The following is a 72089-nucleotide window of genomic DNA, read 5'->3' on the forward strand; positions in this document are numbered from 1 at the left end:
AGTTCCACTTGCTTTAGGGGCTGTGCGTCCTCCTGTTGGCCCCCTCCTAGGTGCCTTTCACTCCCTGAGACATCGTTCTGGCTCCAGGGCAGCTATTGGGCCTCAATGAACACCCATACCACAAAGTCCCAAAGCACATGGGTATTTATATCTAGGGTCACTCTTGACCTATAAAAAAAATGGGATTTAAGTGATGAATAAGCTTTATCTAAGCAACTCCTCAGGGGGCTTTTATGCTAGTTCAAGAAGCTACCAGGAGATTTGTGCCAGATAGCATGGTATTCCTACATATTAGCTACAGAAAATCCCCAGCTGCAACCTTGAATTGACTTTCACTGTCTCTCAGCCACCTCTCATCTTAAATGCTACCTAGAATTTGTCCCAAATGTACTACCTGTCTCGGGCCTTTGACTTAGGCTCTGATGAAGGTACCCAAGATGAGATAACTCAAAATACTTAACAAGTACTAAGAAGGTTGTCCTGTTCCCTGCTGCCTTTCGGTAAAACTGGTCTCCTTGGAGCCACTGGTACCAAACTGAGGAGATAACGATTGAGCAGATATGGTGGAAAGGTGGGGTCTGGGCTCTGAGCCTGGCCAAGGTGGATATAAATCCCAAGTAAGGGATCAGAGGAATCAAGCTTGGATGCGAGTGATCTTCTAAGATCCAAGTCAAGGTCAAACCCTCACGTGCATGCCAGGTTAAATAACAGAATCAAGGATCTTATTTAAACACTGCTCTGGAAGGCAGGTATGGCTAGGTTTCTGTCTAAGGTCTCTGAACAAGCTGGCCCATCCCGGAGCCCCACTTGTCTTAAATGAATGGCACTGGACAGTCTGGTACCTGGCATCCAAGGGCCCTATAGCCCATATGAGAAGTCAGATGTTGAGAAAGCAATATCTTTCTTCGCTTTGAGAGTAAGACAAGTCTCTGCCATGATAGCTGGTTTTAGAAGTGAGGGTTTAAGCTAGCCTGAAAGCTTTACTGGTAGTTACCTCCCCTCACAAGAACAGAGGAATTAGCAATGCCATGGCCTTGCTGATCCAATGAACTGGAAAGTCATATTAGTTTCTTTCATTAGAAAAGAATCATTAGAAACTTCTAGAAACATCACATATCCCGTTGAACAAAATAAAACATCATATGGAAAAACATAAGTGCTAGCAAACTTAAAAAACAAACAATAACAAAAACAAAGTAAAACCACTAGCCCAGGGGCATGAAACAGAACAGGAACTTCTATCACATTTTATGAGCAACACAGAGAGTCTGAATAAAGCCCAAATCCCACTAGTCCATCCAGCCTTCTATCTACCCATTCACCCATCTAGTCCTCCATCTGCCCATTCACAGGTCTGACCACCACTTGCTTCCATCTATCTACCCACCTATCCATATCTGTTCGCTTACACATCCCTTCATTCACCAGGCCCTTGCAGAGTTCCCCATCTACCCATCCAACTATCCATCTACCTACCCACCCATCCATCCACCCATCCATCTACCTACCCACCCATCCATCCATTCATCCATTTACCTACCCACCCATCCATCTAGTCACCCACCTACCATCCACCCACCCTTCCATCCATCCATTCTTTGTACAATTTATTTCTCATTCCTAATTTAGCAGTCATTGTCAGTGCTCCCCATCCATCCAGTCCATTCACCTATCCATTTATTCATCTGTCCATCTATCCTTCCAATCCGTCATTCATCAGGGCTTTGTAGGGTTTCAGGAACCCACATGGTACTAGACCTTAAAAGATATCCATGACTGACACATCCTTATCCTCATGCACATGACTGACACATCCTTATCCTCATGCAGTTCATGGCCTCTGAGGGAATGGGCTGTCATACCCAGGATCCCTATATAGTAAGGTGATGCTGTCACCTTCTTGGCGCACCCCATATTTGCCTTACGGAACACTAGCACAATTGTTTATTCTGGAACCTACAAAGTCCATGAGAGGTTAGCACATATCCTATCATCTCAGATTAATGCACAGCCACCTGAATAAGTAGGAAGTACAAAGCACAGGAGAAGACCCAGAGAGGTAAGCCAATTTACCCATGGTCACACAGGAAGCTCAATCTAAATGCTTATATACTCAGTCATGACCTTTGTTGTCTAGTAGGAGAGCGGGCTGGAGCTCTGTTTAGTGGGGAGAAAGGATCTTAGAACCTAGAGTGGTATCAGGCCATCTAGACCCTCAGCAATGTGACTCTGGGAAGCCAGTCAAGACTTACAAATGAGTGCAAGGTACATCAGACGGAGGCCATTCCCACAGTTTGGCATCAGAGCAGAGAAAGACAGGGGATGGAGGTGGATGGGAAGGGAAGAAGAGGGAGGGGCAGGATCAGAAGAGGGAGGGCCTGAGCCTGTTGTCTGGTATTCGTGGCTTGAAAGCAGATCAGGGAGGCCCAGGATTCTGGGGCAGGGATAAATCGGAGACCCAACAGGAGTGTAAAATCTCATTTAGTCAGGGGAGGTGATAGACCCAAGACTCTCAGCTGCTACAGGGCCTGGGTACAGCCACAGGGTGGGGAAGAGCCAACGGGTATGACTCAAAGGGAGAGGGAACGATGAGGAAGTGAGGTGTCAGCCAATGTGTTAAGAACACTGTCCTCACCTGAAGCCAGCGTGACCTTCGAGAAGATACTATATACCACACCGCTCTAGGGGATACAGCCTGGAACCCCCAAACACTACTGTCGGGTGGGTCTGCACCCCCTCGTTTAACTGGGAAGGAAACTGAGCCTTTCCAGGTATCCACAGGCAACAGTGATGGGGGAGAGACTGCAAGCTACGGGCACCAGAGGAGGACACCCGGGTCACCTGCACTTGGCAAAGAACAGGGCACAGTGACGACAGCTGATCAACTCTGTAGGCATCGTGGTGGCAGAGTGCCAAGCTACAAATCATACCATATCATCGAGAGAGCCAGAGTAACTAGCAGGCGTCTCCACGTGGCCTGCTGACTCCGGCTGTCTTAGCTCAACCGGATCTATTGACCATTCACTAATCCAGCCGATAGCTGGGCAGCTGACCCAGGAGCTCCACTGCTGCCCAGCCCAAGATGACACCCAGCCTCCTCCCTAGCCCTGGGATTAGATGGTGTTAGTCACCATTAAAAAGCTGTCTTCAGACTCAGCACTACCTAGGCAGCCTGGGACACCCCAGACACCAGGACAGAGGAAACAGCAGGACAGAGGCAGCCTACACTCACACTTCTGGTGGATCTATGTGCTGGCTTCTCAACCTTCCTGGTTTGACTCACCTGTCAGTGACCACTGCAATATTTTCATTTCTGACCCGCTGAAGTGAATTGAATGGTGAGCCCAGGCCCTCCAAAAACATGTCCATGGCCTAGGGACCAGACTCAGGAACTGTGACCTTATTTGGAGAAAGAGTCCCTCCAGGTGAGATTGCATTACTGAGCCGGCCCTAAACCCAGTGGCACATGTGCGTTCATAAGCAGGAGTGTGGGGGCATTTGAGGGAGGCAGAAAAGAAGAGTCACCTTCACAGGGAGCCTGAGATTGAGGGGATGGTGGGACCACCAGCTCTGGGAGAGATAAGGAGGAGTCCCTGCATGGAGTCATGTGACCTTGCTTGATTTCCAGCTGCTGCTCTCCAATATGTAAGGAGACACAGCCTTTGAGCTATGAGCGCTCATGTATGGAAGCCACTGGGCGGTTATCACACGTGGCTGGAAGCATCTGACCGAGCTGCTATTTGCAGGAGGACCTAGAGGAGCTGGCTGGGCCCTGCTCTGTCTGTTCTTGGCGGGGAAGGGAATACTGAGGTTACATCTGCCAGGGTGTGGAGCCCAGGGCAGGGGCAGATGAGAAATGGGCCTATTTATAAACAAATGGAGCCAGAGGGCAGGCAGGGGGTCAAGAAAGGCCTTCACCAAGGTCAGAGGCCTGGTCCCGGGAGACAGGGGACTATGCAGGGAAGAGCCAACACTGAGAGGAAGGCAGGGGTGGAGTCAGGGTTCTCTGTTCCTCTCAGAGTGCTGGGCCGTGGTCCCTTTCTGAGCAAGAATGTCCAGCCAGCTTCCAAGTCATATCTGGTGTTGGGAGAAAGGCAGGCTGCACTGGGCTGGGCGTGAGCGGATTCTTTCCTGCTGGCTCATTGCTTCTCTGGGAAAGGAAGCAAGAGTACCCTGGAGGGTGAACCTCTGTGCCTGCCCTGTCTCTGCCATTTTGAGGGGATCACCATCACGGTAAGTGAACCGGCATGTCCTTAGGGTGGAGGGGTTTAATGAGGGGAGTGATGTTCAGTCTGGGGTCACTGCACAAAGGACCCAGTGCCAGGCAGCTTTGCCTAGCACTGGGCACATGTGGATGGAGAGATGCTCTGCTCTGAGGCTCCAGGGTTCCTGAGAGCTAGCTGCAGCTTTTCTCCACAGCACCAGCAACCTCTCTGGTCAGCTCAGAGTCTGGATTGCTTTTCAGTCAGAACCTTCTATCCTGGAAGCACTTCTCTCTGTAGCAGCCCAGGCAGGAAGAATTGTGGCACAGACTTCCCTGCTCAGATCCAGAGATGACAGGATTAATCAATGAATCTCAAATTCTAACCCAATCCACTTATTGGCTGTGTCTTTGACAGCAAGTCACACGGTTTCTCTGAGTCTACTTTCCTTTTCTGCGCAGTGGGGCTAATAGGCCTGATTCACTGACCTTATGGGGGCATTAGAGGAGACTGCAAGTGTAAGCAAAGCTCCAACATCATTAGAGAGTATCTTTGGACAACTTATGTTTAATCTTGCTGAGAAAGTCTGTTAGGGCTTTCAAGAGCTATCCCACTGAGTCACCTGCAATACCCAGAGTGACTCAGTAGGTGGAGTCTGGCCGGGACATTCAGACTCCCCCTCATGACTCTGAGCCCACCATAGCTGGTCATAGTCAAAAGACCTAAATTCTGGAGGTGAAACAAAATCTCACTTTCATCCCCTGTAGAAGCTCCTGCTGGAGTAGACACAGAGTGTGCGTGTGGCCGGGGTCACCTAAAGAGGGGACCATCACAGGGAGATACAGAACGTTGCTTCTAGCCTCTTGCATAGTCATGGACAGGACTGAGAGTCGCCATGTCATCACATGCCCATTCGATACTGGGCCAGCAGCAGGTCCCTTCCCAGAGTACACACAAACAGGCACGGGCTCGTGTACAGACTCGCATGCTCAGAAAGGGCCCTCTCACACATTAATACAGACTCACATACACTCACACACATCTGTCTGCACAGGGCATACTCCACAGCAATTAGAGATGAAAATGGAAGGAAGAGCCTCTCTCGTCCAGATGTGCAAGCCTGAAAGTTCTAGACCGCTGGACTGACTGAAGAGTGTCTTCTCTCTGTCTCTCTCTGTCTCTCTCTCTCACTCTCTCACACACACACTCTCTCTCTCTCTCTATCTCTCTCTCTCTCTCTCTCTCTCTCTCTCTCTCACACACACACACACACACACACACACACACACACACACACACACACACACAAACACACACACACCATGTATCCATATGTTCCTTCATACCTCAACCACACCGGGCTGCCCAACCTATGGGAGGGGTGAAGTGTGATCATCTACATTCAGTGTGGGACTGAGTAGGGTAACATTTGCATGCTGGGATAGCCTGTGCATATTAGCAGAGGCTGAGAAAGGAAGCCTGGGTGGGTTGGTTCCATCTTCAACTCCTGTACTCAGCACCTAAATGTGTGTCTGGGGCCCATGCAAGATGCATAAGATGTAGTCATGAGTCTCCTGCTCAAGTTAACCTGAAATGTTGCCTGAGTGCTACTCAGCCTGGGACAAAACATCCCATGGAGGCTTACAGAATCTTGCCACTAAGGACACTTTGGAATAGACATGGCACTGGGCATGAAGAAAGACTACCCAGTCTACCTAGTCTGAGCCCTGCCCACTCTTGGACCAACAGTAAGGGGACCCCTCAGGAAGGCAAATTCATAGGACTTACTCCAATCCAGCTTATCACCAACTCTGACAAATGGAAACTCCATGCCTGAAAGCCTCTCTTCCTCACAGCCGAAGCTATTCAAGGTGAATGGCCCTGCCTGTGCCACCATCACACCTGCCCTTCAGGCAACATGCTGTCATCAGGCATTGAAAAAGGGATCCTGCAGTTCTGCCACCAAGAAGACTAAGCTTGGAGTCAGGTCTCACTGTCACCCACCTGGCCTCTGTATTCTGACCGACCCTGACATTGCAAGATCGGAACCTGCCGCAAACACACACAACCATGAACCACAGTAAGCTGGGAATAACTGGGAAGTGTCAGGGAAACCCTCAGCTCTACAGCCAGAACTGTGGCTGCAGTAGCCAGACAGACCTTCCCACAGCCACCTGCAGGAAAGGCAGCAGCTATCCTGAACTCCTCAGACCTGCAGAGCAGTGGCCGAAAACCGTCACTCTAGGAAATGGAACTGTCAGGACACACGGAGCCACTGTCTCTCTGATACCCTGTACCTCTCAGAAGCTCTGGTCACAGTGGGAGACCATGGACTATAGGAATCAGGAAGATAGCACCCCTTAACCATGGTGGGTAAGGCGGCAGGTAGCCCTTCATAGGAGTTTAAGAACCTTCTCTAGCAAAGAGAAGCTTGAAACAGGCAGGGCAAGACTTAAGGAGGCAGTGGTCTGGGTACAAATAAAACATCCTCAAAGGTGGATGATGGACAGGAACGGCAGGAAACAGAGAGGCTGGAAGTATCGGCACCCCATCAGAATTGATGACATCCTCCAGTGGTGACCAGGCTTGAAAGAAAAGTCAGGAAGAAGACATATTCTTCAATGGTGCACCGAAGCCAGTCATGAACCAATAATGCACATTAGCACGTAAGATTTTTAGACAAAGTAGTCACCTAGAGGCCAGCTGGGTTGGACTTCACCACGTACATCCTTTTGAACTTGGTCTAGTTGATGTGGGCCAAATTATGGCTAAAAGATATACCCCAGTTCTTCACCAGGATCCTGGAAGGGCATCTATGTGGAAAAGGTAATGTTCAGGTATTCTTGCATCAGGACACTTGACAAAAATAACGTAATTGTCAGGGATGTGTGGTGTTGTAGGCATTAAATCTAGTGACAATGACCTTATGAAATACACACAAAGGAAGGAAATACCAGGATAGATAGACATCCAAGTGGTATGAATCTGGATGTTTCCTGCTTCAGAGCCTTTGTGAGGAGCACAGCCCTGCTTACAACTTGGTTTCATCTGGCCCCCAGCGCTGTGTGGGAATAAACCGTGGTTGCCTTCAATCCCCTAGCTTTGGTGATTGTTACCAATTGCCATTGGAGAAGCCGTCGGAGACTCAAACATCATCAACAATGGAGAACCAAGTGTTTATCAACTTCCTTGTCTTTCTCTGTTTCTAAGTTTTTCTCAATGAGTATATTACTTTTATTGGGGAGGGTGGGCAAAAGAACTATCCTTTAAAAATGACATCTTCCTGTGGCTGTCACAAGTGTAGGAGCCAAAGAAGTCAAATTTCTTCCCATCTGAGATCTCCGTTCTTCAGTACCCCCATGGGGAGGTCTGGCTGCTCTCCAGTGTCATAGGTGAAATCAGAGGGTTCCATGGGGCAGCTCATCTGAGGACAGGCCTGGGCATGCAGCACAGCCTGTCTGCCCTGGAGCCCAGCGGAGGAGGTCATGTCATCCAACCAGCAGATGGGCTTCCCTGAAGATGCCGCTGCCACCACCCTCCTCTCCTGACCACGCCCAGTGCCTGGCTGTGTCCTTCAAGTCAGATGGTGGGTAAATGTCTCAAGTGCCCTCCAGGCAGAGATAAATATCAAAGAGCAGGATCCCGGAATCTGGCTTCCTATTTTTAAATGGAATGAAGGATAAATCATTTCTGCTGACTGTTTTTACCTGGCTGCAGGAAATGATGCATCGCCATTTTTTAAAAGAAAATTAAGCCTTTAATTCTATGACATGTGTAATAAAATGGCACTTCAGCTCTCTGCACTGAATATATGGCCCATTGTGTCCTAATTTACTATTCTGACACTACCGAAAATGTTCTGAAGTTATTAATGTGGCAATATATTCAAGCACAAAACCCAGCCTTCATACGCTATTGAAGCACTTAATTAACGCAATGGATGGCTATTCGGGAGCAGAACAGGGGAACAGCAAGAGGTGCTGGGTACTCTCTCCCCCTGCCATTGACGCTGAGGTCAGTTGGAGCCCAAGATTCTTATCTGATAGGCAGTGGTGACTGCACCTGACAGACCTGGCTGTCCTCAGACCTAAAACACCACTAAGATTGCCTCTGTGCTGTCTCCTTATTGTGATACAAAATGCAACTCTCTTCTCCTCCTTGTTTATAGCACTGACTAATGTGGCCAGAGCCAATATCAACTGACCTCACAACCCCCCTCCCCTCCCCTTAGCAATGAGAACATTCACTGCACGGACACCTCTGGGCACATCCACGGGATCACTTGGAAGGACACCCCTTCTCTTCTGCTGAACCATCTGAATAAGCTCACAGATACCTTCGGGATTTCCAACTCAGCCCCAAACAAAGCAAAAATCCCATCTCATCCTATTTAAGAGTCAAATGATTTGAATGGTTGATTTAGCTTTTTTGAAGATTCTCAGAGATTTGAAACTTCATACACCTTATATTCTTAGCAACAGGCATGAGCAAGGTTCCTGCCAGTGACCAGAGTCAGTGGCCCGAGGAGAAGGTAATAGCTACTGCCAAGGCTAAGTTTCTGAAGGAGACATGGTTCCTATGTTATTAGCCAAATGACCTTAAGCAAATTCTATAGCTAGCAATACCACCTCCTTCATAGAGATGCTGTGGTCATTCAAATTCTCCCACAAAGAGACCTGCACATGACATATAAACATAGTCACTATGTTTTAGCTGTGGGCTTGCCCCACACCTTATACAGTGGCTTGCAGAATTACCCAGCATCTGAGTGATCTCCCATGTTCCACAAGATTAAGTGAGTGACCAGCATTATAAGACTCATGTGTGCCTGAACCTCCTTGTGCCTCACATTCACGTCTTCAGCAAGTAAACTCTCACTGAGGAGAGTTCCACTCCCAGTGCCTCTCCCATCCCTTCCTCTTTCTCACCCAGCTTCTCAATATTCTCAATACCCTTTAGAGCTTTTGATTCAATAACTAGAGTTTCTCTCTCTCTCTCTCTCTCTCTCTCTCTCTCTCTCTCTCTCTCTCTGTGTGTGTGTGTGTGTGTGTGTGTGTGTGTGTGTGTGTGCATGTATGTATATGTGCATGTGTGTGTTAATGCACAGTAAGTTGTATAAACCCTTGCTTGAATCCACCATCTCTTCCTGTGAAACTGATGACTGCTTTGGCTTCAAGACTCCAGGAGATCGAATCCTATCTGCCCCCAACTCTCCTTGCAAATCAAGTTCAGACCCCAAGTTTAAGTTCCGTGAAATTCAGGACTCTTGACTGTGGCCTTGCCTAACTGTGTAATTAGAAAGCAAACACTTTTTAGAAACAATGAATGATCAGATCCCCGCAGTCTATATGTACACCCTGTGCACTACAGAACAGCAGAAAAACATGCAAACAAAATGTGTCCGTTTAACTAACCTTATAGCAATCCCTGCACCAAGCTAGTAAAAGTGGAAATCAGGAGGGATTCCTTGTACTTGGTACAAGCCGAGGCTTCATCTCTAAGAACAGGAATGGCCCTGGAAAGACCACTGCACTCAGCTACACAGGCTCCAGACTGCATACATTCAGGGGTATCCTTAACATAGAGCACCACCAAGCTTTGGATAGGGTAGTGCACAGGCCTGGGTCCCCAGCCTGCTCCATCAGAGTGAGCCCCCACCAAGCCTCCTTCCTGGCTCCTGCCCAGACTCAGCTATGTTTCTCTGCCTTTGACTGGTGCCTTGAGAATACTCAGAGCAATACCCAGAAAACATGACTGTCACATGAGGAGAAAGGTGCATGGAATGCAGACAGGAAGAGGAGACAATTTGGTGCCATTGAATCTGAGTGCAGCTTTTAGCCCTGTTCCTAGCTGTTTGTCTTTGAACCACCACTTTTTAGTCTTAAGGTTCGCCACCTAGAGACCCTAGAGTGTATGGCCTTAATTCGACTAGATATCTGCACGGGTGCTGATAGGGAGATCCTTAAGCAGGTCCTTGTGCTGAGTGTGTGTGAACTAAGGCTGCAGGAGGCTCTCCTCTCCACTGACAGCAGCATGCCCTGGCCTCCCTTTCTTCACCATGGTGGGAAGCATAAAACACCATCATTCCTCCCTGCACGGGGACAGAGAGTTTCAGTGGATTCCCATAGTCCTTTGCTGATGTGTGGGAGTGAGAAGGTGGATAGACAGAAACCTCAGCCCTACTAACAAGTCCCACTCAGTCAGGCTGCTGCCTGAGACTGGTTGGGGCACAAAAGCCAATAGCTCAGTTCTTCGAGGCAGCCCCACTGTGGCCCATCTCCAAGCCAATGTTCCACTCCCTCATCTCGGACTCTTGCCCTAGTCTCACCTGCCTTTGTGAGATCTGAGGAGAGATGACTCCGAAATACAAATCCTCACCCCATGGTTGGGCTTGGCTGTTAAGCCAAAGGCTGCCATAACATTAAGACCAAAACCTGGGGACAGTGCTGCTGACAGCCCCGATGACAGCCCAGCTGGGAGGACAGTTATATTTAGCACATGCTTGACCTAAGATGTTATCTACCAGGAGCAGAAGCACAGCGAGGGGACAGAGAGGAGTAAAGGGGCGGCCCTCATACACTCACAGGGCCCCAGGCATGGGCAAGTGTCGGCTTTCCAAACACAATTTTGTTTGCAGTGTTAGAGAGGCCTTATGACTCACCAGGAGGCCTGATTGAAGTCACCGAGTATGGTGACCTTGTTAGGAATGGAAGCTAAAAGCAGTTGGCCCTGTTTGCAGGACAGGGAAATTTCACAAGGAGGCTGATCAATGTGCTGGCTCTGGTTCACCAAATCAGTTTCGCTGGCACCTGGGAGATTGCTGTGGGAGTCCCAGGTGAGCCGGCCTTTACTGTGATCTTTGGAAGAAAATTAAGATCTGCTTGCTAATCCTTTAAGTGGTTGGTTCTGGATCCAACCCCATTCTACAGACAAAGACACAGAAGGTATTTTGCAGAAATTTCACCAAAGGCCTCAGCAATACATGTACTGCGAGAGTATTAGTATCTCCCACCTCTGGAGGTGACCCAAAAACATCAGGACTGAGGTAGTGGCCTTGTTTCTCAGAAGCATTCTTACCTCTGCCCTTTGAAGTGCCTGAAATTGACCCAAGACTGCCCTTGTCAGCACGCTGAAGGAGGCAGCCGAAAGCACTCTTGGCACCTGATTAAAAAGAGGCTTGTCTTCTAGCCCACATCTCAAACACTCACCCCAAAGACAAGGAGTCATGGGTTGCTCACCCTGGACACTCACCCCAGAAAGAAACCAATGACTTCTCACCTGAATGTGGGTGCCCTAGACTAGGCTGGCAATGCTGCACTGAGACAAACAATGTTACTATTGGGGCTCCAGGCCTTACTGCACTACTTAGCTTTTCTCTGTGTGACTACATACCCAAAAAAAAAAAAAAAAAAAATCACCTTAAAGAAGAAAGGACCTTTGTCAGACAATTAAGTCCCTGGTCTCCTGGACAAGACAGTTTACATTTTAGTGGCCCTTGGGCCCACTCGTAGAGACTTTATCAGGCTGTGAAGATGGCTTAGTTGATAAAGTGCTTGAAGACCTGAAATCAACTCCCCAGCATACCATAAAAGCCATATGGAGGTGCAACTGTATTCCCTGTGCTGGGGAGGCAGAGATGGATGGATCTCTAGAGCTCACTGCCCAGCTAGCTTCGACTCACACACACACACACACACACACACACACACAAAGGACTTTTATTTACGTTTTTCTAAGATCATACTTTAGGGTAGTTTATGCTTGTGGGAAAACTGAACAGAAAGTTACAGCTGCCCCCATATATAACTATCCCACACATGCACAGTCTTCCATCTTTTCTATCCCAGAATGAGAGGTTCCTCACCTTCTTTTCCCTCCCTCAAAACTTGTCTATAATGAGAAAAGTACATTTTATCAAAGATGGAAGGATAAACAGAAAGAGAGAAAGAGAGTGTGGGGGTGAGGAAGGAGGGAGGGAGGGAGGGAGGGAGGGAGAGAGGGAGGTGGGGAGGGAGGAGTGGGGGAGGGAGGGAGAGAGGGAGAGGAAGAGAAAAGGGGGGAAAATACAAGCGACAATAGATCCTTGGCCCAGGATAAGAAGCCAGGCAGGCTCTTGACTCTTCGGGGATGCTTTTTAGTTTCTCCAGATGTAGTAACATTCATCCATTAAAGTATAGAAGTTTATTTGCCTGTCATATACCACATGGAGAAGAGATCATTTCAAAGTTTGCTCAGTGCCATGGGAGGAGTGCTTCCTGTCTACCTGCTTTGGTAGCTAAGGTCATACACAGAAGGGCCTGTCCCACCTAGCTGTGCTATTGAGGGAATAGCCAGGATTGGAGTCTCCCTTATGCACATCAGTAAACCTGGGAAGAAGTAGAAATGATGGGGTGGGGTGGTCAGTCTAGACCAAGCTACAGTGCTCTCCTATGACCTGAATAGACAAGTCCCCCAATGCCAAACACTTCCAAAACATAAGACGTCTTCAAGTGTTTACTTTATATATCATAATGTTTATAGTAAAATATTAGTCTCTCTACAAAACCAAAATTTCCTTTTCTTTTTGGGGTGATAATTCGATGTTTGTATCCTACAAACCTGTCACACATCTCTCTCCCTCTCTCTCTCTCTCTCTCTCTCTCTCTCTCTCTCTCTCTCTCTCTCTCCCTCCCTCCCTCCCTCCCTCCCTCCCTCTCTCTCTCTCTCTCTCTCTCTCTTTCTCTCTCTATCACACACACACACACACACACACACAAGTGCACATTTCCACCCACCCCAGCACTACAGTACTATAGATGAATGGTATCACTCTTCAAGCCTTAAGAAGGAAACTATGAAGCCTGGGTCTGAACTGATAGGAAGCAGCATTGGGGAAAAGGGGCTACCGGCTCTGAATTGGGCTTTTAAATAGATCATAGAGGGCCAGGTGTGGTGGCACACGCAATCGCAACACTTGGTCTGTGGGGCAGGAGGATCAAGAGTTCAACTTCATTTCTGGTTATGTAGGAAGCTTGAGATGAGCCACTCTCTACCTCAAAACAAAACAAAAACAAATCACAGACTGCTGTTTTAGGCAGCTTAAATGATGGTGACATATTCACTTGGGGCAGAAAGACTCCATTTCCTGTTGCTAAAACGACCGGCCTACACGCAAATAGGCCATGTCTGAAACAAACAAACAAAAAACCTTTCTTTAGGTAGTACACCACTGTCTAATGCAGGCTGCTTTCCCCTGAATCACTCACATACTGGTAGGGAAAATAACTAAGTCTGTTCAAAGGAGCTGGGTGTACACATACGTGAGACCAAGGGTAGAGAAAGAGCTTCACTATACCTACAGACTAGGAAGAGTCTAAGCTGGAAGCCAGACACAGGTTTTACTCTTCTCTGCCTGACTCTCAGTGGGTGCTACTCAGTGTCACAGTCACAGGGGTTAAAAGGGGAATGGAAGATGTACCTAATAGTCTCTAAAGTCACCACTCTGTGTCTCTTGGAGCCCTGTTTCTTGCTCTATTCAAAAGGTCTCCTCCCTACTCCAGACTAACCCAGCATCTCCACAGCAATCGCCATTAAGATTGTTCCTTTGTGTCTTTATTTTGCTACAAATAAAACTGTGGTCCCTGGCAGTTTGTTTCCCCACGAACATCATTCTCACTGCTGCTCTTGGCACTGGTGACATCAGATCTATATCTGACTTGCCTTCTTATGCAATCCTTCTTCTTCTGTACTATCATGGCAAACTGGGAACCCCAGAGGGTGGAGTTTTTCTTGGAGGAGCGTGTCTTTAGATGGAGGTTGTGTATGTGTTCTGCATGGAGTACATCCCATCGCTCACCTTCCTAGCTCTCCATATGCCTTGCAGCAAAGTCAGAATCAGGTTCAAAACTCTAAAAATGAACGTCCTCACCCAAAGCCTTTGCCTACAGTGTTGTAGTCATTGGAAAGGAGGTCTTGGGAGTGTTCTCTCTGGACTTCCAGTTCTGTCCCCATTTGCTCTCTAGCTTTGGCGTGTCACAGTGGACCTCAGTTTCTCCTTCTATGTATGTATGAAAACGTTTGGTTCAGCCCAGTGATCACAGGATGATCAGAACCCGCATTTCCAGCCAGCCCCAAACTTCTATAGAGAGGTGCTTGAGTGTGCTCAGTATGCCCTGGGCTGAAAAGCATCATTCTTGTGGTACAGAGAAGTGGGCAGACAGCCACCAAAGGCAAGCCACCCAAACGTGCCCACTTCACCTAGGTAGTGTTTCCTGACCTGAGATGAACACCAGATCCAGTGCTTAAAAACAAACTGGAGCAGATGATTAGGCCTCTATCCAGACTCAGGCAACTGGACATCCCAAGGGAAGTAGCTGGTAATCCTCTTGGTGATGGGCCTCCGGGAGAGAGTGCTCATCAGCCACACAGGGGACACTGCAGGCACACATCCCATTCTGTTGGCGACAACTGCGTGCGGAAGTTGTCCTTTCACATAGTAGCAATGTGAGGATTCTGTAAACACCCCACAGTTACCTGGCACTAAAAAGGGGGCTGCTCGCCCCTTCTCACTCTCTTCTCCCTTCTCTTGCCCTTACCCTTTCGTCCCTCCTCTCCTCATTCCCTCCCAGCTCTCTTCTCTCTCTCTCTCTCTCTCTCTCTCTCTCTCTCTCTCTCTCTCTCTCTCTCTCTCTCTCTCTCTCTGTCCTTACTACCCTCTTAACTCCCCTTCCCATGCCTTGAATAAACTCTATTCTGTACTATACCATCCTGTGACTGGTCCCTCAGGGGGAAGGAATACCTCAACATGGGTCCATCAGAGGCACCCCTTTCCCCCCACACCTCACCACACCTCCATAGAACATACCCTCCCTACTCTCTTTATCTTTTTCCTAACATTGGTGCCAAAACCCAGGACATATTTCTTATCATTTTATAAACACAACATGAGTGTGTGTGTGTGTGTGTGTGTGTGTGTGTGTGTGTGTGTGTGCATACATGCATACTGTCAGGCTTGCAAGTATATACTAGATAGGGTAGTAGCATTTTATATACCAGCTGGTATGATGTATGTATTAGAAACTGTTGACGTGTTACAGACAGCAGATCTCCCTCACCCTAGTACAGAAGAACATACCTCCCGACTCTCTATCTTTTTTCTAACAAGCGTGGCTAAGGAGCCACAGCATGCTCTCCCTGATGTAAATGACCCCTTCGACCTTTTAATGAAGACCTCCTGAGGCCAGAAGCAAGGCTTCTCTGGAATGTTTATGGTGATATTCAGGAAACTATCTAAGAAACAGGCAAGCCTAGGTGGGCTTCTTTGTGGAACCTACTGCCAGCCCAGGATAAACTGCCCAAAGCAAAGCTTTGTCTCACACAACAGAAACCAGAGCCATACACCAAATCCATTGGGAGGCTTCATAGCTTCTCTACCTAAGGGTGAGCATAAATCCATACCCATTACCCAGAAACACAGGAGTGGATGCCACATCTTCAGGGCTTAAATGTGCCACATACCTTTACTATGCACAGCTCTAGCTAAGAAGAGGCCCTGTACCAAAGGAGGGGACTCACACCCAGAACCCTGAAGCTCACCCTGACTCACCTAATGCCTCCCAACAGCACAGAGTAAGACAAACTGTATTTCCACAAGAACTCTCTATTGACTTCGTGACTATTAAGTCATGTTTGCCCGCTTCTTTAAAGCCTGTTTTCGAAAAGATGCTCAACACCACTAATGACTGGGAAGATGCAAATCAAAACCACAGTGAGAGTCCACCTCACACACACCAGGACCACTCCAGTCAAATGTAGAAGAAAGTGGGAAATAGCAGGTAGAAAAACATCCCTGTGCAGTGTTGGACAGATGGACTGGGAGGCTGCATCTATGGGAAAGAGTTTGACAGTACCTGGAAAAGTTCAACAGAATTGTCAAATGATCTAGCAATTTTGTCATCTCTCTCTCTCTCTCTCTCTCTCTCTCTCTCTCTCTCTCTCTCTCTCTCTCTCTCTCTCTCTCAGTGTGTGTGTGTGTGTGATATGCTATGAAAGCAGGCACTCGGATATTTGTAGCAGCTTATTCCCAGCAGCCTAAAGGTAGCCCATACAGATGTGTACACAAAGTGTGTACTTTGTCAGAATACATGAAGAATGCAGTGGATTTTCTGTTGTTCTCTCTTGTTTTTATGAACCAAATGTTTACAAGCCAGGACTGGTGATGAAAGAGATGGGGGTCTTTGTGGATCTGCCTTCAAAGCATCTGCCAACAGTGCAGAGCCCCCAGGGCGCATCTCAGTATCTTCCCAAACACAGACATTGCCTACCAGGGGAGCACTGTAAGTAAAGAAAGTGGGCCACAGAGCTTCCAAGTGACCACCAGACACTACCTGCATGGCACTTCCTTCATTGACTCCTATGCCTGTCATTTGTTTCTCTCCAGATAGTGGCCTGGCTCTCAGATGTAGAGGGGTAGAGCAGGCAGGAGCCCAGGAGACAGAAGAAGCAACACCAGCGAGATAAAACCAGGAACAGGAATGGTTGAAATTCCCAGTGCTGGTGAAGGGGATGCCAGATGAACAAGGGTCTCTTTGGTCCCTGCACTGGGAGCTGCTTTCAGGAGATCCTGGCTGCAATCACTTCTCCTCTACAGCCCTGGTCCCGAGACACAGTAGGGAACAAGCCAATAGCAGTAGTGGGGCTATACAGATGTTTGCCTAGCTGGCCTCCAGAGATGTCTAGCTCCCCATCTAAGGCCACTTTGGAAGATCGGATCTTCCAGTTTCTACGGCTCTTCTAAGCCAACTATGAACCCTTTGCATTCTGCAAAAACCAAACCAGGCCCCGTTTCTGATCGACTTCATTTTCCAGGCCCGTTCAGGAAAAACAATATCCATTAAAGCCTCCTGCTCCCCTGTGAGAGGCACTGAACCCCCATGCTAGTGAAATGGGCGCTCTTGAGGGGATAGACTCATTTTATGTAGATCAGTGTCTGGCTTATTGAAGGTGCTTAATAAATATTCGATCATAACAATCTTAATTACTGGATTACATCATGTCTGTCTTAGGGTAGGATATAAATAAATAATGCCACTATATTAATGAGACTTTCGTGGAGGGCTGCTCAGTTTGAGCTGCCACCACTACACGGGAGGTTTTAATAACTTTAGGCAGCCTTCATATTTCATGGGGAGCTATCTTCTCACCACAGGTGAACATTGCTGAAGATAACTTAGCATCAGTATGTGCAGAATACTTCCAGTTGCCCGCTTTGCACACTCATGATCAACGCAACACAGGTCAGAGGCGTTCACAGCCAATATCAAGTGTGGTGACCAGAACGGTGCCATGGCATCTGTGGAGGGGCGAGGGTGAGCTAGTGACATGGCAGCCAAAGACAGATCCTCATCAGGCAGAGCCCCGAACCCAGCAGCCTTCTAGAAGGTTCTGTAAGAGAAGAAGAAGAACAATGGTCAGCAGGAAGGGCGGACCCCCCAGCCACTGCTTTATGGGGGAATAATACCCTGGGGTTTTTCGCTCCCTGTTTAAAAGCTGAGTATCTTACAACTATAGCCACACAAATCTCTTCACTTGTAAATGCTATTCACTAATCCATATTCCTCTATAGACCACCGCCTGTGACTTCATGGGCCTGGTCTGGCCCTGGACTAGAGGTGACATTAGAGGCTAGAGCTGAGAGGCAGTGCTGTTTCTTCTATGGACACCAAGAGCAGGAAAGATGTTGGCCTAGGGGGTCACCACCACCAGATCTGGTCTCCTGTGCTCTGAAACCACACAGGAGAATGGGAAAGAAGCTTCTCTAGTGGACTTCGGGGTGGGAAGGGCAGCCTTGACAACCCCCCATTTCCCTAAAGGAAGCCCCACATCTCTGTGGACCTGAGCACCCACTGCCCTCCTGGAGTCCCAGGATCCTTAATGCAAATGCCATCCTGCAATGGAGGAGCCCTTGACTGGCCCTTGAGAACAAGTAGAAAGCACATTGTTCTCTCATGACACCCCATCATGCTACACCTCCACGCTGAGAGCCGCCACTCTTCATAGTGAAGTTAGCCGCTAGCCCTGTGTGGTTTCAGCCCAGGGAGCCACATGGGGTAAAGACTGCAAAGAGCCTCTTGTCCGTAACGGGACCAGTGTCAATTACCCTGCTTCCTATCACTTGCATGACATATACAGCATTATTAAAAACACATGTGTATGCACACACACACACAAACACACACACACTTTATGCTTTCTTCACATGAGTATGTAGACTTTTGTATTAATGTGTGTAGTCCATTTTTGCCCAGGTTATGTAACCATCCACACTAATGATTTTCTCCTATTTCACTTTCCTAATTTGGAAGGACGGCCTCAGACAGTTACACTCTCTGCCTGGACATTTAACTGTTTCTGATGTTTTTGTGAGCTTGCCAATATTTGTAGGCCTCCATGAAGCCACTTAGTGTCAGATAACCCCAAATGAGGTTACCAGACAGCCTGGAGTCTGCACGACGGGCCAGGCTGGCCCAGGTGCCACCGTCTCTGCCACCTGGCGAGGGGACAGACTCAGCTCTGCCCCATCGTGGTCTGCCTGTGTTTCTAGTTGCCTGATTGTCTCTCCTTCCTTGAGCCCTCAGCCTCCACCTATTCATTCAGATTATCTCTTCTGTGCCCTCCCCACCTTGGGGGTTTCATTTTCTTCCTAATTCAGGGCATTTCGAATGAATGTATACAAATCTCTTAAGGAGTAAACAAATGACCGAATTCTTCCGGACCCCAGTCCAGTCCCTATGAAGTCCAAAATACCACACAGTTCCACTCACAGGGATCTCTGTGGATCCCCCCCCCCCCGGATGCTTCCTGTGACTCTATGCTATCATCACGCTTAAAGATCTGCAGCATTTCTTTCGTACCAAATCTCCAAACAGTGTTATTAGTCTTCCAGAAGCTTTAGAGAAGTTTCTGGGAGTCTGAGGTAGAGTGGTCTATATGTGGTACGAGATCGGGGATCTTCTTTTAACCATTACACATTCTGTCTGCTTTAGCACCATACTTTGCTATGTGAAGCTTCTTTCTTTTCCTTCCCCATTAATTCTTCTGGGGAGCTGGATATTACTTTTTATCATCGAGCTGAGTCCGGGGTTCTGTCACAGCTTTTTCTTTTTCTTTCTTTCTTTCTTTTTTTTGCAAGATATATTTTCTCTCTCTCTTTCTATCTCTCTCTCTCATACATAAGGAAATCAGCCTCTTTTTCTATAGATCTTTCCACAGGACTTTTTCTTTCTGGGGTGCATCTTGCTGGCTGTGGCCTGTGGCACTGTTTGGCTTTAGTAGTTTTCTCTGTTTGTGCCCTTCTTTTATACTGGGAGTTAAACTAGTTTTGAGGATCTTTTCTAATGAAAAGCAGACACCTCCATATGTTTCCACAGGCAGCCTCCGGAGATAAGTTCACCTGTGCGTGACAGTTTATAATACTCCATTTCCCCCCTCCTTTCATTGGGGAAACTTTCCTCCACCCATCCCTCGTTGCTTCAAACCATTTTTTTTTTTAACAGTCCATGTGTGTAGTTCAGGCTATGCCTGCTGCCTTGTCCCATTTTCCAGAAGGGTAAGCTATTCCCTCTGTTTGCCAAAAAGAACATGAAGGGTTGTATGCTTAACCTTCCCCCCTCCCCCCCAGAGTCATTACAAACTTTAAACAGATTTGAATTGCTTCTTATTTGCCCATGGCTTCATTCTTAACGGTCCACCCATTTCCTTCCCCAGTGAGAGCCTCTTCAAGCCAATGCCTCAGCATATGATCCTAGACGGTTTTTGATGACCTGCCTGTCTTTCTGATGTGACAGTTTGTTCTGGGATCTGCTTACATGTTTTCTGGTTTGTTTGCTCTTTGCCTCCCCCATTTTTTTCCTTTTAAATAAGAAAGGGTTATTGAGGCAAAATTCTAAGCATGAATTATGAGCATTGCTGTTCTGTCAGCTATATGGTACTTTGCTTTCTTAAAGATGGTAATCACGAGTAATTGCCAATATTCCAGGGCAAAAGGCAGGGCTTTGCTCAGCATCATCTCTTATCATGTTCATCTCCTCTCTCTGCTATAAAAAAAAAAAGCAACCTTGTGTTCTAATAGCATCAGCATGCCTTCGTGGGTTTTACCTTTATGTTCATGTACATGTGCTTGCTTCTAAGAACAGCTTAGGATTTTATTTTATATTTGATCTGCCAGATAGAGACTAGTCAAAAATCACTGTATTTTAAAGCTATTGATGTATTTTCTCTAATGTGCTACCTACACATTAAGATCATTTATTACAATTTTGGTATGCTTGCTCATTTGGTTGTTGGGGCTAGGAACAGAACTCTAGACCTCTTCATGCTAGGGAAGCACTCTACATCTGAGCCAAACTCTGAGCTCTCCCTTAGTTTCCAGGAGCTGCTAGTGTGTGTGTGTGTGTGTGTGTGTGTGTGTGTGTGTGTTAGATTAGAATTTCATAAAATCATGGCTTCAAGATAAAGGTGCCCAAGAAAAGGGGCAAATTCAGAGCAGTCCTCTCCCTACATCCTGTGCCTTTTCTTTTCCATAGGTAACTGGGAAGAAGTTTCTGGTTCTTATCTATTTAGGACTCTTTTTTAGAACAAAAATAAAGTGTGTTCATTTGCAGCTCCTCCTTGAATAGTTGGTAATAATCTGTGCCCACAATTCTCTCCCATACCCTCAGGATTTCAAGTTTCAGGACAGAGAAGGGGCATTCCCCTTCCACATCTCTGTGGTGCTCTACAGCTAAGAGACTTATCTCCTATCACCAAAGCAACGCAGTCTTATGGTGACAAAATAATGTCATGATCTGACATGCAGAGCCACAATCCTATTCCATGTAAGCACATGTTCCATCTCGTTGGATGCTTGCAGGGTTCTGGAGGTACCAAGTTGGGGAGAAGTCAGGATATGTGCCTAGGTTTGTCAGCTATTGGTGTCCTAGGAAGAAATTTGTTAACTCTCTAGGACCAAACCTACAATGTTGGTAACTTGGCTATGAACACTCCTGGCACATCCCAAGCACCCTGCAGAGACTGTAGAGATGAGAAGAATAAAGATCAGGGCATGGTGCTCTAAGCTGACAACTATTGGGCACAAAGGGTCAGATATCAAACAACCCTGTCTCCCTAGAAATGGGTGAAGGGCAAGTAGGCCATGTTTTTTCTCTCCCTGCAGCTACAGAGGGGAGCTAGAATGCTTGAAGGGGTAGCTTGTGCTCACCTGCAGCTTCAGAAGGGAACTGGAATGCTTGGGGAGGTAGCCTGTGCTCACTTGTGTTTTGCACTCCATTCCTCAATTCCTGCAGCCATGCATCTCTAGTCCCCCATGGACTCTGCGTTGGAAGAGTGTTTCTTTTAGGAAAGCCCTGTTTCTGTGGGTATGAGAGGGATGCACCCCAAGGGAAACGGGGTTCCTGCTTGAAGTCTTGGATTAGAACCATTGCTAACTGGGAAACCAAGATATTCACCATGTCTTAATGCCACACCCCAGGATGAATCAGCCTAATGGGGATAGGTGGAAGTCTGTGACCCAGAGATGAGCTGGTCCAGCACCAGACATCACAAATACAGTGCAGGTCCCATGGGTCATTTTAAATCTCCTGAGAACCTAACAAGCAGGAAGAAATGTATACTAAGCAATTTTTAATAAGTCATTAAATTTGTTGTTTGACAGTTTCATACATGTCTATAACACATTCTGGCTATGGTTACCATGGTTATGGTGACAATTCTGGTTATGGTTACCAATACCCCTCTCTTATCTCTCCCATCTGTACAACTTACTGTCCACCCCCTCTTCCCTTCTCTCATTTATGTCTTTCCGTTTTGAACTCACTCTGTTTAAGCAGGGCCATCTGCGTGGCCCTGAAGTTGGAGCTACCTACTAGAGCCTGGCTTGACCAGGGGTATACAGCTGAAGACAAGGGCGGCCTCTCTGCCAGAATTCATCAGTAGCCTGAGTTCAGCAAAGACGAATAGAGTCCCATGAACCTGCCATCCCATCTCCATGATTGACAGTTGTTAGGACCAATTTTGTACGGGCCTGTAATCTCAGGTTTTCGCCAGCTACATGGAAACAAAATCTAATGATATGTTTTATTAAACCCACAATGTCCAAAGTATCGTGTTCCCCAATTTATAATGAGGCTATGGTCCAACAAGCACGTAGTAAAAGTTGAAATCCTCAGTTGAAGATTCATCAGATGCAAAACAACCATCCTAGCAGAGCACGCTCTGTCAGGTGACTTGCTCCCTCCACGGATGGCTGAAAGGTACAGCTTCTTGTCTCTGCCCAGCATCACCAGAATCATAGGACCAGATACTGCTGGCCTGGAAGCCATTGCCTAAGCCTTCTGGGCTTACACCAGCAAACCCACCTAGAACAAATAGTTCACTAAGGGCAGTGGAAGTGTGCTTTGCTTCTCTCTTCCTCCCAAAGCTCTGATGGGATCAAGGGTGTGTAGTGTGCGGCTCACTAGCGTAAGGACACTGCATGGTAGGAGGTATAGTGTAAGTGTTCAGTGTGTGCTGGCTAGCTTTTTCACTTTATTATCAAGCCAGGAAGATGCACCACTCTCCCAGAGACTCATAAATGATTCCCTAAGAAATCTTGGCACTGGCAAAAAAAAAAAAAAAAAAAAAGAAAGAAAAAAAAAAAGTCAGCCATGTTTGGTCAGCAGGGTAGAAGAATCAGGTGAGTTACCTCACAATCTTCAGAGCCAGAAACCAGATTTAGCAGCCATTGTGCACTGTTCTTGTTCCCAGCTTGTGACCTTGTCCGGTTAAAACAGACGCAGCACAGATTGAAGATACTGTAAGATGAAGCTAGTGACCATCATGCGCCTTGAGGCCACTGCTCGGCCATTTTCGCTCCTACCATTAAGCAGATACTCTGGCCCTGCTATGAGCTGACATCACAGGGATGGGACATGGTCACACACTGCCTGAGGACAACTTTATTTATGTTCCTGTTAAACGGACAAGCAAGCCTTGTTTCTCTCGACCATTCAAAGCCCGGCGGCTCACATAGCACCCGTGAGTCTACATTTAGAAAGGTGTCTTCATTCACATTCTTTCCGAGCAGCTCATGGCTCCTGGGCTGGAAGACAGTGGTCACTTCTTCTTTGCCAGACCCCTAGGGAACCATGCCAGCTCTGGGCTATGCAGACCCTGGGTTCTTGATCCAAAGCCCAACTGTTGTCTTTGCTGGGGGTCAGCTGTGTCAGTGTGCTCACTCTAACTAATGCAGATGTGCGATCCATGGTTTTTGGGAGAGGAAAGCTTTTCCTGGGGCAAGTGGACCACCCAGAGGGTGGTCAGCTGTGGTCTGGTTAACTTGCTCAAAGGTTCTTGCTACATAGATGGCGTGTGTTTTCTCTCCCAGCATTGTTGACAAAGCTGCCTGTCACTCCTGGCCCCCTGAAGGTTCCCCTGGTCCCTGTCAGTCACCACATCAAGCAAACACTCAAGCTCTTGCCTTGGAGCACGGGTCACTGTTTCTGTGATCCCAAACCAGACATGAAGTCATGCTTGCCACCTGTGAGGCATTAAGAGTGACCCAGAGGAGAGCAGGAAAGAGAGCTGGGAAGTCAGAGGCTTCACCATATGCTTCAGCCCTTGTTGCTCACCCAAGGCAAATTCCACGGATAATGAGGTTTAGCAATCGGTGTTGTCTAATGTTGGGATGAAGTGACTCTGGCCATGCAGATGACAAAGGACGGACTATGAATTTGTTCGCATGTGTAATGGGAAAAAAAAACAATCTCTAAAATATCAGATCTATGGTTGTCTTTGGTATTGCTTAATAGAATGCTCTATTTAAAAAGAAAAAAAAGGTAAACTGGCCTAAGTTTTATTTAAAGGAAGCTAATAAATGATAACCTACATGGTTTAAACTGTCACAAAAATTATGAAAAAACATAGTAAAAACATTGCTAATACTTGGGAATCTTAGCAATGTATTATCATGTATATATCGTAATTCCTTTAACCCCACAGAGCAACAGGTACTCTTACCAGTTTAAACATAGGTTAAACTGAGGCTTAGCTAAAACGTGTGTTTGGCTGCTGTGAGCTAATGGAATCAAGGCTGCCTGAGCAACTTTGTAATGTTCTCACTCCCACTTCAAGTTGGTACCTATCTTGGGTGGGATGGCTAACTCTGAAAGGTTCACTTCGAGGCTTCTTCAAACCATCACTGTGTGCAGAGCCAGTGCCCACCTTGAGGACCTGATGTTCAAGGCTAGGACAGAGGTGGCTGCCCTTGAGGTACCCACAAAGTCAGGACAGGCTGTTCACAAATAGATCCAGAGGTGCAGTACTCTGCGGGGCTCCCCTGGGGCAGTGACCTTTGTATGGAGCCATGCATCTGACTGGACTGACAGCTTCAGTGACTTGGGCCACAGACCAAGAGAGCATAAAAGGGGCTTTGGTCAAAAGAGAAGGCATTCTTCGATTGACTCTTGGCAGTACGGGAGCTTTCATAGGACCAGCTTGAGGGGCATGAGGCACAGCACAGACTGAACAGAAGGTGATGAAGGGCCATTTAGGGGGAGGAAAGATGACCCCAGGCCAACCTAGGAAGCAGCTATAGAGAAGGCAGGTGTGAACTTATCTTGGGACTTTGGGGGTGGAAGTGGGAGTCTTTTCCAGAGAAGGAGAGGGAAGCCCTGGCCTGATAGAAAAGATTTGTCATTGGTACTGAAGTTTTGCAAGCACCAGGGTCAAGTTATTGAGTAGACACTTACCTTACACCTTCCCGATGATTTCGCACCCTTCTGCACCTCTCTCCTTGAAAAGACCAGCCTTCTCCCCGCCTGCGGCTGGCCAGATTATCTTGCTCCAAAAGCATGGCAGAGCATAGCTCCTTACTCGAGGAATGCAGGCCGTGGTTGTCCAGAGCCGATGATGAAACAGGCTATTTCTGCCCTGGGGCATCAGCAGGCCTCCAGCACTGGCTCCAAGGTGTACACTATCATGTTCCTAGCATTTCTTAGGACAAATGTTTTCCTTCCCATCTTGAGACATTTTTATTCAAATCTAGGTTCTGGGATAGCCTTAGAAATCACTCTGAGCTGAGACGGGAATTGTAGTGAGGGTCCAGCTAATCAGCCAACAATTTTCACTCCCCAAGTTATCTATTGCTCGTGGCTGATCTGGATGTAAAAATAGCCTCTGGGGCTGTTTGTTTAATCTGACTGTTACTTGACACCACGCGGGTGTTGCTGCAGAGCTGACTGTTTGCCTCTTCCCCACCAAGAGCACCGCTTGGTTTCCCTGGGCCAGTCTCTGCTTGGGTAAGCTTCTGAGACTTCCATGTCTAGCAGCTTTTGGCCACTGATTTTTGCCTAAGTGGGTAACCTGGTAAAACTCGGGCAGTCTGAATGCTGAACCCTCTTTCCTCTCCTCTCTGGGCAGCCTGGCTAAGGAGTAAGAAGTTTGGGCAACTGACCAGAGCCCTGTACCCTCCAGATCCTGGGAAGGCCTGTGGAACCAGCAGCTGGGACACTCACACTGGGAGAACAGAAGGTACGGTCCACACGGTAGAAGGGTATCAGCTCTGGGAGGGCTCTAAGTGTGAATGCGCGCAGCATGGTGTCTTTGGGGTAAGGGGACACTGAATGCTTCGGGTCTTAGAGGCCGAGTGTGTCTTTGGGCCATATATGTGTGAATTTGTCCTCCCACGGCAGAGTGAACACTTGCTTGTGGATATGTCTGATTCTTTTGTTGCCAAATGGGACCACCAGGGTCGCAGGCTTTACAGCAGAGTTGAAAGGAGTGACTCCTTTGTCACTCTCGGCTATGACAGAGAGGCACTGGTCATAGGGACACTTTCTGCCATTGACTTATGAGCTTTGAAAACACGTGGGTCTCCAACACAAAGCCCTCAGCAGACTGCTTGTCCTCATGAACCCCAGGGAGCACAGCCAGATCCCTACAAGTCAGACTGGCCCAATTGAAAGCCATTCTTCTTCTTCTTTTTTTTTTTTTCTTTTTTTTTTTTTTTCTGATAAAGAAGAATTGGTAAGTGTTAAAGACACTTTTTGAATATGAATATATGCAAATGTAATAGAATCAAGAAATATTATTTAGCACTTTAAAATACCTCTGTAAACACGGGAGTCAGATGTGCATGTTAAGCAACGTGTCTTTTTCCAGCATTTGGAAACAGTGGTGCCCTGTGACTGGGAGTCTGGATTTGTAAATAAAGCTTTGTTGGCTCACAGCCCGGCACGTTTATTTGCATACAGCCCGGCTGCTTTTACACACCTGCCCAGACCATGAAGCGTGCAAAAATGAAATCAACTGTGTGATCTTTGACTGAGCAAGGTTGTTGACTGCTCTCAGAGCCAAACAGAGTTTTAATCCACATACACCCGCAGTAGAAACACAGTTCAAGCAAGTGAGTCTACTTAAGACAAACACAAAACGATGTGAAAGTAAGAAATTTGAAGCATGAAGTTAGATAAAGGGGTGGGGAGAGAAATGAAACGGGGTAGTGAGTGTGGAACTAATCAAAATATAGTGTACGTTGTCAAAGGATTTAAAAAAAAAAAACAGATTTAGAAAGAAAGAAAAAAGAAAATCCTGGGTCAGGCCTGTCATGGCCAGCAGCATTCAGCTCTGAAGTCTCCACCCCTAGGCCCGCTGGTCAGTTCTAAATCACACCGGAAGTGTTCCGTTTCACCCTGTGGGGTGAGGGTTACCTTAGCCTTAGAGGCACCAGTCGTGTGGGGCATCCGTGTGGCCAGCCGATCAGAGTAGATTGTGCTTATTTCGGAGTTTATAAATAGCCATCTCCGGGTGACCCGAGTCCAACCTGTGTCTGCCGCTAGGTCTCTGGGCTGAGAGCAAGTGCGCCTGCTTTTTTGGATGACCAGAGGCTGGTAGGGATGGAGGCAAATGCTCACATTAAAGAGGAAGTGACCAAATAAAATGCTGGATTGCTGAATCAGAAAGACCAGAGTCTACCAGGACACCAGGCAGTAGGAGCTGCGAAAGGCAACAGGAAAGGCAGCCTGGGGCGCACAGGAAGAGCTCATCTCCTTGGCTGGCAGTCTTTTTTATCAGTGTCTGTGCTTCCTGCCTCTCTGCTCTTGACCAGGGCTAGCAGGGGGAAACCCCAGGTTCTGAAATAGCTAACTCCTCCAGTCACAGCCTGTCTCCGTAACTGAGCTCTGCCGGTTACACAAAGATTAGGCTGCCTTATTTATTGCCTTTTGGGGTTTTTGTCTGTCTGCCCTGGGTCACTGCAGAGGAGTGAGGGGCTTTAAGAGAACATCCCGGGGGTGGGGGAGGGGGTGGATGGTGCACAGGGCTGGTGTTCCCAGGAAGATCCAAGCAGGCTAGAGTGTGTCTGGGCTTTGTTTCTATTGGTAGATGTAACCCCATTTCACCAAATCTAGCCAGCCCACAGCCCTGGGAATTCCACGGAGTGTTGTTTGCTGTTCCTAAAGCATAAACCAGCCTTGAACTCCAACTTCTCCATCTTTAACCTCCAAAATGCAAAGTTCTGAAGGTACAGGAGTGTGCCACCATGCCCTCCTGTCTTGGGTTTCATTTAGTTAGCTGAGAAAACTCCAATGGCCTCTTGGCCTCTGGTTGATTCCCAGGGGCTTGCATGACAGGAGCTGGTGGGAGGGGTTGCGGTGGGTGGGAGAGCACAGGGATCAATGGAGGACAGAGATCAGGACCCAGTAGGAAACATGTAGCGTTTACGCCAGTGCTGAGACATATCACACACCGTAAGACACAGTGTCAGTGTGAACATAGCTGTATATAAAACTAGTACAGTATGGGAAATATACAGCCTCCTGGAGTCAGGGGAAAGCAGACCTTGACTTGAGGACCAGCCTCAAGTGGTGGATGGACCTGAGGTGGGGCAAAACACATTCTGACCCGAGCCTGAGTAAGCTGACCTCAGAGGAATCTCACAGCAAAAGGGTTTGAAGAACCTAACAGGTACCAGTGCTTCTCTCGGGACTTAGGAGAGTGTTCACACTCAGCTTCAGTGAGAGCTCTGGGTTCTTGGCAGTGTACTGCAGTCCTTTATTGCTGTGGTTATTGCTGTTTTGGTCTTTAGTTTTGGAAGGTTTTTTTTTGGGTTTTTCTTTTGGGGGGAGAAACATTGTTTGTTTGTTTTCTTTTTTTTTGTTGTTTTTGGGTTTTTTTTGTCATTTTTAGATTTTGGTTTTTTGTTTTGTTTTGTTTTGTTTTGTTTTTTGATAGGCCCCTTTCTTCTGCAGTTGCCTGGCTAGTGGAGAGACAGATATCACCTCAGCCATTTGCCATCTTATAGCCTTTGCCCAAAGGAAAGAGTGAATGCTAGGCATCAGTCAACAAATCTAAGAGCAGGGTCTCTGGGGCTGTTTGGATCTTTCCCCAGCCTCTCTTTAGGCTGAGCCTCACCTTTGAGGCAAGTGATATTGGAGCAGCCCCTTAGCTGGCTGTCCTGAGACTACCAGGCCACAAGCAGCATTCCGTTTGAGGGGGTGATTAAAACGTGGGCATTGGCAGCTCTAATAAGCTAAGGCCTGGCCACCTGTCCTCAATGGGCCAAGTAAAGAGACAAGTTCTGGTGAATAGAAGAGATTTAGTCAATGTGGCCACATTGGAAAAGGACCAAAGAGGCCTGATGATCCCCAAAGCCATATTTAGGAGTCCTGATATGAAGTTTAAGTTTAAACATTATGTGCACGTACAGCTAGCTCTGTCAATAGAACAAAAGATTCCTAAGTTTAAAGAAAAGGTTTAAAATCAGTGACTGGTCATTGTCTAGCTCTGTCCTCTAAGGCAGTCTAAGTTGTCATAACTGAGTGACATCTCCCTGAGAGACCAGATCTTCCTCTGGCTGACAGCAGGCTTTAGCCTTTCCCTCTGCTAGCATGAGGTTTCCGCGGAATGGACTCCCTAGGAATCATTGTTTCAATATTCTGATAGCCAAGAAAGGGCAGAAGGGACTTTTCATTAGAGTATCTTCATTCCTGCCTGAACAATTACAGCACACACACACACACACACACACACACACACACACACACACCCCACATACATGCACACGCACAGACATACACACACATATACATACATACACACACACACACACGGAGACATACACACACACATACACACACACACACACACACACACACACACACCACTCTGGCTTTGTCTGACTTTCACAGGAAATAGAGCCCAAGTACTGCAGAAAACAAAGGTCAGAGCTCTGATATACAAGGCTATACCCAGTCCTCAGTTTCCACACCACAGGAACTTAGCATGTCTGGGTTTATTGTTGCGGTCACCTGGCATCGTAAATCTTGGGATTCCCTTCATAGAAGCAGACATTGAGGCTTATAGAGGTGAAATAACTTGCTTAAGGATGCACAGCTAACAAGGAGTGAAGGAATCAGACCAGAGGAGGCCAATGGAAGAGGTCTATCCAAGACAAAGAGAAGCCTCTGGAGTTTTGCTCAGCCCCAGGTCAGTAGAAGAGCTCTCCATCACTGCTGTCCTGATCCATCACAGTCAGGGTTAAGGGTAGACATTAACTTGGGATACACACACACACACACACACATATGTATGTATATATACCAAGCCACATTGTATCTTGTGGTGAAAATTCCTGGGTACCGAATCCTAACTTCACACAAATCTATTGGTGTTCTTGAACTCTACTTCCTGGTCATGACCTTAAGAGAGTTTTTCAAACTCTCAATTTCTCTATCTAAACAATTTCAGCACCAAGCCTACCTAACCTTCTGATTGGAACTCCAAACAAGGTCATATATATGAAGTGTGTAGTGAGGATCAGGAGTTAAACAGACAAGGTCAAGGACAGATGGCCAGGAGGTCCCTTAGAGTGCTGGCCAAAGCAGTGGGTCTCTTCAGCAAGCAGAGAAGGAACCAGAGTCTTACTTCCCCTCTCGGAGGACGATTGCTTCCCCTGGGGAAAGGTTGTCAAATTCTGTTGTGTTCTGAAACTAATTCCTCAAGGCAGTGTTACAGTCTATACAAGATGCTAGAGAGTTCCAGAGTCTTTTGAATCTCATATTTTGGAGCCGGGTGGGTGGGTGGGTGCATGCAGGGAAGAAGACATCCTGTGGTCACAGGTCCTAAAATCATCTCCTGGGAGACTCAAGTGTGAAGAGGGGCACTACAGCGCTGAGAAGGGGCTTGGCCCATGTGGGCATCCTAGGAACTAGAGATTTCCACATGAATAACACATGTGGTGGGAACCCTCCCCCTCAGCAGTTCTGGTCCAAACCACACATCACCAGGTGCTAAGCATCTCCAGGCTCCACATTCCTTCTCCATAAATAAACTGCCCAATGCAGTCATTGCATTAAATGACAATAAATATTGATATTTGGTGCCATGTAAGCGTCGACCTTATGTTAGGTACACATCAAGTGGGAGTGTCTCTCATCCATTCATTCATTCTTCTGACAGGTAAACATCTTATCCTTGTGCTAGGCACATTCTCTGTGGGGACTGTGAGCACACATGCACACAACCCTGCCCATAAGCCACCATCAGGGGAAGTCTGCCCTTTCTCAGTGAAGCTTATCTGACCCTGTCAGCTACAGAGTTGGGACCTCGAGTTTCCAGTCCCCACTTAGATGAAAATTGGTATAGACGGAGGTGGTCTGCACTGTCCCTATTTTACAATGACAGGAACAAGACATGCAGAATGATACTGTCACAGAACCAGGATTCCTCCGGCTCTTCCCAATAGCCCAGAACCGCCTCCGCAGCTCCATGCCAACACCGATTCCTACACTGTGAGTCCAGGGCAGGATGCCCATGCAGACAGTGGAAGGAAAGTTAGATGAATGTGGAATCTATTCATGAACAGAGCCTGATGTCACCCCTGGGGGACTTTGATCTGTAGTGACCAAGTCAAGAATCCCTGCCAGGAATGCCTCCACAAGGTACCCAGGATAATCTCCACAACTCAGGAGGTGACTGAGCCTCTAAGACAGTGGTTCTCAACCTTCCTATTGCTGCAGCCCTTTAATATAGCTCCTCGTGTTGTGGTGACCCCTAACCATAAAACAACTGTGTTGTTACTTCGTAACTGTAATTTTGCTACAACAAGTCGTAATAGGAACATCTGTTTTCTGATGATTTTGACAGCACCTGTGAAAGGGTTGTTTGATTCCCCCAAAGGGGTCACAACCCACAGGTTGAGAGCCTTTGTCTAAGACTTGAGAACCTTGATCTAAGATTTGCAATTTCATAGTCATGGTCATATTGTTGTCTTAGAGTTTTATTCCTGTGAACAGACACCTTCACCAAGGCAACTCTTCTAAGGACAACATTTAATTGGGGCTGGCTTACAGGTTCAGAGGTTCAGTTATCAATATCATCAAGGTAAGAGCATGGCAGCATCCAGGCAGGCATGGTACAAAGGGAGCTGAGAGTTCATCATCTCCATCTGAAGGCTGCTAGTGGAAGACTGGCTTCTAGGCAGCTCGGGTGAGAGTCTTATAGCCCCACCCACAGCGACACACCTATTCCAACAGGACCAATAGTGCTACTCCCTAGGCCAAGCATATTCAAACCATGACAATCGTTAAAGCAGCCTTGCTAGGCTCACACCAAGATCCCATGTAGAAGCCTGTACTGGTGGAGCCTGCATGTCTTAGAAGTGGTGTGGCCCTCCTCTGGTTTCAGGCATGCGGTTTGGGTGAAGGGCAAGGTGATCAGGTCCTCTTTGAAAAGTACCGGTTGATCAGGAATCACCCCGATTCTGACAAAAGCACAAGGAAGGGGGTCACAGATGGTCCAGAGACATTTAGCTCTGTCTTTGATGCTAACTCCATCACTCCTGTAAAGGTAGATGTTCACCTTTGACTCTGAAGGGAATGGAAGCCCCTGAAGCTTGGCATCTGCACCTGCGGAGATGTGGAAGGGGGAAGCACCACCAACAGCATGTCGGTACCAGTCATGATCTCCTCCCTAATGCAGCAGGAATACAGAACTTCAGCTCTGGCCAAGTCTACCAGGCACCCAGAGGACTGATATCTAGGGCTGCCCTGTCTGAGGTAGGCGAGAGCAGTGTGAGAGAGTACAGCTGCTCGCTGGAAGGCAAGCTTGTACAAATGAGATGCCACTCGGGGGCACGCACAGCTGGAGCCTGATGGGACCCAAACGTATTCCAGAGTTCCTTGCACCTTGCAAAGCCTGCTGTGCACACCTGGTCCCAACTCTACTTTGGGGACATCGGGCTGCCATCAGAAAATGAGCCAGTCTACAAATCAGCACATAGAACTCAGAAAGCAAATCGATAAACACTACTTGGTCTGCCGTGGTTGGTCATCAGGATTCCAGAGTAGAGGCTGAGAGGGCTGCAGGAGACCCCTCGATCTGAGCCATGCCCTCCCTTCTTTCCTCTCTGACTTCTCATTTCTCTTGAGACTGGATCCTTTCTTGGGTCTGTGATTCCTGGATCCAGTGTCAAGTCTTGGTTACATTAGCTACAGACTCAGCTCCAGGTCTAGGCAACGATCATAAGTTTCTGGAAAACTAGTCCCTCTAGACATTGTAATCTGGCAACCCGGACAGAATGAAGTTCATGCAGGCTGAGCTACATGACAGAAATGACTCTGTTCCCAGGTTACCCCCGTGAGCGACAGGCCTGAGGCAGCTGTACAGACTACAAAAGTACAGCCAATGCCCAGTGTCTGGCAAGTTCAAGTCAACTGCTGTCTTCATCCAAGATCCTGGCAGTGTACTGTGTGCTTAGTCCTGCTGCAGGGCTAAGAGACCCACTTATGTGTGAGTTCCATTAGTAAAAGAGTCAAACTTAAGCCATTGGGACCTGGCACTAACACTGCGAGGAGCCTTCAACTCCACTAGAACTCTGGATCAGTTTGAGAGTTCTGTATCTACACTTATCTCCTAGCTTGAGGGTTACTCAGAGCAGGGCAGGCCTTGAATACTGTAATGAGTTTGCTTTCTAGTGTTAGGATAAGCACCATGATTAAAAGTGGCTTGGGAAAAAAGGTTTATGTCATCTTACAGTTCTTGGGTCATTCTCCATCTCTGGGAGATGCCAGGGCAGGAACTCGGGACCTAGAGACAGGAACTGAAGCACAAAGGGATATTTCTTACTAGCTTGCTCCTTGTGGCTTGCTCATTCTACGTTTTTCATACAACTCAGGACTACCTCCTAGGGATGGTACTGCCCACCCTCCTACGTAAATCATTATTCAATCCAATTTGATCAACTGAGGTTCTCTCTTCCCATATGACTCTAACTTTTGTCTAGTTGAGAAAACACCAACCAGCACAGGTAAAAAGAAATGTCAGATGCAACTACTCTTCTATATATCAATGTTGTGTGTTTACACACATGCTTGACAACCTCAGAGTGGGGGGGGGTGCTCTACTGCCACCCAAAGTGCAAAGCAATCCATATCAAGATTCCCAGTCCCACGGGGAAAGGACTCTAGTCTCTGATCAGCCCTGTCCAGACTGTATCCCCATCACCTGATATGAAGCATATAGTAAGTACTCTCCCAGCACTAACTGGCTAAATCCATGAAAAAGCTTGAGGTGCCACTCACAAGAGACTTTTCTCAGCAGAGTCTACATCTCTGATTTTTAAAAGTTGAAAGGGATTACAAGGAAACCTTCAGCAGACTTTAGGCTGTTAGTGGAGAATCACCATAGCACCAGAGAGAAGGACCCCCAAGGCTAAAGTTAAGGTGTTATTCAAATCCAGGACTCCAGAGCCTTACTCAAGGGACAAGCAAGGCCCTGGACGATTTCCCCAGTGTAAGATGGAGAGGAAATCACTGAGTTCTATCAGTGACTCAGCCAATATTAGGTGTATACAAGGCTGTCCCAGGCCTCCCACCCTGTGGGCACCCTGCTTGTCTCCATCTTCTCCCCACTCCCGAAGGAGCCCTCCTATTTGGCCATTTCATCATTCTCTGGTATAGACAGGATGTTTGAGTCTCCCAAATAGATATGTTGAAACACTAATTCCCTATGGGCTAGTGATTAGAGGCCGGCCTGTGAAGGATAATTAGTTAGGAGGGTGGAGACCTTATGAGTACCTTTAAAAGAGAAGACAAGAGACACCACCAGCATGTATAGATAAAGAGGATAGTCATTCATGACCAGGAATAGAAACTCACCAGATAACATGTTTTTCATCACCTTTAGCCTGAACTTCCCAGAGATAAGAGCATCAGCATTGTCATCAGTGAAATGTGGTATTTCTGTTCTAACAGCCAAGGCAACAAGGACAGTCCCCTCCAGAAGTATAGAACATAGACAAGGGCTTCTGAAGCAGCAGGGCTGTTGGGAATTGCACAGAGAATGCAAAAGTCTGGCCAATAGATGAGCAGCAAGTCATAGCCCAGAGTGAGGGGCTGGGCTGGGCTGGCAGAGGCTCTGTATTCACTTAGGCTGGAATGAGACTTCTAAGCTGGGGACAAATGAGCGAACTGTCAAGACTCACTCCTCTAAATGGCTCTTTGTGGTATGCATAAGCCAATTCCTCCAAATAGCACCCCAAAAGCCCAGCAAGAAGAATCAATTCCAATTTCCCAGGGCCTTCGGAGTGTGATAAAGCTAACCTGTCATGTCTTCTGTCTTCCTGCTTCCCCTTACTAAGAACGGAAAATACCATTCAATTAAGGCGATTACATCCTCCCAAAGATGTTGGACTTGGAAACCACACCACAGGCAAGTGGTCAAACTGGTGGTAGAACAAACCCCAGAGGCATCCTGTGGCAAGCAGCAAGCCTGGGGAGCAGAAGACAACAGTACCACACCCGGCAGCCGAGAGTGGGCCCTGGGCCAAAGGAGTCAATCCCAGCTCCAGCCAGACAGAAGTCAGTCCCAAGGCCCCAAAACACGGACCCTTCTCCAAACAGAGGGACCCATGTTCCCAGCCATATCAGCTATTGTGGCTCCCGTAAAGGGAGCTGATATGGCCAGGGAAATGAAGTGAGCCTCCTTTTCTCCACCTAAGCTTCTTCTGTGAGTCTCACCCAGGAGCCAAAAGTATCGAAGAAGCCCCCTGGGATGCAGCCACTAGAACCTGAGCCCCATCTGCTGAGGTTTTTTTTTTTTTTTTAGGTTTTTTTTTTTTGTTTGTTTGTTTGTTTGTTTGTTTTTTTTGTTTTTTTTTTTTTTTTTTTTTTTGTTTTCTGTAGAAAACACAGAAGAATCTGGTGGCAACTGGGCCTGAATAGCAGCCCAAATTCTTTCTTTTCTTTACATGTTTCATTATACGGGGCAGTATTCTTCACTTCTCTGTGCCTTCTTTCTTCACCTATAAAAAGGGGACGAGGCTCTGCTCACCTCTCCTCCAAACAGGCATGAGAATCAAGCAAGATACTGGGTGCCCAAGAGAGCCAAGAGCTACAAAGTGATGTGCAGGGGAGTGCTTTGCTCCGTGTCATTTTAGGACTGATACAATACTGGATTCCTCTGACTGTAATCTACTTTGGCTTCTACAAGCTGTAAGACCCCGAGTGCCAGACAGAAGTACCAAGAGGGCAGTAGAATTTGAATTTCAGAATAAGTTTTCCGTAGAAACATTTTCTACGTGGATATGCATGTAATTTAAAGGGTGTTTACTAGCTGTCTGAAATTCACATTTCACCATCATCCACACTTCAATCCGCTCATTCTGCCCAGCCCAGGACTGTCAAACCTCCTGCTGTGTCTTCTCTGTGTCCATTCCAGAGTCATATCGCCTGGGTGCCCACCCAACCTAGCTCAATCACCCATCAACTGGAAGACACAGAATGTCTGCGCTGCTTCTCTGAGGCACTATTGTCTCATCTCAGAAGTGACACTGACAATGTGCATGACAAGCAAGCTGGGACCCCACCCTGGAGTCACCCATCAGGGCTCTGATTGGTGGGACAGTTGTACTCATCGTTATGGGGTGTGAAAGAGTGGCTGGCTGTAGAAGGGGCTTCTGGAACTAAAGGTGGACCACACACAAGTCTCCACACCTGGCCACCTCTTGTGTTCCCCATCTGGGATGCAGGGAGGTCAGGGCACTCTAGCAGAGGCTGGGCTATGAGGCACCCTCGGCCAGGTTAGCAGCTGGCCTGATCCCTGAAGGAGATATGAAAAGCATGAGGTAACTGAGCTCTCAGCCTGTCCCCTATCTGTGTACCACACACTGCAAGACACTTGTCAGCTCTGACATGCTCCCCCACCACAGCAGCTGACAGCTTTCACACGAGGCAAAGCAGGCACTGGGCCCAGGGTGGAAGGAACGTAGGCAAATTGGCCTCACTCCAAAAATCTCCAAATGTTGAAGAGACAGTTTCATACAGAAAATACGGGATGGAAGCTGAGCATGTAACAGAAAAGAAATGGATTCTACAAGGAGTAAGCCAGATAGGGACATGGCAATAGATTGTGCAGAGGGACCACCATTCAAAAAACTAGGGCATGTCTGCAGATCCCTCAGCCAGCGAGTGGCAGGCCAGGGCAGTCAGAGGCACAGAGCGGGAAGTCACACTGGTCCTTCTGAGTGTGCAAGGGTCTGGCAGGAAGCAGCAGTAAAACAACAGCTCACCTTGAGTCAAGGTGAGAGCATCCCATACTTAGGAGGCACCATGACCGCAGAGTGCATCTGAGTGCTCAGATAGAGAAAAGGCTGGTCCAGTGTGTACCCTCACATTTGGCTTTTTTGATGCGTTCTTATTCAAAGAGACAACCTTCCAAAAGGAAAAGGCTCAATACCCCAAGTGTGCTTCTCCCTGTCTGGCTTAATGTGTTACTCACCAGTCCCATGTAGGTGTGTGGCAGGGGTATGTCGGCAGTGTGCCATTGTCTGCCTGGTGACCCTGACCCCCCGGTTTTCTGTGGAGTTCTTCAGGATTAACTGTGGGGTGCAGGGAAGATATCCCACTGTGTCTTCTGACACCCACCATTATATTGGTATCAATCAGCAATGTGGCTGTCAAGTGGATTCAGAGGGAGTCGCCAGACACTGGCCACTCCAAGGACATCAAAGCTTCCCCAGCTTAGAGCACTGGAATCAGAGAGTTGATGAGATTTTGGGGTTCCTCTGAGTTCTCCCTGAACTTAATTCTCACCTATACATTGTGAATGGTGCCTGGAACCCAGCCACCCTCTGAATAACCTCTATGAGTAAGCCAGTTAACCTTCCCATCTTTGACCAAAAGTAGGCTTTATACATGTGGAGGCTGGATATCAACCAATAGATAGATAGATAGATAGACGGACGGACGGACGGACGGACGGACAGACAGACAGACAGACAGACAGACAGATAGATAGATAGATAGATAGATAGATAGATAAAGTAACTCCCCCTTGGATATTAAAATTATCTAATTTGGAACTCATGAGACTTCTGTGATTCTCAGCTTATCAATGAGTCACAGAAAAAAAATCTATCAAGTCAACTGGATAAGCAGAGCCGTGGCAGGAGTGAGATTTGCTCACGTATGTTAACAGACAGCTTGTGCTGTGGGTGTGAGGAAGACAGTTTGGAAAGCAAGAGAGATGTAGGAGTGGTGAAATACACAGACTAACAGGACAGACACATGTTGAATATCAAGTCATGAGAGCCAACAGTTGCAGGTAAGACAGCATTGTAACAGATCATCAGATAATCAGAGCTTGTCACAGGAGTATGTACTGCAGTGCTTTTTAACCTTCTCAATGCTGCGGCCCTTTAATACAGTTCCTGGTGTTGTGGTGGCCACTAACCATAAAATGACTTTCATTGCTACTTCATAACTACAATTTTACTACTGTTATGAATTATAATGTAAATATCTGATATGCAGGATACCTGATATGAAACCTTTGTGAAGGGGCCCTTTGCCCTGTGGAGACCCACAGGTCGAGAACTGTTGATATAACGGGAGGTGTTGATGGAACTCATAAGCCATGACTCTGAAGCATGTGCTTCATCTAACCAGGTAGCAGGCACAAGAAGAGAGAAAAAAATTCCAGATCCAGAAAGTAAAGACCTCAGGGTAAAGTTTCACATGGTATGTTGAAGAAGCTGAGGAAAAGCCATGGGGAATGAATAGCCCAACACAAGTATTCTTGGAAACCTGGAATTAACAAGAGGCTGATATATCAGACTTTATTTCTAGAAGCTGGATGGAGAATAGGAATATCTACTGTCTCCTGCAGTAGCCCACAGAACCATGATAGCATCTGGAGCCAGGGAGTAACATGGATAGTAGCAATGGGGTAAAGAGATCTTTAGAATAAATCTCAGGGGTTGAAGATCTAGAACAATGAGTAAAGAGGATCCAAATTCAAGTCTCCAGGACTCATGTAAAAAAAAAAAAAAAAAAGGTGGGGTAGCACGTGTCTGTAATTCCAGTGTACCCACAGTAAGATGGGAGGTAGAGATATGATTATCCCCAGAAATTCCCAGTCCAGCAAGTCTGCCACACACAGTACAAGTAGCAAACAAGAGACCTAACCCTTAAAACAATGTGAGAGTAAGAAGTGACTCCTGGGATTGTCCTCTGATCACCACATGAGCTCTGTAGCAAGCACACACCTGCACTCATACACTTAAATCTCCACACTCGAATTCGTGCATGCACACAAATCTCAGGACTAAGAAATGGAGAAAATGGGGGACCCAGGAAAGAAGGAAGTTGCTTATGTTTCTGAGGTTAGTGGAGTTCCCAGAGATAGCACTTGAATGCTTTTGGAATGTGAGTTTGGAGGGAGAGGGCCACAGCCTTGAAGTTGTCTGGAAGGTGTCTGGAGCTTTGGGCCAGGGCCAAACACTCAGCTAGGCCTGCATGGAGCTTGGCCTACAGGTGCTCAGGTGTGAGCAAAGTCACAGTTACCAAACTTCAGGGGCCATCCTCCGTGTCCCACCAAGTCAAGTAAGTTCAGTCATCCATCCTCAATAAGCCAATCACAGTAACCACATTAATAGTGAAAATCAGAAAAGGGAGTTTTATTCAATGTGGTACATTGGGAAAGTGAACAGATACCCAGCAACTTCCCCAACTCCATCTTAGGGTGTCCTGACATGAAGATAGAGTTTCAACAGAAAAAGCAACAGAAATGCATGACTGAACATTGTGGGAAGGTGTGTTTCCCACCCACCGTCACTTCAGCTCCAAGTCTCTTCTGCAAGACCATCTAATCCATCATAAACTCTTTCTCCAGGAGACAAGTTCCTTCAGCCATTTCCTCTTCTCACCTAAAACTACTTGAGGGCCATTCTTTTGATAGTCTGCTAACCAAAGTAGGAAGGAGATGTCTCTTTAAAATGCATCCATCCCTGCCAGACAGGTGGGCGATGCTATGTCCATGTTGCAGGGTAAGGAGAGAAGCCTTAGGTAGAGGCAGAAGAAACACCACAGAGAGGGAGGGAAGGCAAGAAGCTGGTCAGAGCAGGGTGAGGAGGAGCCAAGGGAACTTGCTGGAAGCTAGGAGTTCAGTGAGACCAGCAATCAAACCCCTTGAAAGGAGCAACAGACCAAAGCCAAAGGCAAAGGAAGTGAGCTAAGGTTATCCCGGGGGAAAGGATGTTCAGGAAGCATGGAGGGAAACAGCTGCTTTGGAAGGTTGGAACCATGTGAAGAAATTCACCCCACCCCAGTTACACGTTCACCATACGCCTCATTGCACTTGTCAGCTCCTATTTTAAGGCCTGGTTTCTAACATGGCTCAGCCCTGTACAGTGAGTTCTGTCACCCCAATCATGTGCCAGAAGATTTACAAGCCTAGGTGGGCTTCTTTCAAATGGCTCCTAAGAGCAAGCATGGTGCTGCCATGGTGACCGATGGAGACTATCCCAGCAGCTATAACAAGGAACCTACGAGGCAGGTAAGTAGGGAGAGGGTCTGAGCACAGAATGACAGGTCCTCAGCATACCAGCAATAAATGCCACCATGTCATTCTCACTTAGGCCATGTGTACGTGTGACAGCAGCTGGCTTGAACTCCTGTTGTGTTTCAGGAAAGCTGCTGGCCAAGAGATATATTTTATTTGGTAGCACGAACCCATCAATCCAATCTTTTTAGATGGTCTTGGTGCCTATAATCAGGCTTTTTTGTCACCAAATGTCCTATCATCTTGCTCTTTCAACCATTTGCATGTGTGCATGCCTTGGTTTGCCTTGGGTTGGGGCATAAATCATGATACTCGGTTAAAAGCATTGTCACATCTGTGTTGACATGCTCAGCATGCAGACGCATAGACCCTGTTTCCAAGTTCAAGGAAACTTCTAGTTTGTGAGAGAAGGAATCAATCATCAATTTGTAGAACATATGGGTCCTGATATCTGATCTGTCATGGTGCAGTGTGCTCTGGGAAAAGAAATGGCAGCATGCTGTGGGGACAAGAAGGAGACCCATCAAAACCAGCTGGGGAGTTGAGATGGGTCTTGCCGTATGGCAGTGCACACCCAGTGCCTCTCTGATTCTCTAAAGAAATATGCTCCCCAATTTTGAGTTATTATGATTATTAATATTATTAATAAACTAGCTTAGGCTAGATTAATATCCAGGAGCTACAATCTGGAGAAGGTCTGGAGGAAGCCCCAAGGGTCTGCCTTTAAGATTTGCATAGTAGCTTTATTTTAATTAGTTTACCTTCATCCTGAGCACTCTGGAAACCCTCCTGGGTGGCTCTGGGGTTCTTTTAGCTGTCAGAATAGATACTCACACCTCCTGCCGACAATAAATCGAACATCGCAGCTGTCTGCTGAGTGGACTTAAATTGGCTGTTCTATGTCCCTTAACTGCAAAAACTAAGTTATGGACTTAGTTGGGAAGGGGTCTTTGCCCAGGTTTTACTAGGAAAAAAGAAAAGGTTTGGAACTGGTCCACTCCTGTCAGCAATCCCTTGCAGGTTTACCAGAGGTTCCTGGAGATTCCTTAGACCACCAGCAAATTTATGAATATTAAAAAGAATTACGTTAACTTTGTATTGGTTTTTACCAAAAATGTGTCTATTTTTAGATTTCAATGCACTTAAACATGAATATAAAATATTGTCAGCCAACTACCTTCTAGGCTGTACTATGGACACTTGGAGACAGTTTTTCTATTGAAGATTCTGCCACTTGTTTCACTGAAAACATATTTTCTTCTTCGTTCTAGATGGGCAGTGATGACTGCAAATCTCAGCATGCAAACATGTTTGAAAAACACAGATCCTAGAGGCCAGGCACCTACAGGCCCCACTGCCGGACAGGTTGCTGCGTAAGTCAGCTTTCTGCTGCCATGCCAAATGCCTGAGATAATTAATTCAAGAAGAAAAGAGCCAGTTTGGGCCTGTTTGAGTGTTGTTTCCATGGGTTTAGCAGAGCAGAGGAGTAATCATGGAAAAGTATGTAGAGGAGGTAGATGCTCACTTTATAGCATCCTGTAAGCAGTGTGGAGGAGGGCCACAGGCTCTCAGCCTACTGGTTCCCCACTAGACTCTGCCTCCTCAGTTTTTAACATCTCCCTGCAGTTCCAAACTTGAGACTATGTCTTACACATAAAGATTCAGGGGAATATTCCAGATCCACATCAGAGCCTGGTGGGAGCAACCCAAAAGCCAGCATCAGGAAATACCTCTGTAGCTCACAAATGGGCCAAAGGTACTACTTGGGAGGACGGAAGTGCGGCCAGGGTTATGACTATTGCACCTGATTCCAGAGACTGTACAGAACTAAAGACATTCTCTGAATGAAGCTGGTGGGCAGACGTCATGTGGTTACTTTCTGATCATCAGTGAGCATCCTCCCTGTCTGCTTGGCACCACACTGAACCCAGGATCAGGTAAGGTTACATACAAGCAACAGAAACAGAACTGAACATATGCATGGAAACGGTGCGGTATGAGGAGACGCATGCCATCTGCACTAGCACATGCCTGGCACGCCAGCACTTGGTGTGAACAGACAGAACGCTCAAGGTCTTTCTGGGCTATTTGAGAACTCATCTCAAAAAACAAAACAACAACAACAAAAAACCCAAACAAACAGAATACTGTGCTTAAAGCAGAGACTAAAGTTCACGGAAAGCACCCTGAGTGTTCTCCTGCTGAGAACTCCCCAGCATGTGTCAGCTCCTCAGCATCTACAGGGCAAACTGCAGTAGATGCTTGTCCTTAGTCACACACAGTCTCAGGAGTCACCTTGACTATAACATAAACCTTAAGGGCATTACGATAAATGAGGTCATCCAGAAACAAAAGGACAAAATACCGGGATGATTACAAAGTAGAACTGAGGGCTGGGGTGGGGTAGGTGGCAGAGCACTTGCCTGGCAGCATTAGAGCCCCTGCCTCTGAGCTCCCAGAACCATAAAAGTATGAAGATGTATCCCTGCAATCCCAGCACTGCAATCCCAGCACTGCAGTTTCAGCACTGCAGTCCCAGCACTGCAATCCCAGCACTGCAATCCCAGCACTGCAATCCCAGCACTGCAATCCCAGCACTGCGGTCCCAGCACTGCGGTCCCAGCACTGCGGTCCCAGCACTGGGCAGCAGTGGCAGGAGGATTGCCAGTCGTAGGCTTACAGAGCCCTCTCATCTCAAGGACACAAATCAGAGAAGAACAAGTGAAATGGAGACCGTGGGAAACAGAAGGGGGAGGACCAGAGAGCTGGCATTTAACGGACAGTGTCACTTGTATAAGCTTGAACCATGCTGGCAATAGAACTGTACTGTGTGTGTGCTCAACTAGTTAAGATGGAAAACTATATCATGTATATTTCACTGCAGCTTGTAAAGAAGAGAACATAAAAAGCGGTATAGTTGGGGAGCAGGCAGGATGAGGGAGAGCCAGGGAATGTGGAATCACTCAGAAAGAATGGAAGCGAGTCTTCTGACAGACAGCAGTGGGCAGCGATACTTCTGGAGCCCAGGGAGGAGCCACAGTGGCAGCCACAGTTGTAGGAATGAGGCAGGATGGAAAAGCATCTTCTGGGTGAAGTTCTGAGATAAGGGGTAACCTGTGAAGAGACTGCTCTGTGCTCTTAAGCTCCAGGTGCACACCGTACGACATGCATAAGGAATAATGAGGAACAAGGAAATAATGAGACAAAGAAGGGACCACATGGAAGGTCAGAGAAGGACTCTGCAAACGTAACCCACCCCAAACATTAGGCTCTGCAGAACCAAAGCAGTAAGATTCCAAATGATAGAAATTCAGCTTAGGTAACTAGCTCCAGCACATTTCTAAATTCAGCGTTGTTAATTACAGGCACCGTGCTCTACAGGACAGCTCTGGGCCTCATTCTCATGAAAAGAATCAAAACTTTGGGGGCTGGCAAGATGACTCAGTAGGTAAAGGTGCTTGCCACAAAGCCTGACTGGCACCCTGAGTTTGATGCCCTGCACTTATGTGACTGAAGGAGAGAACAGGCTCCTGAAAGCTTGTCTTCCCGTCCCCACACATACATGGTGGCACCTACATACTTACATGAAAAAAAGTACAAGAAAAGGAGGAAATAAATAATTAAAACGTTGCTTTCTTTTCTGTCATGTTTCTAGGAGTTTGACTTTTAGATTCCTCTCATAAACGGTATTACATCCCACTTATCCATTCTTCTGTTCCTGGCTTAGTGCACTTAGCACAATGTCCTCTAACTTCAGTCACGTGGTCGCAAACATCCAACCTTCCTTTGTTTTTAAGCATGTACAATATGCTAATGTGAACATGTCATGTTTTTCTATTCATTCACATGTCCATGAATCTTTAGGCTGCTTCCATGTTTGGTCTGTTGATAGTAGTGTTGTCTCTGTAGGCTCTGGCTGCATTGAGGGACTCTTATAACAGTGGTTGCAGTGGTTATAGCTAGTAAAGACTAATTCACATCTTAACGTACCTATCTTTATTTTACGTGTATGAGTGTTTTGCCTGTATGTGCATCATGTGTATGCGTGATGCCTGCAGCGGTCAAAAGAAGGTATTGGATCCTGGGAACAGGGGTCACAGACAGTTGAGAGCTGCCTCGTGGATGCTAGAGACCCAGGTTCAGTTCTCCTGTTAGAACAACCTATACTTTTAACCACTGAGCCATTGCTCCCTAATTTACACTGTTAACAACAGTGGGAAGCGGCTTTCTTTCCCTTCCTTGCTCTATTTGCTCATTTTATTTACTGCACGTACCGTGCGTGTGTGTATATGCACAGACCATGGCTTGGTATGGAGGTCAGAAGTGGACTAGAGAGTGTCGATTCTCTTCTTTCACCATGTGGGTCCGGGGGACCAAGCTCAGGTTGTTAGCCTCGCCAGCATGTACTTTTACCTGCTGGGCTGTCACAGCACAGACCTCTTTTGGTCACTGTTGGTTGGCTTTTCACTAGTTAACCTAACAAGTCTCGATTCTCACTATGATTTTAACTTGTATTTCCCAGTCAATTAATGCTGTTGAGCACATGTTGCTATACCTTTTCACCATTTTTTTTTTGAGGCACAGTCTCTCTACATAGTCCTGGCTGTTCTAGGGATTAAAGACATGCACCACCATGCCTTCCATTCCCAAGATTTTTATTTGAGTCCTTTGGTTTTGTTTTTTAGGGAGTTGTTGGTTTTGTTGTCTTGAGGTAGGGGGTTTGTTGTCTAGTGATAGGCATTCTTTGCACACTTTAGATACTAACTCTTTATGAGATACAAAGTTGCCTTTTTGTTCCGTTGATGGTTTCCTTTGCTACACTGAAGCCTTTTAGTTTAAGTTGCTTGTCACCACAATAACCTTTCCTCTTAAGGCCTTGAACTGATTAGATGCTGTTCACTGCATGACACAAGATAATCCACTTTACCTGAAGACTACTTATTTTAACACCAATCACATTCGAGAAATACCGTCATGGCCAACAGACTAGTGACCAGAAAGAGTGCACTTGGTTAGCCAAGTTGACACATGAAATTCACTACACATAGACACATTTATCCATTTGAGACAACTGTGTGGAGTAATTAAGCTGGGCATCCCATTCACACCGTGTATTTCTTCCGTTTACAGAGAGAGAGAGAGAAACCCAGTTGCTATCTTAACTGCTCATCTCAAAGCTCTACCTTGTGACGGGTGGGTTTCTTAACATTTGCCCAAATCTCACCGAACGGCACCTAACCGCTGACAGACACGTCCAAACAGAAGCTGACAGAGACAGTCCTACCGGAGCTGACAGACTATGCAGGGGAATAAAAAATGTGCAGATGGGTTTAGTGATACCTCCAGCATTGGCAGCGTGCTGGATGAGGCAGACAGGGAAGTGAGCAACCTCACAGACCGGGCATTCCGGAGTTTGTGCATCTCGGAGGACACATCCTTCCATGACTCTGACCTGGCTCTGTCCCCAGATATTACCAGCCAGGTGTCGGGGACTTTTCACCAGGAAACAGTAGGCCATGCAAACAGGAAAAGTGGGATTTGGAGCCAGCTTCCATCTCAAGGCACTGAGCATTCTGGCTGGGCAGCCACCTTCCAACAGCAACCCAAGTACGTTCAGGGGGAGGAAAAGTACCCCAAAAGCAGTCCTCTGCCAACACCAGTCCAGAGAAGACTGGAAGTGCCCATTTCTGGCCTGAGGAGCAGCAGCAAGCCCATCTCCAAAGTCTCATCATTGATCAGATCTTTTGACAGGACAGACACTCAACCTTGTGACAGTCGGCCTCCTCCCAGCAAGCCTCCGGCTCTCAAAAATCCCCCCAAGTTTGCACATCCCCCAGAAAGTGGTGTCAACTTCTGCTTTGATTCAGCCTTTCTGACTGTCAGGAGGGTGCCTGCTGAAGTCTCCAACACCCATCAGAGCAGCCACCAGTCTGGCAGGGCTCCTGGAGAACAAGAGTCTCCCAAGAACTCAGAAATAGCCTGTCACAGCTCAGATAGCCTCCTCCAGACACCTGGCCATGTGGCTGGCTCATTTGAGCCAAGGTTTCCCTCTCCACCTCTCAAGCCAGCCAAAGATGAGCCCGGAAGAGGGAAGGAGTGGATTCCTAGGGGGACTTTTCTACACAGTGAAAACAGTGCCTTTGAATCATGGGACACCCACCAACCAAAGCTCCGGGAGAAAAGGGACATTACTGAAACCACCCTAGAAAACAAAGCCCCCAAACATTATGAGGACATGCCCTTGCTAAAGGAGCCCTACCCTATAGAGTCCAAAGTCTCCCCCTTCCAGGGCCGAGCTAACTGTGCCCAGGAAGAGAACAGGTCACCCTCAGGGATCCAGTCCACATCTGGAGCCTGGGGTGCCAGGGATCCAGGATCTCAGGTATTCCCTGTAGAGGGAAATGCTTCACAGATTGACCCTCAGATGAAGCGGAGTCAGGTCCCATGGAGGAAGCCAAAGACTGGCAAAGGAGGAACAGAAGGGCCACATGATGCTTTGGAAGACAAGAAACAGCCCAATAAGAGAGGTCTACCTCTGTATTCAAAGCTCAACCCTCAGGATCAACTTCCAGAAAATGGTGTTCTAGACATGCCAGAGGAGTCCAATGACCATTACAGCCCCCCCTTTAACATCAGTAAACTCCTTACCCCAATTATATCTACAAAACATGTCCTGGAAACTTCAGAAACCCAACCAGCAGAAATCAGCCCATCCCTCCCAGGACAGCTAAATGGATACCAGGAAAAGGAGTCCAATGAGGCTCAGTCTCGGGATAGCTACAAATCCAAAGCACCCAGCCTACTGTTCAACCTCAAAGATGTTCGGAAACATGTCAAGAGTACATACAGTCCCTTGCCTCTCTTAAAAAACATTGAGGAGAAAACCAGAGGTAAGCTTGATGGTAAACAAGAACCTTTGAGCAATGGGGTCACCCTTCCCAATGGGCTTGAAGAAAACCCCCCCACCGAGCTCTTGAAGGAGACGCCAGATGATGCCCCTAGTGTTTTGCACAACAGTACCCAGAAAGAGGATGTTATCAACTCTAGAGAATCCTTTGCAGACAGCCAACCGACCTTCAGTTCACCTTCAGCTAGCTCCAAACCCCATTTCTGCATCAATGGGGAATCTGCAGAAAGGAACAGTAATGAGAATGAAGAAGCCAGTGGAGAGTCCGAGCAGGGTCCCTTCGAGGGTGGCTGGCATCCGGACTCCAGAGAGAGCCTTCCCCGCAAACATCTCTCCCTTGAACTCTACAACAGGAATTCTGAAACGGGACAGGCTATGGAGAAAATGAAGCCCCACCAGCTGGAGAATGGGCTCTCGAGATCCATCTCCCAAGAGACAGAGCCTGAGAGAGAAATGGGGTTCCAGAATCCACCCTCGGGCCAGAAGTTCTCCCCAGGACCCCTTTCCCCTGAGGAGGAGGATGTGTTTTACAGTGACAGCCAATCTGATTTTACTCCGTGCCTCCAAACAAAGGCTAAATTCAGCACCAGCTCTTCAGATCAATCCTTTGCTTCCTTTGAAGATCAGCAGAAGATCTGGTTTACAGAAGGTCCCCAGGAAGACAGGAGGAGACATGTGAGTGCAGGTGACAATCGGAAGGATGAGAAAGAAACTGAGGTGGAAAAAGAAGAGCCACAGCAATGTGCCTTTCGTAATGGACGTGAAGGTGTGGATGAGCACAGACAGGAGGAAATGCAAAGAAAAACACAAGGTGCTTGGGGAGGAAGACCCAGGAAAGCATCAGTGGAGGAAGTCAATGCTAGAGGCTCTTGGATGGGGGCTGATAAGGATACAGCTCTTTCGAACGCCAAGGACTCAACCTCCTTGCCAGCTTCTACCAACAAGCACAGACTGTTCCCAATTAAAGACAATACGCTCAGGGCCACCCCAGTGATAAAACCTATTATTCTGCCTCTCCTGAGGACAGTCTCCTCAGAGGACTCACTTAGTGGTAGACACAAAGAGAATGAATTGCCAAGGCAACCGTGGGGCAAAGATGCTGGTGGCCATGGTGCTTCAGAAAGCCATGATCTATTCAATAACATGCCAGGCACACAGCAGAAGTGTGTGGTGTGTGAGGGAGTGGAGGAAGACCCGGTACGCACTGCAGCCCAGGATGAGACTTCTCAGAAAACCTGGAAGGGGCGTTTCTCCTTTCCACCACTGGTGGATGAGGGGGGCAGGATGGAACCACCCCCAGATACAGCAGGAGAAGTGCTAGTGCAGGAGAAGAACAGATCAGCAGAGTCAGGGAAACTGGGGATGCCACAGCATATCCCCACCATCGCTTTACCCTCAGATGACATAGAAGACTCGCCCCCCTCCCTGCCACAACATACCTGTTGGGAAGAACAAGGTTTCAAAAGCCACTTTTTGTCTGCACCCAGAGCAGTACCTTCAGGAAGAAGGCTGGTCCCCAGTGAGGTAACTTCCCCCAACCCCAGCTCTCTAGAAGAGAGCAGCACGTGCTCCCCTGCAACCAGCAGTATTTGGGAAGAAGCTTCCCAGGCCACTGGGGAACACTGGCAGAGCCAAGCGCCTCCTGGCCCTAGCCCCTGGGCCAGCTCGGGCCCTACAGGCCCTACGGGGCTCACTAGGAGGGAAGACATGACACATGGCCTCACATGGGGGGCTGAAGGTTCATATCCCCAACTCGAGCAGTTGGAAGATTTCAGGACCCTCTCTCCAGGAGGCATTTTGCTAGCTGATGCTGCTGAGAAACCAGAGCCCCCTTCTCTGCTGGAGAAGGCTGTAGGCAAGCCCCCTGCAGTCCCACCCAAGACTGAGAAGGCCCTGCGCAGGGCGAAGAAGCTGGCAAGCAAGAGAAGGAAGAGTGATCAGATGCTGGAAAAGCATATTGAGGCCTGGAAGGGCAAGCCCTTCACAGAGGACACTCAGGGGACTGAGGAAAGGCCTGTGTCTCCTGGAAAGGGGCCTCGACCCAGGTTCCCGGCCATCCGCTCTTTGCCCCCACCCACGCACCGCCACTCAGTGTCCTGTGGCTGGGAGCCTGCAGGGAGGCGGCCTTGGGGACCCCAGTCCCTCACACCTCTTCCCCCTTATCCTGCCACCCAGAAGGTGCTCCAGGATCCCCAGTCAGGACAATACTTTGTCTTCGACATGCCTCTCCAAGTGAAAATCAAGACTTTCTATGATCCTGAGACTGGCAAGTATGTCAAGGTCTCTGTCCCATCCTCTGAGGAGGCCTCCTCGGAGCCACCTCTACAGGAAGCCCTGACTGCTCCCTACCTACTGTACCCCGGCTTCCAGCCAGTGCCTGTCACTTCTTTGATGCCTCTGCGCTGCTCCTCTCAGCTTGCAGCTCCTACCTTTCTCGGGCAGGGTTCCAGCCACAGGCCCCAGAGTTCCCAGGGTGCTAGACTGCAGTCTCCCCCTGAATGGCTGGGTGAGTCCACCCAGCGTGTCTCTTCCGCTCAGCGCCCCCATGGGCCTCCCCATAGTCCAGAGGAAGAGGGTGCAGAAGCTCCAAGCCTAAGTATCATCTCCACAGATGATCTAGAGGACTTTGCCACAGAGGGTGTTTCTTGAGAATTTCAGCAGACTGACCTCACCCACTCTTGAAAACAAGAAAAGCTTATAGTCCCAAACCCTCCCCAACAATGTCTCTATCATCTATCTTTACACACACACACACACACACACACACACACACTCAACTCATAGTTAACCATATGAGATCCCTATAGTACAAAAATAATTGGGGATGCCTGTGGGGGGCTCTCTAGGGCCAAGATTCATACCCAGTCATCTGGCTGCCCTTCTCTGATCCTGCAGTGGGCATGGCATGAGACATCAGCCATCCTAAGAGAGATTAGGCTCAGGGCACCCCGACATTTTCCCTCTCAAGGATGGGCCTCCTCAGCAAAGTTCCCAGAAATGCTCAATCCTGCAGCTGGTGGGAAGCCCCCTACCACACCCAACCTAAGGTCAAGCATAGCACATAGAAGCAAAACTTTAGGTCCCCTCAGGTGGCACTGGCTAAGAACAGACCCAAGGCAATCTTGCAGAAGTGATCATCTGCAGAGTGGGTTTTCCTCACAGTGGGGACTTTGTTTCTAAAGAAGATCTTCTGATAAAGCAAAGTTAACATTTAAAATGTGAAACAAGTTTGCCAGTATGGTCCTGTCCCTGGGCTCTTGTCTTTCTTCTGTGTAGGTTCTAGGCTAGAAGATAAAAATGGTCATGAACCCTGCAGCCCCCTCCCCCAGAGATGCCATGACCTTCTTCCTCCTTCAACCCCAACCCTGTACTTTGTCAGTCCGGGCCTGCAGCTCCTGCAGGGGATACAGATGATGGTCTCAGCTCAGCAAGTGAGATGAACTTAGGAAACCAAGTGAGACATAGTGACTGGCTCATGTGTCCTGCACTCAAATGGAAGGGTGAGAAGAACCAGATACAATCAACTGCCCTCCTTCAGTTCACAGGGATGCCATCCACACCAGAAATGGGAGGAACCAGACACAATCGACCACACTCCTTCAGTCTACAGGGATGCCACCCACACTGGGAATAGAGGTTCATTCATAACTCACCATGTCAAAAGGGGCGGGGGATTTGAAGCAATATTCTGAGTAGGATTTGAATTCAGGATTTTGTATCTCATTCGTTTCCTAGCAAGTGAAGTCACACCTGAATTTCATGATGGAAATGCCCCGAGAGATACCCACCCCATCCATGCCATTTGATTTGACTATACTATCAGACCAGAACTTTTGGTCAGAAGTTCAAGTCACTTGCCCCACGAATATGGCTCCTCCAAGTCACTGACACTCTTGTCAGTGACAAGACAGAGATGTGCTTGGGTAATGCCACCAAGTCACCTATAGGGTCGTCTCTGCTATATTCTCATCTGGCTAGAATATATATATAAAATCATCTTATCTTGAAAGTCTCAAGTCCCCTATAAAAGAAGTATCTAACCAAAGAGTCATGAGGCTTATTGTTATTTAAAAAAAAAATGGTGTTCCCACAAGGATAAAAGGTCGGGGTAATTTGTTTGGGGAAAGCAGTCTTGGAGCAGTATTGGCAGGCAGGGCTATATACAGAAGCCAAAAGTTCATCAGGAGGATGTTTGGAGGTCAGGGTCAACTCCCTTTAAATTTAATAGAGGAGGAGGACTCAGGCAGATGGTGGGGTCTACTCACATTGGGAAGAAGGTCATGTCATGGACTCCTGGAGCCCAGCAAGCCAGTCCTCACTCACAGCAAAGCATCCATGATCCTATATTCAGAGAACAGCTTGGTTCCCTTTCAGTCTCTCCCTGTCAAGGGGGAAATGACAACACTCATGCTTCACAACTCCCTGCTTCTTTCGTTCCTTTCTGTTTGTATGTCTGTTTGTCTCTTTCCTTCCTGTTCTTCCTTTTATCCTGCCTTCTTTCCTTCCTTTTTTTCTCTCCCTCCTTCCTTTTTACAAATCTTTGCACTATGACAGACACTTCAATTGGACATCAAAATTACCATGGTAAAATTTGGTCTCTGCACACTTGGAGTTCCTATGTAACAGACAAGAAAGACAATTACTATCCCGTATGTTCAGGAATTTAGAGGTAGCTCTGAGGATCACCGATCTCAGCACAGAAGGAAAGGGGGCTTCCCTGGGCAGATGGCATCTGAGCCAAGTCAAGACATCTAAGGTTTGCATTGGCCCATGAAGACAGAAGGTATCTCCCAGGGTTTGTTTATCAGAGATGACATTGATCAAAAAATACTAAGAGTTATTCATACCATGTCAAAGTACTTGGACTTAACTAATTGTTATTATTTCTAGTCAGAGTGAGAATGAAATTATAGCCTCATGAGAGAAGCTTATTGATATATCTTTCAGTTTTTGAGCTGATATTTTACTTATTTGGTTGTCACCCCTCCAAAAAAACAATCCCTTCTTTTGCCACTATCTCCAATAAGAAAGTAGTGAGAAATATGAATGACTGTTGTTTATGGAGACTGCAGATCGCTTCTCAGCCTTTTGGCTAAGATCAAGTGTGGAGACTATGCATGTTTCCTACATCTCCTGTTTAGAAGGCCGGCCATTTGTCTATGATGTGGAGCCCCTGTTCCTCTTGAGAGGGGCACCACTAAAGATTCCAGAACTGTTAAGTTAGAATGGCCAAGAGCTTACAAGGCATACCATGTTCTCCCCTCTGAGACTGATCTCAGTCCCCCATGAAGTACCTTTGTTGGCCTTTACTACAATGGAAACAGTCTCACAGGCTCTAGAGAGGGTGTCAAGGCCTTGAACCTCTCTCATCTTTAGGTGGGCATCCTTATCACCTAATGGGTACTGCGGTAAAAGCAATCCCCCTGCTTGCACTATCTCACCAGAGATCTGACTAGAACCCTAGAATTTTAGCGTGCCTTATCCCTTGCCTAAGTGGCAATGAATTATCTGCACAATGAATTCTGAGACGCTGATCCTAGACAGAGTCAAGGTGGGAGCCTGCCTTCCAGTCTGTGGCATTTTCTGGTGCACAGAAGGGCAGTTTACCCACCTCCTACTTGGTTTGAGGGTGGCAGTAAGAATGGTTGACATCCAGTGGGAGAACCTCATCTCCAGCACCCTGGGCTGCCTCCACTTACCATGAGCAGTTGGGATCTTGGCTCCTTGTGGCTGGAATGAACAACAGAAGCCAAGAACCCCTTTCCTAGGACAAGGTGGATCCAGGTACCACAAGGGGCCTGACATACATCTTTCCATAACCCAAGCTACAGGATGGAAGCTGAAGTCTAAACAGAATGGCCTTATGCAAATAATGGGGGTCATTTGCATATAAAAGAGGAGATCTCAAGGAAAATCTGAATTACTTATGTGTGAAAGGAATACCAGCCCAGATAGTGCCATGTCGTTGGGCGCAACTGTTGTGTAGGTCCTCAACAGCAAGCGGCATAAAGTCAAGCTGAGCAGACAACTCTGGGCCATACCACAAGAGCTTCTCACCACTAAACTCCATTTAAGCTTTCTCAGTGTCTTATCTACGGAGTACTCCTCCCTTTGTTCTTCCAGGTGCCTTGAAGCATTGTTAGGAAGGAGGTCTTTCCTTCCCAAGAATTCTGCTGACCTTCACCTTCAAGCAGGGATATGCATTGTTCTGTTTTCCTGAGGTTTTAAGAAAAACCTGAGGCTGTATGACTTATCAAAAAAAAAAAAAAAAAAAAAGAGTTTTGTTTGGTTCAGAGTTCAGGTGGCCGGGATGTCCAGACAGAGTCCCTGACTAACATCATGGTGGTGAAAACAGAAAAGGGACTGGAAACAGGCTACAGGTGGAAAGGGCACTGCACCAGAGACAAGAGAGGTATGACCTACTTCTCTTATGATAAAAACCACTTAAAGGAAGGAACGTTTCATTTTTGGCTCATGATTCGAAGGTGCAGTTCATTGTGTCCGGAAAGGCTGATGGCAAGAGCGTGAGGCAGGTGGTCCTGTATTCAGGAAGCAAAGAGAGATGTAAGCTGGTACTCAACTCTCATTTTTCCTTTTTATTCAGTCCAGGAACCAAGTGCTGCTTGAATTTGGGGTAGGTTTTTAGTTAAACCTTTCTGGAAACACCCTCACAAGAAATGTATCCATGGTGATTTAAATCCCATTAAGTTGACAGTCAAGATTAGCTATCACATAAGAGAACAAGGGGTCAGATCTTCTTCTCCATAACAATCCTTCTAGACAAAACTAGCATGCCCTGCAGGACCAGCATCAAGCCCATATGGGGGTCATTGCCCTGGTGACCTCACTGCTCCCTATTAGGCCCATTCCTTAAAGCTCCCATCCTCTCAGTACCACAGTATTGAGGACCAAACCTCAAGCACACAAGTCTATGGGAGACAAGTCACATCAAGCACTGTTTCTCTTTAGCTAAACTGGTTCACTCTGTATTTGTTTTAGTTACGTCAGCACATCCCTCAGCTTAGGTGGCACTGCCCACATGGTCCTTGTTTTTGGCCATTGGTCTTCTTGGCTCTAAGTCCTTGACTCCCATCTCTCATATTCATCCCTCCTTCGGGTTACAACCTTTCTATCCCCTTCAGAGGACTGTCTCAGAATGGCCTTGTTGGTCCCTGCCCTCCCGCCTTTCTGCCTCCATGTGCACAGCTCTATTTTCCTCTGAATCTGGAAACTTTAAACCCAACCTCTTTGTTCTCATTTCTAATTCCCTGAGTATTCTGAGTGACTCTGGTCTGGATCTCTGTGCTTTTACCAGCACTCTGTTTCTCCATGAATAAAACTGAGAGCGTCAGCAGAACAGCCAAGAGTTGACCTGATGGTTGGAATACACACATCTGGCCCACTGTGTAGTTTCACTAGGAAGGAGTCGCTTCACAGAGCAACATGATCTCGGTGGAACTCCACCTCACCCGTAGTTACCATATTGCCATCATCTAACAATGCTGCTTTTATAGAAGATGCAAATTTTTTTGACCAATGTTCATCATCAATAACATCAGGAAATGCAAGTCAAAATCACAATAGAACCTCATGCTCACAATGTAAGCTACCACCAAGATAGCAGCGGGTAAAGGAGGGCTTGGAAACTTTGTGCTCCATTGTGGGGAAAGTGAAATGGTGTTGTGGTTGGAGTCAAAAAAAATCCCTCAAGGCCAAAAGATAAAGGTCATTATTGGTTTCTAGCCTGTGATGAAATCGAGAGAGGTCTTTAGGGTAGGAGAACTAGTTGGAAGAAATAGATTGTGGGAGGTGTTGGCCTTGAGGTGACTATTAAGGCCCAATCCTTTCTCTCTCTCTCTCTCTCTCTCTCTCTCTCTCTCTCTCTCTCTCTCTCTCTCTCTCTCTCTCTCTTCTCTCTCTCTCTCTCTTTCTCTCTCTCTCTTTCTCTCTCTCTCTGTCTGTCTCTCTCTTCTACCTGGTTTCTGTGAGATAAAGGGTTTCTTTTGACACATACTCCTACTGTCATGATGTGTTTCACCACCATTTTAAAAGCAATGGGACTGGTTGACCATAAGTAGACACCTCTAAAGCCATGAGCTGAAATAAACTTTTCCTCCTTTAGTCTTATTTCTCTCAAGTATTTTGTCACAGCAACACAAAGCTGGCAAACACAAATGATGAGACCATTAGAGTAAAAAGAAAAAGTATGGTAATTCCTTTAATGTTTTGAATATATAATTAATTGCCACATGGTGTAGCAATTCCACTGTTGGCTGTCTGCAAAAGTAAATAAATAAATAAATAAATCATGGGCTAAAACAGATGTTTGGCCGCTCATGTTCATTGCAACATTGTTGACAATAGCCAAAAGATAAAGCAACTCAAGTGTTCATTGGCCAATTAATAAACATGAAAATACGTGTGGTACCCCATAGAGTAGAATAGTGGTTTTTCTATTAATTTATTTATCCACTTTACATCCTAATTATAGTCCCCCTTCCTAGTCCCCCCTTTCACACAGCCCCTCTCCCAAACTCCCTCCCTTCTCTGAAAAAGGGGAGAACCTCTGGATACACACACACACACACACACACACACACACACACACACACAAACACACACCACTCTGTCACTGCAGGGTTAGACGCATTCTCTCACACTGAGGCCAGACAAGGCATCTCAGTTAGAGGAACAAGATCTATAGGCAGGCAACACAGTCAGAAACAGCCCCTGCTCCAGATGTTGGGGGACCCACATGAAGCACATCTGCTACACATGTTTGGGGGGCTTAGGTTCAGTCCATGTATGCTCTTTGACTGGTGGCTCAGTCTCTAAGATCCCCATAGGATCCAGGTTAGTTGACTCTGATCTTCCTGTGAAGTTACTATCTTCTCTAGGTTCCTCAATCCTTCCCCCAACTTCTCTACAGGACTTCCCGACCTCTGTCTAATGTTTGGCTATGGGTCTCTGCATCTGTTTCTATTAGCTATTGGGCAGAGCCTCTCATAGGACAACACAATCCTGTTTGCAAGTATAACAAGAGTATCATTAATAGTGTCAGGATTGGTTCTTGCCCATGGGATGGGTCTCTAGTTGGGCCAGTCACTAGTTGACCATTTCCTCAGTCTCTATTCTTTATCCCTGACTTCTTGTAGGCAGAACTAATTTTGGGTCAAATGCTTTGTGCGTGGGTTGGTGTCTTTATCCCTCTACTGGGAGTCCTGACTAGCTACAGAAGGTGGCCACTCCAGGCTCACATACCCCACTGCTAGGAGTCTCAACTAGAGTCACCCTTACTAACTCCCTGGAGCCTCCCTCATCCTAGGTCTCTGGCATGTCCTAAACATCCCCCACCTCTCATTCCTCACCCCACTCCCACACTCAACTCCCCCACTACCTATTTCTGCCTTGGCCTTCTCTCCCAGGCTCTCTCTACACCTGATTTCCTCCCCCCCCCCAGCTCATCCCCAACCTGTTCCCCTCTCCATTCCCTCCTCCACCCAGATCCCTCCATCCATCCATGCCCAATGTGAATTATGTCTCCCCTTCTAGATGAGATTCAAGCATCCTCCCTTGGGTCCTCCTTGTTATTTAGCCTCTTTGAATCTGTGGATTATAGCATGATTATCCTTTATGGTGAATATCTACTCACAAGTGACTGTCTACCACATTTGTCCTTTGGTGTCTGGGTCAGGATGACATTTTCTAGTTCCATCCATTTGGAGCATTTTATTATGCAAATGAACCACATTTTCTTTATCCATTCTTCGGTTGAGGGACATCTGAGTTGTTTCCAGTTTCTGGCTATTGCAAATAAGGCTGCTATGAACATAGTTGAGCATATGTCCTTGTGGTATGATGGAACATCTTTTGAGTATATGTTCAAGAGTGGTATAGATGTGTCTTGAAGTAGAGCTATTCCCAATTTTCTGGGGGAAAAAAGGCAAATCTGCTTCTAGAGAGGTTGGATGAGTTTCTACTCCCACCAGCAATGAAGGAGTGTCTCCCAGTAGAGTAGAATTAAATCTGCATAATGTAAGCAACTGTGATGTATGCTATGGTAAAGATGAACCTCAAGAATCCTATGATTGTAAAATAAATCAGCCACAAGGGGACAAACGTGTGTGATTCCACCTACAAGAGACCCAATGCAGTGACACTCACAGATAGAGACAGCAGAATGCTATTGCTGGGGACCGAGAGAGAGAGAGAGAGAGAGAGAGAGAGAGAGAGAGAGAGAGAGAGAGAGAGAGAGAGAGAATGAAAGTGGCTATGTGAGGAAGATGAGAAAAGTGTGGAGAAGGTGGCTATACTTGATGGTATCTAATTAGCACCAAACTATGGTAAAAGTAGTAATTTTTAGGGCATATAAAGTTATCATAACTTCAAATACAATAACAAAACACACAGAGAGAGTCTTTTGCCCACTGTAATGCTGTCTGTTCACTCAAGTGAAACATTCCAGCACAGGTTACAGCCTCAAGGAAACAGCCCTCCCTTCTCCAGTTCTTCTCTACCTCTCCCCCAGATAAAGGTGCAAGTTACCAGAGAAGTCCTAGATCCAGGTTTCTGAGCCAAAGATAAGGTGGGAGAGCCTGCTCACTGGCACACTCCGTGACAGTGGGAAGGGATAGAGGTGACTGGCCTGACCCCACAGATCATGTGCAGGGAGAAGCCCTTCTTCTACACCACTTCCTCTTCCTGCCTCCCATGGTCAGCAGCTGCACTTCCCGGTGGTCCGGCTCCCTCCAGGTGCCCTTCCTCCGCTGCTCTCAGCTCAATCCAGCCCCAGATCTATCAGTTCTTCCTATAGAGACCTTCATTCCTCTGCACTTTACCTTCATTCTTTAATCACTCCAACTGCTAGAACTCCTCCCTGTTCCTACTTGCAATTTGCCCCTTCGAAAATGTTCCACAGGATAGCCCAAGATTCCAACTAGCACAGTACTATGCTCTGAGCTGCTGAGCCTTCTCTCCAGCCCCAAGTGGTGTCATTTTCAAGCCTCTGACACTGCATCAGGTAAGCAGGTGCTCTCTTCCACTCCACCTTCACCCTGTCCCTGCCAGGATTTTCTTTTCTGTCTGAACCTCACATCCTCCTGCTACTTCCTGTGAGTCACACCCTTTCCCTGTCTGCTTCCTCTGGCTCCAATCCTTACAAACACACACCCCTTGTCTGCTTTCTGTGGATCCAGATCTCATAGCCCCCTCCTCTCTGTTATCTGTGTGTCCTCTAAGCTTTCCTGCATCTATTTCTTCTGCGTCTTTCCCTCATAGCCTCCTCCTGCCTACAAAATGGGCATAAAAACCTTTTTTATATATTTCTTATGGATCTTAACCTTATACTTTTTGCTTACAGTATTTCTACAGACCCTGATTTTACAACCTCCTTCTTATGAGTCCTAAGCTTGTTATAAATCCTAAGTTCACAGATTTTCTTACCTCCTTCTTGTGTACCCTAAATTGTCCTAGCTTAGCCTAGGAGATGCCCTAATTCCTACCCATACCTAACTTCCTGAGTGCTCAGGCACTATAATATAATAATATATATAATAATAATGTATGCAGCATGTATGTGCATAGCCTATTTGATGATCAGCTTTAAAGGGAGGAGACTATCTGTATTACAGCTTCATCATCTGGTGTCTCCATGGGGCCACAAGGAGGACTGTCAAGAAACCTCACTGAATATAGTGAAATTCTTTTAAATTGATGAGTTAAAGGTAGGCTCAAAAGAGTCTTTTGGCAAAGTAGCCATGGGCACTGCATGCTATCTCTTTTTCCAGTTGAAGGACATCATATAAATAAGCCCTAGGCCCATGACAAAGCAAGCATTCTGCTGCTCTAATCCCTATGTTGGATAATTATGCATCCTGTTCTCCAGAAATTGAGTCATGACCCAAAAACTATGAACAGATGTCCCACAGTGGAACCTGCAAGCACTCACACTTTACTAATGGTCTTTGATGAGAAATCTACACCTGCCAACAAGAGAAGGCCAAAAAGCCTGCCCAGCACCCAGATGATATCCAAAACCCAAATTAGAACCAAATAATTATTTGGCTTTGTGATGGTGGACTGATGAGGACATTAGGCAAATTTTATTATATGAAAGTGTTAAATGCACCTGCATGTTGTGTTTATTACCATGGGAGACCTCAACAATCAGAATCAGAAATTCTAGAGTATTTCTCTTACCCAGTTGCCAAGTGGGGAGGACAGGTTAATACAGGTGAGTTTCAACTTGTATGTCACCTAAGAAGATTTCAGGTGCCATCTGTCAGAATCAGGGAAATGGGTGGAGCTTTCTTAAATCCTCCTTAAACACCTTATTTAAAAGAGTGTCTCCGTTTAGTGCTGTAGGGGGTAGGTGGAGGTTATCTCAGATGTAAGTGGCTCTAAAAGGTCAGCCACACCCTCCCTGCACATCTTGGTTTAAATCTGGAGGAATGTTTGAGCATTATCAGGTACTGCAGAGTTTCTGGAGAGACCAGAGCACATTACAGTGTTGGTCGTCTTCACAAATGAGGCCATCTTCTGTGTCGTTAAAATGTGTGCTTCTGAAGGTTGCAAGGAACACAAGTCAGATAGAGGGGAATTATCTGAATGTTCTCAATGGGTCAAATCCCAGCATGTCTGTCTGTCTGCCTGTCTCTCTGTTTGATCCACGGCTTCACTCTGTATTCCAGGTTGTACTTGTGCTTCCGTCTTTCCACCTTAGCTTGCTAAGGACTAGGTCACAAGTGTGTATCAAAATACCTGGAGCCTGCTCTCAGGGTCCCAACAACTTAAAACCAGTTGACACAGTTGGACACATTCATCAAAAGGGCCCTGACTCTGCTGATTTCTGCAGCCTATTGTCTTTCCTGACAGCCCCAGAAAAGACCTTTGCTCCTTGTACTCTTCATATAAGAAGGTAAAAGACACCAAGAGCAGAGAAAGGAAGAGAAGGAGAGAAGGAAGGAGTGAAGGAAGAATGAAAGAGAGAGGGAAAGAGGAAATGAATCTCCAAAACTACACCATTGCATTTCAATCTAATCTAATTTCTGGAGGTTATTGATGGAATACGCTAAATGCACATCTTCTACATAGATCTGATGCTGTGCAGATTGCCCTGGAGAAGAATTATCAGGTCCAGAAGGGCTGAGAGAGACTTTCTTTCTGTCATCCAGCAGAGTAGATGAAATGTGGTTATGCAAACGGCATCTGTGAATTTGTCCATTCGGTCCGTTCTGGGTAAACCAGAGCTCTCTGGACCTTGAGGGATAACTCAGTATCACAAAGAAAAGTGGTTGGAAATCATTTCACTATGGTTACCATCATCAGCTAAACTACACACTATAGAAGCAGCCTTCTTATAGCCTTTGTCTTAACAACCAGCATTCTGCATGAAGCTACAGCTTCTAGCCCCTGAACAGCAGGCAGCACTGAGGTACTGAAGAGAAACAACCAACTCATTATCTGGAAGCAGTTTCCAGCCAGAATCGCAGAGGAAATTTGGATCAGTGGCCACAGAGGTCAGAGTTGAAAGAAACCAAGAATATGAGCATTAGCCAAGTGACATACTGGATAGGTGTGCATTTTACAAAAGGAAGCACAGGATAGCTGCAGAGCAGTTCCCTCCTGACTAAGTTGTGGTGTGCACATACACAGATGAAAGAAATCTACCACGGCCAAGCTGCTGCAAGTGCAGGAAGAATAAGGTTCACTGGATCCACCCTTTAAAAAGTGTAAATCAAGGTTCTGTTAAGCTACATTGTCATATATGGTGAACCACAAAGCATAATTAGACATTGAGAGATAAATAAAATTAAAAGATTAGATCTTTGACTAACTAACCCAATAAGAAGTGCTCACTGCATATGTGAGGAGTGCTCGGCTCGGACATGGTATATATACCGTATATGCCATTCAGATGATAGACCATTTTATTATAAGAGGTTGGGGAGATGGCTCAGGAGTAAGTTGTTTGCTGTATAGGTATGAGACTCTGACCTCAGACCCACTGCACCCACATAAAAGCTAAGATGGCAGCATGTGACTTTAACCACAAGGTCGGGGTACAGAGAAAGACCCCAGAGGTTTTCTGGCCAAACAAAAGAGCATGCAGCAGATTAGGTGAGAAAATCTATCTTAAAAAATAATGAGTAAGAAACAGGTGATGGAGGAGTCAACCTTAAACTTCCACATCTGGTGTCTTGTTGAGTACACTCACACACACACACACACACACACTCACACACACACACACACACACGTACACTGTATACACATGCAATAATAATTTAAAAGTTAATTCTAAAGGATCTTCCAGCCTTCACACAACTTGGCTATTCAGAAGACAAAAATAAAAGTCTATTTAAAGGAATACAACAAGACCCAGCAACCAAGAATATAAAAATCTCAATGTTCATGATACAATCATATATTATCAGGCTTACAAAGAAGCAGGAAAATAAAATTCATAGCCAAGAAAAAAAGAAACATGTGATAAAGATAGATCCTTCAGTGAAGAAAATGATGGATAGCAGACAAGGACTTTTAGAAGCTTGTCTCCTTCTTCTCTGCCCATTCCGGAATGTAGAAGACAACTTGCAGATAAGGAGAAGACAAACTCAAAGAATTAAAAAATAAATAACTGATGTGTAACATTGAGAGATGAGAAACAATATATCTAAAGTGAAACCATATGGGGTGAGATCAAAGCTTATTAAAGAATAAGAAATCAGGAGACTTGGCAATGGGCACCATACGTGATGAGACACACAGAAAAAATCTGATTTAACAGCAGCCACGGTCTGTTATGTAATTTAATATATATCTGACTGAAATTACAAATAAAGGAGGGCAAAGAATAAGAAAAAAATAGAGATGAGATACTGAGTATTTTTCCAAATTTAATAATAACTGTAAATTTAGAGATCCAGAAGTTTGGCAAACCCTATGTAAAATAAATGTAAATAAAACTCTTGCCATCAAATTTTTTTTCATGACAAGGATTTTTTCAACAATCATAGTAGTTGGACACCTTACAGTACATTTTTTTTAAATTAAAGGTCAAAAGTAAAACTTAGAGCCAGCTGATCACTAGAAACTATCTAGGCAAGAAGAGAGTGGAGGAAAAAGTCCTGAACACTAAAAAGAAGTCCTTTTAGGCTAGAGTTTAGTTCAGCCCTTGAATACCCGTCCTGCAGTAAATCTCCAGCCTAAAACAGAAAAGAAGGAAATGAGAGCGAGGAAACAGAGGATGTTAGGATGGGTTAGCAAAATTATAAATTCTGACGAGCTCAATTGTTGACAGTGCTAAATAACAGCAGCATTCTAGTCCACTGTCGGTCAGAAATTTAACTAGTCCACACAGTGCGGCTCTTACCTATTCACAAGTAAGAAAATGGCGGCTATATGGTGATGACTCAGCAGTTAAGAGCATCTGCTGCTCTTCCAGAAAACCTGATTTCAGGTCAGAGCAACCATACCTGATAGCTTAAAGTCACCTACAGTTCCAGCTCCAGAGGATCCAGTGCCCTCTTCTAACCTCCAGGGGCACCTGAACACACACACACATACACACACACACACACACACACACACACACACACACATACACACACACACACACAAAAGGAGAGAGAAATGTTGAAATAAAATAAACCTTTTAAAGTGTTTTTATTTTCTCATTATTATTAGTCAGAATGCAGGCATAGCTTATCTACATATTCTAACTTAGGGTCTTATGTCACTATATTGGATGAAGCTAAATTTATACTCAGTAAAAGGGCCTGAGATCTCTAACCTGAATGCCTAAAATCAGGGCATTAAAGCTAACAAATCACTAATTAGGCCTGCCTCAGAAGCATGTCTCAGGCATTATTAAAGAGAAGAGCTTGAGTCTAGGCCTCCGATCAGGTTCTCTGGACTCACCAAAACCCCCAACACACATATTACTGTTGACCAAGCAGGCGACTTGGAACCTCAGGGACCCTGCCCACCACACAGGTCTCTGGGACTGAGGTCAGTGTCAGCTGCTGCACATCCTCCAAGCAGGCCTGTGACAGATGCAAAAGGGAGCCATGAGGAGCTCTGGCCATGAGGCACCTGGGATATCTTGTGTGCTACATCTGGGGTCTGGCATCCACAGACAAAGCCCACATTTTATAAAGGATCATTCCTAGACTGAGGGACACATGGGGACTTGGACTCAGATGACAAGACATATGCAGCTCAATTGGCGAAGAAAGACTCCTTCCGTCCTTGTACCAGCCCCAAGACCTGCACTCACAGAAGCTAGAGTGACAGGGCCAGTACTCTCAGCCAACACAGATCCAACGCCTGGTACAATGCTCAGAGTTTAAGTACTGAACAGAGTTTCCCTAAGACGCAGGTTTCCAGAGATCGACATTCTTACCAACCCAGAAGACCTCCCACCTCTCTGCTACTCTGATTTTTGTCTCCTTCCACAAAGCCCTTTATCCAAATCTGCCATGTCCCCTTCTCCATCCTTTGTCCTGAGTTTCACTCTAGTACTTTTCACCTAACACAATACAGTTCATGATTGCCATATCTACTGCTGAGCATCTCTCATCTATTCAGAAAGAGTAAAGGCTATATGGCGGTGACTCAGTTCATGGTTTGTTCCCCCTCTAAACCCAAAGCTTCCAGAACATAGCAATGCTCAGTAATGATCTGTGAGAGACAAGAGGATAAGAAAAAGAGAGAAATGAGTGAAAGTTATCAGAATCAAGACCAAACCTAGCCAAATTCAGCCAAACCTAGAGAAACAAAACCAGCGGGTGGTAGAGACACACTGCTGCCCAATAATAACATGGAAAGAGAATAACAGAACCACAGCACTGCATAAAATACTTCTATGGGGATATCTGCCCAGCAGCTGCCTGTTCAGCCAAACCATCCACTGTATTAACCTTGTAGCCGAGGACAATTGTTTCAAAACAACTCCTGGAACCTTCCTCACTTGTCTTTAAAACACAGTGCAATACAGAGAAAGGAGGAAATCAGAAGAAAAGGACTAAAAGGGAAGCAGGTGGGAGAACATGTTAGAGGGAGGAGTGTGGAATAACTAATACTGAAGGCCTTCTGAAGGACTTTATTATAACACACTACTCTTAGAAGTCTCCTAAAATATACACCTGCGTTAAGGTACTTAAATAGAATCATACAATGGGAGAGAGAACCTCCCACTAATACCATGTGCTACTAAATAAATCTCCCAGTACTAGAAATTGGTTTCATCTCTTTTGGGTTGTTACACAAACATTATAGGCTGCTACAAAGATTATTTGTTACCCTGCACAACTTGACAGTAAGACCCTATTACTGAAGACACCGTGGCATAGAGCATGGAGAAATCTAGATGGTCCTTAATTGGAAGCTTCACCATTACTAGCTAGCATTCGCAATGCTAGAAGGTGCTATACACACTATCAGAGAAGAATCACACCCAACTATGAACCTTGAGAGCTATGACAACGTGCCTACAAGATATGCCCACTGCTACAACCGTGGCATGACTGTTAAGGAAGTAACCAGCCAGAGTTGAGGTCCAGTCTGTAAGACAGAACATACCCTGATACTATTAATAAGACGATGAACTTGAGACTATACACATCATGAGCCTAAAGAAAAGCTTACCATCATTATTCTGCTAGCTGAATATAGTGATAAAAAGAATCTTATTAACACATCACTATGATCATAGAGCAAAGCATGGCTCAGCCTTCAGTAAAGAAGCTTCTTCTTGCAGTAGATGGTAATTAACACAGAGCCCCAATGTGTTAATTATGTGCACAAGTCAACAATGTGCAGAGTGAGAGACATAATGGGTAGATGCCCATATGAACTCAGAGAGCTGCATAAAACCTGCACAAGCTCAAGACAGACAACACCTCAAAATGAAGGGAGGGACGAAGGCACAACATCTCATCCTGAACCAAGAAGCTCTTCTCAAATGATAGCTGTTGGCAAAGAAAGGGGGGAGGACATCTTTCTGTGATGGAATGACATTAGGCCTCCAGGGTGGGGCCAATGCTCTGGGGCAGCTGGACAACACAAATTGGAGTCCAGTATCTTTAATGACTTCTTTTTCTTTTTTTTTAAAAAAAAAAAGAAACATGAATTTGGTGACCAGGGAAGAGAAGGATCTGGGAGGAATCAGAGGACAAGAAAGAATATAATTAAAAAAATACACTGTATGAAATTCTCAAAGAATAAATTTAAAGGTAAAAATAAAATAAAAATGCTTGCTGTCTTTCACGTGCTGAAAGCTGTCTGTGATCCATCTATGTGACCCATAGCACAAACATTCCAATCATCTTCTGCTCTGTCTATCTGGGATGTGGGTGTGGAAGAAGAAAGCAGGGAAAGATGGAAGGAGACCAGGAAGAATCGAGGGGGGAATGACTGGGCAGCAGGAATGGTGGGTGGCAATGGATTAGTATCAGATGGAAGACCTCCAGCTTCAAAGCAAACTTTAAGGCCTTTAGAAATGTACACAGAGACTATCAGAACTCCAACCGTGCAGGAGTTTGAGCTCAATGAAATGGGGTCACAACAGGGTGCCAGAGGGACCGGGAGGCTGCCAGAGCAACAGACTAAGAAGAGATTCTTCTGCCTGTTCATTCGCTGCCACAAGACACCACATATTCGAGAACCAGCACTTAATGGGCCCAGTACTTGGCACATAGCACCAAGCAATGGACCTATAGTTACAGTTTTGCTCCCTAACATAGGGTGAATAGTCATGGAGAAAGGTCTAGATCCGTAGACAGATCCTTAGATCCTGAAGGGAAGGCCAAGACAGGAAGACAAGGCTGTCCTGGCTCTTAGAGCTCACTTCTTCGAGCTTTGACTGTGTACACTTCAGTGAGAATTACTGAGCCTGTAGTCGAGGTCATTAAAGGGGTTGAGGATGCAGCCATGATGGCCTCCAAGTGGAAGGAAGTATGACGCCTGTGCTCTAATGACTCCCAGAGTCATAAATCTCTTTGTAGGTACTCTATTTTATCAAGAAATGAATATGACAAGTATAACCCATCCCACTTGCTCTCATGGAAACCTGATCATTATGAATAATCTCCTCCTCCTGTTCCTGCCCTCTGATGACTCCCTCCACAATATATATATATATGTATACATATACATATACATATATACATAATATACATACATATATATACATAATATATATACATATATATACATAATATATATACATATATATACATAATATATATACATATATATACATAATATATATACATATATATACATAATATATATACATATATATACATAAATGGAAATGACCCTATGTAAGTCTGAGTCACAAAAGAAGCAGTTACAATTTTCTCTCATCTGTATCTGTCTTTGCAGCCTAAGGTTGCCAAGTAGGAAACCTGAATCAACAATGCTAAGAGGAAGCCTAACTAGGTCTCATAACCTTACAACCTGGTAAACTCTGAGACCACTCTCAGCTAGCCCTGCCCTTTGCCCTTCAGCTCCAGCGACTATCTTAGAAGAACCACAGGAGAAATCTAGAAGCAGATTAACAGAGACCAACCACTGGTCAATCTGTGGAGAAGAGACTGTGGTGTGCTCAGCTCTAAATGGAGTATGCACAAGACGCTGCTTCCCCAAGGCTCAGAGATCATCACAGATGCAGGTGCAGAAAGACTAAGAGCCCGTGGGAAGAAAGTCTACGGTTAAACAGTGTGTGCTGGACTTGGCAGTGCTCTTGCACACATGATTTCACAAAGGCCTGGACCACTTGCAGAAGACCAAGCCAGCAAAATCCCAGCCTGTGTGGGGGAGGGGCTCATGAGTTTCACCTCAGTCTGAGGTGCTACTGGTAACTGAAGGATGCTGGGAAAAGGAAAGTCAATTTTACTCAACGATGTAGTCCCTGAGAACCAACCCATGTCCCAGTAGATGGCCCACACCCATGTACATACAGGCAACGCTATATGAATTTGGTGCTTTTTGTTAAATACAGCACACATAAAGTTTGGTGGGAGAGAGGGAGAGTAGGGGAGGACCAGAGGGGAGAGAATGGGATTATTTGATCACAACACCTTATATGAATATATGGAATTCTCTATTTAAAAAGAAGAAGAAGAACCAAAATAACCAAGCAAACCATTCCTAAGTCACAGGCCCAGGAGATCAAACAAGAATTCATCCCTTTCCCTGACTGGCTTTGGACACTTGTGTCCTAAGCTACCAGTTTGTGGTATAACTTGTCACTCAGCAATAGATAACCAGATCATTCCAACCAATTTCTACTAGGTCATACCATGCTACTGGGAGTCAGGAAATGGTAGGTCTCTGTGCTGGGGTTAAAAGGAGAAGCACCCTCATCCCATGGGTCACCCTCTGGAAGAGGCAGCTTGTTAGTAAGAGAACAGTTCCAAAGCACTTGGTGTCTGGAGTTGGTGCTGCCACATAAGCTCTAGTCAGCCAGCCTTTCTTCCCTTCAAACCTGACTCCACTTTCTAGAGCAGTGGTTCTCAACCCTCCAAACGCCACAACCCTTTAATACAGTCCCTCATGTTCGGTGAAGCCCTAGGCATAAAATTATTTTCTCTGCTACTTCACAACTGTAATTTGGCTGTTTTTATGAATGCTAATGTAAATACCTAACATGCAGGATATCTGATATGCAACCCCTGAGAAAGGGTCATTCAAGTCCCAAAGGGCTGCAACCTACGGGTTGAGAACCACTGCTCTAGAGGTATATTAAACCCCTTACCAATGGATGATTACGGTGTGTCCATTGTGCTGAAGAGCAATCTAAGGTCTAAATAATCCCTGACACGCTGATGTTATCATATTTAGCCAGAGAGGAACTGGGAACCTCAAGAGCAGGCAGATCCAACTCCGAATGCCAAGGTTCATCTTTACACCCAGGATCCTTAAGGCCATCTGTGAAGGCTCCACCTGCGTGAGAAGACCTGGGGAAGAGTTCTGAAGAGGAATTTTCAAACTGCCTCAGAGCCAGACTTGGCTGGGTTAGCATCCTACATGGCGGGCTGAACCCTCGCTGCTGTCAGCTAACTTCCTTCCAACTACTACCACCGAGGACCACCGCAAGTGAAGACCATAGTCACTGAGCCATGAACTGTGAAGTGAGGACGTTCCATCCTTGGCTCATAAGTATGACCACAGCAGTGGAGGGTCAAGCAATGGGTATTCTCGGATGCTTTGGTAACGAGAATGAACTTCTCGCCCCAGATCTCTTTTCAGGAGCATCAACACATCAACACTCCTAGGAGCTTGACATTCAGAGATACTGCTGGGGGGATCGAGGAAGAAAACCTGTGTCAGGTGCTCAGTTCCTAAGGGGCTACGAGAGAAAGAAAAAGTGAAGCTATCCCATACCCACTAGCTACTGAGGCCTCCTGATGAACATGAGACAGAGTCCAGCCAGGGGAGGGGAGCATTTGTGCCGAGCCATAGGGTGGGGCAGAGGCTAGACATGGGCAGCTCCTAGTTTGGGAAGCACTGGGGGAGGGGGGTACATGGCATTGCTGAGTGAGGGAAGCTAGTGAGGGGCCAAGTCTACCCCAGCAAGCTTCCTCACTCCAAAAGCATCCCACTGAGTAAACAGAGATGAATCTTCCCATAAAGAGGGACTCCGACTGATGCCATTACTAATTGCTCGCAATAAAACTGCTAAATAAAGAACAGAGACGAAATGATGCATCTACAGGAGGCATGCCGACGGAACAATTAGACTTGAGAGATGAACCCGTGCTCACAGGCTGCACAGTCAGGCATGTATTATTAATAAAACAGACGGTGAGCCCAAGTCCAGCAAAGGAAGGTGAACCCCAACCTCTCTACCTCAAGGAAGCCATGGAAATCTCTTTACTTTGGTGTATAGCTGTATCTTAAAGGAGGTTGGTGGGCAATGCCTGCCACAAGGAGCTTCTCGACCCCTGCCTCCTGCCTGGACCCTAATGATCCCACTTGTACTTGCTCCCTCTCGGACTCAGTTCTTCTCCTCTGAAGTGTTGATGTTAGGAGAAGGGGAGAGCCGGGAGGGGAGCTCCTACATGACTCTAGACACTGGAGAGAGCTAGCACCTCTCCATGGCAGGGAACCAGCAGTGCTCACTTTCAGTTAGCTTTGGACCAAGGTTAAGAGAAGGTGGATGGAACTGCCTCCCGCCTAAAGATCAAGAGTTTAGGCCACTGTGTGGCCTGAGGACTACTAGGAAAGGGAGAGGGAGACAGAGGGGGGGGAGGGAAGGAGGGAGGTAGGGAGGAGGGAGAGAGAGTAGAGGGGCCAGTCTGCCTGCCAGACAGAGTCAATGCAAGTCAGATGCACCTGAGGCTCAAGACTAGAGGCTAAAGATTCTACTGACTCTGGTGGAAGTAACATGGAGGTTTGGGGGATGGGAACAAATACCTTGTGTACATTTTAGCAATGTTGTTTCTGTTAGCTTGTGGCTTGGCCTCCCGTGGCACTATAGCATAAGAAGGCTATGAGAAATGTACCTGCTGCTGGTGTGGTATAGAACTGCAGCCCCCCATACCTGTCTTTTGTACCTTCTTTCTGTCTTTCCTATAATCATCCTCGTACACTCAGAGAACCACTCGACTTTGTACCAGCTGGGCCGGTACACTCACCCAAATGGGCTTCCATTCTCCTAGGGCTGTGGGCCCGAGGCCCCTCAGTTCCTACCTGGAATAGGTGGCTGCTCCTCTCCTCTATCCCCGCAGAGCTCTCCAAGAGGGGGCAAGAGGCTGAACTCAATGGGGAGCTGCCGTCATCTTACAGCCTACAATGGAAGTGGTATCCCAGAATTTTTAATTACTCAATCCAGTGTACACTTAAGACGAAAGGATTGTGTAAGTGGCTAGGATCACTGGGGCTGCTTTAGATGCCACATCTCTATACGTGCTGGAGAGGCAGGATGATAAGATGAGGCAAACAGTACCGCCACTTAAAAAGAAGCCAGCATCTCTTACTATGTGTTATTAGCCAACTTTACACGACTACAAAAAAAAAAAAAAATTACCTGGCACAGGCTGCTTATAAGGTAAAGATGTTTATTTTGACTCATGGTTCTGGAAAATCGAATCAAAAATGCAGAATGTTCTGGCAAAGGCTACACACCTTTGCAGACTCATGTATCTGCGAGTAAGCAGGCTAATCAGGAGCCAGGTGGCAGAAATTCTGGAGTCTGGGGTCCCATAATCTCCTTTAAAGAAACACCTTCAGTGACTTGATGGCATCTCACCAGGACCCACTTTAAATGATCTGATCTTGCCATCACTGGCACCAAGACTTCAGCAAATGAACCGTAGCATCCTGGCACCCACCTGGCCTTCTAGGTCCGGCACTATTCTGCAGCTCCTGAGATGTACAGCGTCAGTACATATGCACACCTCACTTCTAGCTTCATCTGACTACTGCTCTCAGCTGGCCTGGGCTGGGTATTCTCAGCACCACAATGCCCTTAGAACTGTTCTTTGAATCAACCTGCTTTTGTATGCAAACGATCAAATATTCTATAGGAAAACTACCTTTAAGACCTGCTGTGCAATCACTTTTTTTCTTACATTTTTGACTGATACACATCTACATGGCAATGATATTGCCACAGCAACTATTATGGACAACTAATGTACTACAGCCTATAACCCAGGAAGTTCTGCCGTGGCTCTGTGAGGGGACAGTCTGCTGTTGGTAAGCTCATGGGCTCAGAAGCAGCCCTGGGGAAGAGGGGAGTGGGATGAACAGGGTGACAGCCACCTGATTTGGAATGGGTAAAAAATGAGGGTCCCTGCACTCCAAAGCCCTGGAAAGGGAGCAAACTCTACTCCAGTCTGCATTGCAGATAGCAGAAACTCTCCACCCCCAAGGAAGGAGGGTTCCTAGCAAGACCCTGTCACTGGCAGTCTTTTCTGTGTGCCAGTAGCAGCAGAAAGGTGGGAATTTGGAGTTTGGATACTACGTGCCCCAATGAGGAATTCTGGCTGTTGGACTCTGGATAAGTCACTCAACCCTGTGAGCTCATCTTCTCCAATGAAAAGAGAATAAAATAAAATAAAATAAAATAAAATAAAATAAAATCTTTCCTTCTGTCTTAGAGTTTCTATTCCTGCATAAAACATTATGAGCAAAAACCAAGTTGGGGAGGAAAGGGTTTATTTAGCTTACAGTTCCACACTACTGTTTATCACCAAAGAAGTCAGGACTGAAATTCAAGCAGGTCAGGAAAAAGGAGCTGATGCAGAAGCCATGGAGGGATCTTACTTACTGGCTTGCTTCCCCTGGCTTGCTCAGCATGCTTCCTTGTAGAACCCAGGTCTACCAGCCCAGGGATGGCATCACCCACAATGGGCTGGGCCCTGTCCCCTTGATCACTAGTTGAGAAAATGCCTTACAGCTAGATCTCATGGAGGCATTTCCTCAACTGAGGCTCCTTTCTCTGTGATAACTCCAGCTTTGTGTCACGTTGACATAAAAGCAGCCAGTACACTCTCTAACCTGGATGTCTGTCACGATTCTCTTGTGTTGGTAACAATCTCCCTTGAAATGAAAAGGGAGTGGGGGCTTTAAGAGTTGATGAGGGGAACCCCATGGGTTGATTGATGGCTTTATCACAAGAGAGGACTTGTTAGGAAACAACCCTGCCTCACTCACAAGCAGAGCCACCAGCCTGTCTCACTCCCCATGTGATGCTCTCTGCCTAAATGAAGCCAGACCAAGCACAGTGGTTAATCCCAAGATTTTACTAAATTAAAAGGCTTCTTCACAGTAAGTTGAACTATCACCACGTTGCAGAGAGAGCCTAAAGAACAGAGAATTAGCTTTGCCAAGTTTATAGCAGATAGAATGAGCTGTTTTGCAAAACCTAAGCATATACACAGAAGAAGAAAAATAACAGTCCATCCATTTGATAGTTGGGTTAACGAACTGAAAAGATGGCTGTCAACATAAGAAATGAAAGTGGCCAGTAAATATTTGAAATGGTGTTCACCGACCTTCATTCCCAGGGAGAGGCCACTTAAAGTGGCTTTCAGATTCTCCTCCCCTCCATCCAATAGAAATATCCATTAAGAAACAAGTGGCAGGACTGGAGAGACAGCTTGGCCATTCAAGTT

At 46.5% G+C, this 72089-nt stretch overlaps 1 protein-coding gene across 3 annotated transcripts; it reads left to right on the forward strand.

Annotated features, from left to right (window-relative positions):
- The first annotated feature begins 4093 nt into the window (after window positions 1–4093).
- Window positions 4094–50207, forward strand: LOC308428182 (cardiac-enriched FHL2-interacting protein). Of its 3 annotated transcripts, XM_080926569.1 has the most exons (6): window positions 25391–25513; window positions 25635–25745; window positions 41324–41425; window positions 41867–41989; window positions 43418–43500; window positions 45183–50207. In XM_080926569.1, exon 6 carries the CDS (start codon window positions 45352–45354, stop codon window positions 49606–49608), a length of 4257 nt encoding a protein of 1418 aa, XP_080782695.1. In that variant the 5' UTR covers window positions 25391–25513; window positions 25635–25745; window positions 41324–41425; window positions 41867–41989; window positions 43418–43500; window positions 45183–45351; the 3' UTR covers window positions 49609–50207. The 3 variants fall into 3 exon arrangements, with proteins under 3 accessions (XP_080782694.1, XP_080782695.1, XP_080782693.1); XM_080926568.1 differs by lacking the exons at window positions 25391–25513; window positions 43418–43500 and adding an exon at window positions 4094–4233; XM_080926567.1 differs by lacking the exon at window positions 43418–43500.
- Window positions 50208–72089: the final 21882 nt, after the last annotated feature.

This window comes from Micromys minutus (assembly GCF_963924665.1).
Source record: "Micromys minutus genome assembly, chromosome: 12".
NCBI lineage: Eukaryota > Metazoa > Chordata > Mammalia > Rodentia > Muridae > Micromys > Micromys minutus.

Bases quoted from the DNA above. Each gene is read 5' to 3' on its own strand.
- LOC308428182 (XM_080926568.1), top strand. From the start codon at position 45,352: ATGCAGGGGAATAAAAAATGTGCAGATGGGTTTAGTGATACCTCCAGC.